This window comes from Ascidiella aspersa, chromosome 3, assembly GCF_963924565.1.
Source record: "Ascidiella aspersa chromosome 3, kaAscAspe10.2, whole genome shotgun sequence".
Classification (NCBI taxonomy): domain Eukaryota; kingdom Metazoa; phylum Chordata; class Ascidiacea; order Phlebobranchia; family Ascidiidae; genus Ascidiella; species Ascidiella aspersa.
In genome coordinates, this window is record NC_139449.1 from 4251421 (window position 1) to 4304127 (window position 52707).

Here is a 52707-nt window from a genome sequence, read left to right on the forward strand (position 1 = left end):
CAGTGATTGCTCGGCCCAAGCCATGGTAAAAAAATTAAGTAAAAGTTTGCAAAAGTATAGCAAACCAAAGGCGTTAAACCATTTTTAGTCTTTAAGAGAATGATAATATTTGCTTTTCAAACACGTAAGCTGGTCTAAATTTAATAAAATCACCATACGTTGGTTCTTGCGCACTAAACCGGCTGTACACTCTTACTTATGAAGTGTTTCGTGATTCATCTCCTCTTTTGACTGACATTTCACGTGCGATAGACTATTGGTGACGTCAATCTATACGGGGCACCCTATGAATCACTGTGGGTGTCAGAGGTTACACCGCTCTCGATGTACTATACGTAATACTGAAGATTGAAATATTCTGTTAATGATTTTAACGATTGGTACTTTCGTTATTGAGGTCCGGTATTAAATCGAAAATATGTGAAACGTGTATGGACTATGGATCACTTAAATTCGCTTTTGCGTAAACCTCTGCAATTTTAGCATTTGTACTTAAATGAATGGAAAATAAACTATTGCTACCTGGTGTAATGGTAATAAAAAATAAATAATCAAGAACACTTGCATAAATTGTCGAAACCTTGGACAACAAACACAATTAGTAGAGGAGCTTTTTTATGAAACAAGTAGTTTAGAGAGATCATGGTAGTATAAGTGACCGCGTAAATGACAATGCACATACCTAGCCTATAGCGAACATGTTTTTAATATTTTAAAACCGTTGTTCAAATTTCTTCCAGGCGATGTGCGATCAATACTTGGCTTCAACCAGCGGTCAGCTGTTTGCTGGACAGTCGTCGTTGCCATGGTTACAAGTGTTGAACAGGAAAAGCGAAGGTACGTTGCACCTTGTCATTTGGGCCAATATCGTTTAGCCACATTTAGCGTGTGTTAGTAAAACCCAGAGATAAAGTTAAACTCGTCGTGTACGCAAATTTGAATATTGTTGATTCATCGAAATTACCTGTTTACAAGAAACCAAGTGAAACGCGTGTTTTCTTTTAACAGGTTCCTGGTATCTTTGCGCCCATCAGAATGCATTTTCGAACGACAAAGCCAGCCACGAATTGAAATGTACTGTCCCCAAACCAACTGGATATCTGATTTAAAAACAGGTAGCCTAAGTTATCTGTATGTAACCCAAACTAACCATTGATGATAACATATGTAACTAGACGGGGGTGCGGTTGTTGTATATTTTGTCAGGGGGTATATTTTCAGGGCTTAGTGTTTATTTTCAATTTTACTTTATTTTATTTTTTTTATTTTTTTTTTTTTAAATTTTTTTTTAAATATTTTGTATTGTGTACTTTAAATTATATATTTCGTTTTTCATTTTCCTTAACTTGTTTCTGCAAGCAAAAACAGATATGGGCCGAAAACTTCCCCACTTAACTTATGCCTTTGATGCGAAAGGGGTTCAAATATGGCGTAGAATTTGGGGAATGATCGAAACATATATTTGATAAATAGAATTTACGTAGATAATGTGTCATTTTATTAAATTTTGACCAGCTTACGTGTTTGAAAAGCAAATATTATTATTCTCTTAAAGACTAAAAATGGTTTAACGCCTATGGTTTGCTATACTTTTGCAAACTTTTACTCGGTAATTTTTTACCATGGCTTGGGCCGAGCAATCACTGTTAAAACAGGCTTTAGATCTGTAGTTTTAAACAATATGAAAACCACTATTATGTTCTCAATACGCAAACTAATAAATCGAAAGTTTTGCTAGATGTTTAGGCCTGATGTTGGTAGTATGCTGGTTGGTGCAAGATGCACGACAGGTGCTAACAGAGAGGCGTAGACTGCCTTAAGATTTCGCATTTAAACTTGCGGCGGTAAATACACCCTATTGACACTTAATTATTAGGCGAAGATTATCGCGAAGTAATTGGTCGCCCGAAAAAAAACTAATGCCGCATTGAAAGCAAGCATTATAAATGATTCGCATATTTTGTCAGGGGGTATATTTTCAGGGCTTAGTGTTTATTTTCAATTTTTACTTTATTTTAATTTTTTTTTTTTTTAATTTTTTTTTTAATATTTTGTATTGTGTACTTTAAATTATATATTTCGTTTTTCATTTTCCTTAACTTGTTTCTGCAAGCAAAAACAGATATGGGCCGAAAACTTCCCCACTTAAAATATGCCTTTGATGCGAAAGGGGTTCAAATATGGCGTAGATTTTGGGGAATGATCGAAACATATATTTGATAAATAGAATTTACTTAGATAATGCTTACGGCCATGTTATTACATTTTGGTCAGCTAGCATGTTTAAAAAGTCAATATTTTCATTCTCTCTAAATGATTTAACGTCTATGGTTTGCTATACTTTTTCCAACTTTTACTGTGGAAATTTTTACCATGCCTTGATCTGAGCAATCACTGTTGAAACAGAGTTTAAATCTGTAGTTTTGAGCAAAATGCAAACACGTTTATGTGCCTAATAAGCCACGTTTTATATTGAAAGTTTTGCCAATTTAAATCCAATAAACGCAAGATTTATTTATTTATGACGCCATGGTATGACGTAGCTTTGTAACGTCGTCGTTAAGAATGCGTTAAACTTAAGCTTTTTGTTGTTGCGGCCCTTGTATAATTATATTTGTTTAGACCTGGTGTTGATATGTTTGAATGGTGCAACAATTACAACAGGTGCTAACAGAGATGTGTACACTGCCTGTAGGATTCGCATTTAAATTTGCGGTGGTAAAATATTTTGTGTTGTAAGAGCAATAGGTTTTTTACTTAGAGAGGCCTCTTTATGAAAGGCAAGTTGCAAGTTGCATGTGCATAGTTTTACTAGGCAAGCCACTTCCAACACAAATGTTGCACGCGCGGGACAATAGGGCGCAGCAGGGATACCAGCAGCCGCCTCGTCGCGACGCGAGCTGAATAAAGCAAGTGATATGAAAGCATTCTGTATTGAAGTTTTTCTGCCGCTAGATAGTAGTAGATAGCTGTTATGAACTAAAACGATGACATAAACCTTTCGTTTTTTGTCCCTCAATTGGAGGTGCCTAGGGGTGCAGCCTCATAAACCTCTACACAGCACCTTCATACCACTCTACGCCATGTCTGAAAATTTGAAAGTTCTACGATGTTCACTTTTTCTATAATGCTCTGGACAAAAATTGGTCTGAAACATGCCATAGCGGGGGTGCGGTTGTTGTATATTTTGTCAGGGGGTATATTTTCAGGGCTTAGTGTTTATTTTGAATTTTTACTTTATTTTATTTTTTTTATTTTATTTTATTTTTTTTTTTTTTTTTTAAATATTTTGTATTGTGTACTTTATATTATATATTTTGTTTTTTTATTTTCCTTAACTTGTTTCTGCAAGCAAAAACAGATATGGGCCGAAAACTTCCCCACTTAACTTATGCCTTTGATGCGAAAGGGGTTCAAATATGGCGTAGAATTTAGGGAATGATCGAAACATATATTTGATAAATAGAATTTACGTAGATAATGCGTATGGTCATTTTATTAAAATTTGACCAGCTTACGTGTTTGAAAAGCAAATATTATTATTCTCTTAAAGACTAAAAATGGTTTAACGCCTATGGTTTGCTATAGTTTTGCAAACTTTTACTCGGTAATTTTTTACCATGGCTTGGTCCGAGCAATCACTGTTAAAACAGGCTTTAAATCTGTAGTTTTAAACAATATGAAAAACACTATTATGTTCTCAATACGCAAACTGTTAAATCGAAAGTTTTGCTAGATGTTTAGGCCTGATGTTGGTAGTATGCTGGTTGGAGCAAGATGCACGACAGGTGCTAACAGAGAGGCGTAGACTGCCTTAAGATTTCGCATTTAAACTTGCGGCGGTAAATACACCCTATTGACACTTAATTATTAGGCGAAGATTATCGCGAAGTAATTGGTCGCCCGAAAAAAAACTAACGCCGCATTGAAAGCAAGCATTATAAATGATTCGCCGATATTCTGCTTTGAACATCTCTACTGTATAGTATGTTACTCCAATCCAACATATCAACACACAATTTTAAGTTGTGTAGGCCTGGTGTTGATATGTTGGATTAGAGTTGCCACCAGATTTTGCATTTAAATTTGCGGCGGTAAAATAAGTTGTTTCTTAACAGCATTAAGTAATTTTACTAAAGAGAAGCCTCGTTTTAAAATGCAAGTCGCACGAGCCCAGTTTAGGACGTGCCACTTCGCACAATGAAAGTCTCACGCGCGGGACAATAAAGCCCAGCAGGCGGTAAGTCGCTTCGTCACTTCACAAGCTGGACAAAGCAAGCGAATATGAACGAATTCTGTATGAAAGTTTTTCTGCTGCTAGATGGCTGTCGTTAGCTACAAAGTGCTAAAACGCAATATTTCAGGTTTTTACCCCCCAAGCAAAGGCCCCTGGGAGTGCAGCCTCATAAACTTTTACAAAGCACCTACATACCACTCTACGCCATGTCTGAAAATTTGAAGGTTCTACGATGTATACTTTTTCTATAAAGCTTCGGACAAAAGTCGGTCTGAAACATACCATAGGAAACCATAGGAAACCATAGGAAACCATAGGAAACCATAGGAAACCATAGGAAACCATAGGAAACCATAGGAAACCATAGGAAACCATAGGAAACCATAGGAAACCATAGAAAACCAAAAAAGAATAACGGCAAAAACAAGATATGTCCCGAAAATAAATTTTCGGCCCATATAATGAAATACTCGCAAATAATATTACTAGTGTAAAACCTAACTTTTAGTATAAGCTACAGATTTAAATATTGAAAAGCAGTTAGCGTAAATAGAAATCATTTATATCAAGATTAATTTTTGGGAAGTAGTATTGTCCTCATTTTCTCGGTCATTCAGAAAGAATATTGATAAAAAGTCCTTCCTATTGTCATGTTAAAAAAAATGTTTTGCCATTTTTACAGATAAAGGCTTTAACGTCGGAGAAATCGTTGAAATTAAGATTGAAGAAGATGGAAGCTGTACATTTGAGAGTGCCCAAAACGACTCCAAAGTCGTTCTACTTAACAAACCTGGTAAATTGGTTTCAAATCTGTGTGATTTTTTCGTTTTTCATTCACAAACAACTTATCACATATTTGAGTAAATATAAACAATAGGCGTTTATACTTTATTATATGTGTAACCCTGACTAAAACGGGGTTGTCTTGATATTACAGAAAAATTCATTTTCACACAAAGTGTGTGTTTTACAGACGAACATTGTGACAGCGCAAAAGCTGTTGCAATGCACTTGGACAACTCATCAAATACTGTTTATCTGACCAACATATCGTCGGTGGTGAAACGATACAAATCGGATAAAAAAACTGAACAGGTCAGTAGAGGTTTTACGAATATATGTTTATTCGATAGTTGTAAAACAGCCCTCAATAAAAATTCGATTTGAAACACATTTACCGTTCAAAATTTTCATGATTTTCTTTGGTAATTTGTATCCTTTAAAGCAGGGGTTCTTAAACTTTTTTTACCGCGGGTCCCGAAAAAATTTTTTTGGCTCGCATGAACCACGGTAGGCAAAAAAATGTCAAAAATGACGTCATAAATATACGTCGCAATCAGTGTTTCCTCTAAGAAAATTTTCTACTGCGCAAATATTTTTTGTAGTGCGCAAGAATATTTTCAGGCTGCGCTGGCTGGGATCCGTGCCAAATCGTTGTTTTTTGTATTGAGGCCAGGCGTGAAAAATTTAAAGATGACGTCACAAAGCGTAATTTCATGAAACAAACATTTTCAATAAACTTAAATATGTTCAAGGATATGGCAACAAAGCGGTAGCGCGAAAAAATATCCGAATATTTGGGTTAATTTAACAAAGTGTCTCATTTTCAAAAATAGGATGCGTGCTGCTGCTGCCTTTATCGCACAATCAAGAATTACGAACAATTTGCTCATTTTCATTTGTCAAGATGACTTTGTCAACTTGTGAGGGCCATTATTGACCCCACAGCTTTATCTGCACAGAAATCGTTTAAAAACTGCAATTGTGGTAAATATTTTCGTCCTAAAAGATGCACTTCGGTTTCATGATCCCGAATTATTGTGAAACACTCCACTGCTGTATTCGGCACTGTTCTAAACCTATTTTGTCTTTAATTTGCTGAGTAGACATTTAATTCTACTTGAGATAAAAAAACATACACAGCCGATTAGACAAAGTAATTTATTACGTCACAATCGTCAATGAGGATTTGATTTGCTTTTGCTGCAAACATCAATCAAAAATGACCAATGCGAAATGCTCAAACTGTTGTGGCAAAAAGTGAAGATATTTTAGTTTTAATTTGAGAATGATGTAAGTGCGCAAAAGCAAATTTTACTGCGCAATTTGCCTGGTGTGGCTGCGCAATTGCGCAGTTGCGCACCTTAGAGGGAAAACTGGTCGCAATACAAATAGACTTCATAAATCTGCTGATTTCTGTCCAAAAATGTAAAAGTAAAATGGAGTCCTAATACACATTCAGTGCAAAACCGTTTTATTTTTAATTATACTGTTTTCTTTGATATATTGATTACTTCCTAAATCTACACTAATATTTCAATTAGGAGTTCACGGACCCCCTAAAACTAGTTCACGGACCACCAAGGGATCCATGGACCCTAGTTTAATAACCCCAGCTTTAAAGAAATAAAACCAACTTTTCAGACCCCGGCGTCGGTTCACTGTTACGTCATGCATGTCAACGATGACGTTGCATTTGGCTACAGCAAAAGCGACGGACGAATCGTGGTTGTGGGCACTAGAATGCACTGGAACGACAGTTGCGAGCCCGAGCAAAGGTTATTCAAGGTCAACCAGGTCGTACAAGTCAGCATTAAGACGTGGTAAGGACTTTAGTCCGACAGAAAACTCTAAATCTTTCCTTGGGAACTTTAAATACTTTTTAACTTCTTGCGTGTCTGACACCTCCCTATAAGTAGGCGTAGGTGTCGTTGTAATTATCTACGTCTGAGACAAAACAAGTATACAAATAAATGATCTACCCACAAAACAAAGCGTTTAAAATTCCACCTGAAAGGAGATTGAAATATTCTGTTCATGATTTTAACGATTGATCCTTTCGTTATTGAGATCCGGTATTAAATACAAATTATACAAATAAATGATCCACCCACAAAACAAAGCGTTTAAAATTCCACCTGCAACACAATATTATATTCTTGATACCAGTTTTATAGGTGATCCAGCATTTTTAATAGCATTTTTTACTTTTAAGTAATCTGGGTAATCATTTTTTACTTTAGGTAATCATTTTTTAATTTAGGTAAAAAGTAAAATATTCAGTATTTCACATATCAAGTGATTGTGTGCCCTTTTTGAAACGACAATATAACAAACGGTTTAACAAGTATGTTGCACGATTGTTTCAACGCTCTATAATGTTAACATACCCACAACATTGAACGTTCTATAATGTTCAGACACACACACACGGCATTAAGCGACCATACAAGTGATTTTTCTCTTCAGTTCCTGTTGTACGGCGAGCTGAAGCTGAAGGTGGGAGTTGGTACCAAGAGGGTTCGTCAGGACTCGGAACTGTCCGAAGCGTCGCTCGGCAACTTTTCGCAAAACTTCGGCAACATTCGGATCGGCGAAGAGGTAACCCTCCCAAACACACCTTCGATTCCGTGTTCTGATACCGTTCTTGATATTTTTTCGTGTTTAGTTGCAATCTTACTTCTTTAGCAGAACACCGGTCTTTAATGGAATTAAGCACTATATTCAATTAATTGTTTAATATATATAATACGGCTCCTAACCTAAACCATTTAAAGTTTTATTTAGTTAAGCATGTCCATTTAGTGAACAATTGCTTTTCCAAAGCCTTTCCTTGATTGTAGTCTGACGTTCTATGCAAATTAGGTGAGACCAACACCACACTTGTTTGGCCTGGTTTGTATGCGAATTTTCGTCCTTAAAAAAATTTGGCGGCAAATAAATTAACACAAAGAAATAATGCATTTATTTTGGGTGGGGGACAACCGGTACATCATATTAACGAATAACGCCCTCCAGGTTAGAAATAGTTCTACGAAACGGAAAAATTAGATTGTATACGATCGAGCGTGTTCTAGTAGTATTTTCCCTTGACAAAATTAAAACCGCTCAAAATTGAATTACACGGCCACCCCGTCCTATTGTTGAGAATCTATGTTTTATCCCATCGTTTAAGAATCTATGTTTTATTTTGCATGTGATGTTTCCAGGTGTCGGGCACTGTTAAATCGATACGAGCCACTTGCGCGCTCGTCTTGATTGATTCGCTGCCAAGGACTGACGGGCGCCCCCTAGTGGGAAGGCTGCACGCTTCCGAAGTCGAGAAAGATTTGGCAGATGACGTCATGCCGCTTTCCAGGTAAACTGAGCACTATTAAGCGAGTAGCATATTTATTTAACTTTGCCGTGCCCGAATTTTAACCGTGTTCTGTTACATTAAGAAGTCCTGCTAACTTCTATCGGTCGTTGTGGCTAAATTTTCATTATTAAATTGACCATTGATACCTTTCCTCTGTATACAGTTTGGACAAACCCCTTAATCTAATCTCTGCATTTTTGTAACGTCATACCATTTTTTTGCGGTGATCATGCGAAATGACTTACTAAACAGATAAAACTTTATAGTATAATTCTTTGAGTCGTAGTAAGACGTAATAAGAATATCAAAGTTTAAAAACGTTCAAAATGATACGTACTTCTGTATGGGCTTTGATATTTTTATTACATAAAACTTACATATTTCAAACACTTTCGTTGTATACGTCACCCTTAAAACTGGGTGTTTTTAAAAACTTCAGTGCGTTTTTCTTTTTTACAGGTTGCGAGTAGATCAAGCGGTGAAATGTCACGTGATCGGCTGCCGCAGCGTCCGCACTCATCAGTTCCTCGAAATCACCAACCGATCCGCCACCAGGGGCGTGCCGGAGCTGAGCATGATGCGCACTCGGGCAACTGCGCAGTTTTTTTTTTTTTTTTTGTTCAAATATCTTATTGTGGATTCACATTTAAAAACAATCACGGCCGCCCATTTAAGTACTATTATTTTAAACCCACCGAAACAGAAAGCAGGTCTAATAATTAAAAAAGCAATTAGGTAAGACGAAAATGGGCGAACAAAGTGATATTTTGGCGAATGTTTTTGTTTTGTCCGGTCAATTGCTGATTGTCAGACACTCGCCGGACAATGGCAAGTGTCAATTTTAATTCAACATCAACCCTGCTTTAGGTGCGTTGATTAACCTCAGCACTAAAGAAGACGTTCAGGTTCTTGCCAAGGGTTGTGTCACCAACGGGGAAGTCCGCAAAGTGGTTCCCGACGGGCTGCTGGTTCATACCGAACCCAAAAGTCACGGCAAGATCTTCATTACGGACCTCAGAGATCAATTTCACGAACAGCCACTTGAAGATTTCAAAGTCGGGAGTGTTGTCAGGTAAAACGTGATACCCAATGCAAACTGAATATAAAAAGAAGATATCTCCTCTCCCTAATACACGTTAATGACGACAATGACTACAAATGGCAACGATATACTTTAGACTTTCTTGTCTGAGTCAAAATCAGTCATTTATAGGTTTTATTTATAGAGAAATCTATTTCGCCAATCCGGCATCATCAATCTCTGAAAAAACAAACACAAAATAATTTAAACACGTAAACTAGGTGGTAGCAATTAAACGACGTGATATTCACTCTTTTGTAAGTCCCTGTCATTTCTTAAATTATTGTAACTTTCCAATTTTCAAATAATATTCGTTATGGTTGTCCCAATGTCAATGGAACTTAGCTATCGTAAGATTTAACTGACAGGTGCGCTGTTGTCGACTGCCACAATTCCGATCAACTTGTTTTCTCCGCGCGTCACTCAAATGTGGGTGACGTCACCACTGACGTTGTGGATCCTGACGTCACCGCCACCGACTTATCGCCAAAACAACGGATTCGTGGTTACATCAAGTCTTCGTCCCAGGCAAGAGACGATTTAATTTTAAAGTTTTTCGTTGATTTGATACATTTTACTATATTCTTTGCTTGTTTTTTTAACAATTTTCCCCATGTGTGCCTTATACCGAGAATTTATTGAATTGCCGACAAAACGGCGTGGCGAAAAAAATAACTTAATGTATGCGAAACCAGCTGAAAACCAACGGTGTGGTTGGTATGCAGAAATTGGCGTCAATATAATTTCATTGAAAAAAGGCTCGGCCAACCTGAAACAGTCTCCCACTGGTTAAGAAGCGCTACTCAAAAGGTTGTAACTTCTTTGTTTTATCTAGGCTGGAATTTTCGTCACTCTGTCGCGCGTTTGTCACGGTCGAGTGACTTTCAAGCGAGCAAGCAAATTCTACGTGGCGAAACAAGACAAAATGGCCGAGCACTTTCCCGCCGGCAAACTGGTTCACTGCTCCGTAGTCAGGTATGCATTTCCAACTTCATTGTGCGTGAAAAGTGAAGTTCAACTGTGTATGTATGTATGTGTGTGTGTGTGTGTGTGTGTGTGTGTGTGTGTGTGTGTGTGTGTGCGAGTGTGTTAAGGATTTTATACGATATTGTTGTGAAAAATCATATACGGCTGTAACTGTAACGGTCTTTAAGATAAAGTGTGTTGTGTTGTGCGATTTCTAATGCTCAAGGGTGTCGATAGGTTATTTGAGAATTTTTAAGAATTTTTGGCTCACATTGGTGAACTTTTTGATACAACTATTTGTGCACGATTAGAGACCATTATATTAAGTGACATTTTCCTACATGTTTTAAGTTGTTTGTGTTGTTCCAGTTTCATTTATAGTGACATTGTACTAAAACACGAAAATTCCAGTCGGTGTGCCGTAAGCCATAAAAGGTTGAGAACCACATTTGTAACCGATCATTCAACTTTTTGTTTCGCAAACAGTGTTTCGCCCAAAGATGGCAGGGTTGAGCTTTCATTGTTGGAGGAGGACACTGGTCATCCGGATCCTCTTCCGGAGTCACTCAAACTTCCTCTTCGTGGAGCAAATAAGAGAACTGCAGGAAAGAACGACCCCGGAGAAACGGCGTCTAAGTAAGATCAATTTAAAAAAAAAATTCAAGATGAATCTTTTTTTTTATAAGATTAATTTTTTATTTTTATTAAAGGTTTTTGCGATCATTTACCATTTTGTGAGTTTTCTGGTTTATTTTTAGAAAACGCAAGACGGAGATAAAGCCAAAGATTGAATCGAAAGTGATCGTCGAGGAAATGATAAAAAATCCCGTTAAAGAAACCAAAAAAGTCAAGGTATGTTAAATCGAATCATTTTGCCCCATACTATTTTTGTAACAGCAGTCGGCTGCTTTATATTCAAACCCCGGAATGCCCACCGCAACAATAACCACTGCAGTTATTCAAAGCTGAAGAGCTCTCAAAACAAACGTTTCCTTTTGAAGTTTATTTTGGGATCAAAACCAACTCCGAATTCCTTTGGAACGAGGGGGTGGCGGCTCGTTACCGTATCCTTTGCGCTATACGGTACACCTACGCGCGCGAAAAGAAGCGACTCTAAGAGCGTCGCTGCAAAATACGATCGATTGTACTGCATATCCTGGCAGTTGGCCAAGGATTGGATTACAATTCAATGAATTTAAACAAAGTTAATGCAGAACGGTTTCGATTGTGTCGCGTTGGGCCAAAAAGCATTGACAACAATACAGGTGTCTAAATAATCGTACTTGCTTGCCACAGGGTGTATGAATCTTTGAATGCCTTTAAATACATTTACCTATTAAAAAGTCCTTTTTTTCCAAAAGTTTTTAAAGTTAGAATTTACTTTATTTGCACCTTGAGTTATGTTTTTAAAAAGTACCGCAGTAAAATAATTTTTTATACCATATGTTATTTTGTTTACCATCGCATTTATACGGTTTTGTTTTCAAATTATATTCAGAATACGTAAAAGTGTTACTACTTTAGGTTTATGGAAATATATATACATTTGAAAAGTCTTGGAATTTATTTCATAAAAATGCATTACAACTCTGTCGTAGATGTGTAGGGTTTTGTATTGCTTTTTAACTAGCATTTTCAACGAGCAGGTTGTATTTATTTATTTTTTCTCTAACAATCACTTTGTTGGCGCACCGTATTCGCCCACTGGTTACAAATGATACTGCGCAAAACTAAAGATCAAAATTGAAAACATAAGAAAAGTTGTATGGGTGATTATTAACCGACACACCTATTTTAACTAACTCACGTAATAGCCCATGTAAATTTGTATAAGCACTATAAGAGGGCTGATACAACAAAAAAGAAAAAAATCTGAACTAATTTGACCAACTTGTGTGATAACGTGGGATAAAACCGACACCCAATCCTTCCAAGGTTTAAAGTGTTTGTTTTTCCACGGGAAAAAAATTGTTCCCATAAATGCGTGAACGTTTCTCGCACGGCTGCAATTTTACCGAGCTCTCATATTTGCCGCCCGCTCCAAATGATTATATTATTACAATAATAATAAAACTCCAATGAGAAACAATCAAACTCTCGCCTTTCTTTTCCGCCCCGAAAGAGTCCGATTTCGATTTTTCCCCGACCTAAAAACAAAGGCGGTGCGATTGGTACGTGACGAAAGTAGAAGAGCGAACGCTCCCGAGAAGTTTCAAACGATGCAAGGGCATTGTCGCGTCACAGACGGGCGCATTGTGACGTCGCCGATGGCTGACAGGCGATGGAAGTTGGCGACGAGTGTGCCAATCAACTCTGGTCGCCTGGAAAGGGGGAATCGCAGGCGAGACAATCGCGCCGAAAGGGTGTTTCCGCGTTTTGGCACTTTTGCCAATCACCCTCGAGCCTTCTGTCGTTCAGGCAGGTTTGCCCTGCGCTCAAGTATTTTTCTCACGGATCGAGCCCTGCGAACGAATCGAAACCTAGAAACCTTTGTGTGTGACGTCACTCTCTCTTTTTCTCTGTAGCCCGTAATTTCCGCACGGCTGTTTTCCTGTTTTTTTTTTTCTATAATGTTCAGACACACACACACGGCATTAAGCGACCATACAAGTGATTTTTCTCTTCAGTTCCTGTTGTACGGCGAGCTGAAGCTGAAGGTGGGAGTTGGTACCAAGAGGGTTGGTCAGGACTCGGAACTGTCCGAAGCGTCGCTCGGCGACTTTTCGCAAAATTTCGGCAACATTCGGATCGGCGAAGAGGTAACCCTCCCAAACACACCTTCGATTCCGTGTTCTGATACCGTTCTTGATATTTTTTCGTGTTTAGTTGCAATCTTACTTCTTTAGCAGAACACCGGTCTTTAATGGAATTAAGCACTATATTCAATTAATTGTTTAATATATATAATACGGCTCCTAACCTAAACCATTTAAAGTTTTATTTAGTTAAGCATGTCCATTTAGTAAACAATTGCTTTTCCAAAGCCTTTCCTTGATTGTAGTCTGACGTTCTATGCAAATTAGGTGGGACCAACACCACACTTGTTTGGCCTGGTTTGTATGCGAATTTTCGTCCTTAAAAAAATTTGGCGGCAAATAAATTAACACAAAGGAATAATGCATTTATTTTGGGTGGGGGACAACCGGTACATCATGTTAACGAATAACGCCCTCCAGGTTAGAAATAGTTGTACGAAACGGAAAAATTAGATTGTATACGATCGAGCGTGTTCTAGTAGTATTTTCCCTTGACAAAATTAAAACCGCTCAAAATTGAATTACACGGCCACCCCGTCCTATTGTTGAGAATCTATGTTTTATCCCATCGTTTAAGAATCTATGTTTTATTTTGCATGTGATGTTTCCAGGTGTCGGGCACTGTTAAATCGATACGAGCCACTTGCGCGCTCGTCTTGATTGATTCGCTGCCAAGGACTGACGGGCGCCCCCTAGTGGGAAGGCTGCACGCTTCCGAAGTCGAGAAAGATTTGGCAGATGACGTCATGCCGCTTTCCAGGTAAACTGAGCACTATTAAGGGAGTAGCATATTTATTTAACTTTGCCGTGCCCGAATTTTAACCGTGTTCTGTTACATTAAGAAGTCCTGCTAACTTCTATCGGTCGTTTTGGCTAAATTTTCATTATTTAATTGACCATTGATACCTTTCCTCTGTATACAGTTTGGACAAACCCCTTAATCTAATCTCTGCATTTTTGTAACTGTGCTTTCCGCAGTTAGTAGATACATGTTGTTAACGTCATACCATTTTTTTGCGGTGATCATGCGAAATGACTTACTAAACAGATAAAACTTTATAGTATAATTCTTTGAGTCGTAGTAAGACGTAATAAGAATATCAAAGTTTAAAAACGTTCAAAATGATACGTACTTCTGTATGGGCTTTGATATTTTTATTACATAAAACTTACATATTTCAAACACTTTCGTTGTATACGTCACCCTTAAAACTGGGTGTTTTTAAAAACTTCAGTGCGTTTTTCTTTTTTACAGGTTGCGAGTAGGTCAAGCGGTGAAATGTCACGTGATCGGCTGCCGCAGCGTCCGCACTCATCAGTTCCTCGAAATCACCAACCGATCCGCCACCAGGGGCGTGCCGGAGCTGAGCATGATGCGCACTCGGGCCACTGCGCAGCTCGGTGACCTCTCGTTGACCGAGCGCTTCCCGCCCGGCACGCACGTGACCGCCTACGTCAAACATGTAAGTGTTCCAATCGGTGTATTTCGGGTGTATTTTTTTTTTTTTTTTCATCGCACTTCGTATTCGATGTTGTGTTTTTTTGTGGGATTAGTTGCGGTGACCTCCGTTTGTTAGTTTGCCTTTTTTTTAGGTAAAACGTGGAATTTAATTTATGAACATCTGACATCTCTATACCTTGTAATACGAAGGGAAAACAGGCGTTTTTTACATTATCGCGTAACTTATCATTAGGAAAATACTAAAAAAAATGTGTATACTGTATACTTCAGCTTACACAACGAAGTAAAAATAAAGTTTTAAAAAATCTTTAGCATAAGCGAACTATTTTCATTTTCAGTATGACAAAAAAAGTAACGGCGTTCGTGTCGAGGTGGGACCAGGGGTTAATGCCTTTCTTCCCCGCCTACTAGCCTCGCAGCAGCCTTTGACGGCCCGAAAGGCCGAGACCCGGTTTCGACCGGGCCGCGGGTTCCATTGCGCAGTGGTGCGGAACGATGGAAAACACCTAATTTTGAGCAGGAGAGGTAACATTTTGAGCTCTACACAATGCAGAGATTTTGTTTAAGTAAAGTGAAAATTTTGTGAAAATTGGATGGTTATTTTTCAAAATAGTTAACTAATATTTAAAGCTATTATTTTTTGGATTTTTTTTTTTTTTTTTTTTTTTTTTTTAAATATCTTATTCTACCCACTTTTTTGTGGATTCACATTTAAAAACAAATCACGGCCGCCCATTTAAGTACTATTATTTTAAACCCACCGAAATAGAAAGCAGGTCTAATAATTAAAAAAGCAATTAGGTAAGACGAAAATGGTCGAACAACGTGATGTTTTGGCGAATGTTGTTGTTTTGTCCGGTCAATTGCTGATTGTCAGACACTCGCCGGACAATGGCAAGTGTCAATTTTAATTCAACATCAACCCTGCTTTAGGTGCGTTGATTGACCTCAGCACTAAAGAAGACGTTCAGGTTCTTGCCAAGGGTTGTGTCACCAACGGGGAAGTCCGCAAAGTGGTCCCCGATGGGCTGCTGGTTCACACCGAACCCAAAAGTCACGGCAAGATCTTCATTACGGACCTCAGAGATCAATTTCACGAACAGCCACTTGAAGATTTCAAAGTCGGGAGTGTTGTCAGGTAAAACGTGATACCCAATGCAAACTGAATATAAAAAGAAGATATCTCCTCTCCCTAATACACGTTAATGACGACAATGACTACAAATGGCAACGATATACTTTAGACTTTCTTGTCTGAGTCAAAATCAGTCATTTATAAGTTTTATTTATAGAGAAATCTATTTCGCCAATCCGGCATCATCAATCTCTGAAAAAACAAACACAAAATAATTTAAACACGTAAACTAGGTGGTAGCAATTAAAAGACGTGATATTCACTCTTTTGTAAGTCCCTGTCATTTCTTAAATTATTGTAACTTTCCAATTTTCAAATAATATTCGTTATGGTTGTCCCAATGTCAATGGAACTTAGCTATCGTAAGATTTAACTGACAGGTGCGCTGTTGTCGACTGCCACAATTCCGATCAACTTGTTTTCTCCGCGCGTCATTCAAATGTGGGTGACGTCACCACTGACGTTGTGGATCCTGACGTCACCGCCACCGACTTATCGCCAAAACAACGGATTCGTGGTTACATCAAGTCTTCGTCCCAGGCAAGAGACGATTTAATTTTAAAGTTTTTCGTTGATTTGATACATTTTACTATATTCTTTGCATGGTTTTTTAACAATTTTCCCCATGTGTGCCTTATACCGAGAATTTATTGAATTGCCGACAAAACGGCGTGGCGAAAAAAATAACTTAATGTATGCGAAACCAGCTCAAAACCAACGGTGTGGTTGGTATGCAGAAATTGGCGTCAATATAATTTCATTGAAAAAAGGCTCGGCCAACCTGAAACAGTCTCCCACTGGTTAAGAAGCGCTACTCAAAAGGTTGTAACTTCTTTGTTTTATCTAAGCTGGAATTTTCGTCACTCTGTCGCGCGTTTGTCACGGTCGAGTGACTTTCAAGCGAGCAAGCAAATACTACGTGGCGAAACAAGACAAAATGGCCGAGCACTTTCCCGCCGGCAAACTGGTTCACTGCTCCGTAGTCAGGTATGCATTTCCAACTTCATTGTGCGTGAAAAGTGAAGTTCAACTGTGTATGTATGTGTGTGTGTGTGTGTGTGTGTGTGTTTGTGTGTGTGTGTGTGCGAGTGTGTTAAGGATTTTATACGATATTGTTGTGAAAAATCATATACGGCTGTAACTGTAACGGTCTTTAAGGTAAAGTGTGTTGTGTTGTGCGATTTCTAATGCTCAAGGGTGTCGATAGGTTATTTGAGAATTTTTAAGAATTTTTGGCTCACATTGGTGAACTTTTTGAGACAACTATTTGTGCACGATTAGAGACCATTATATTAAGTGACATTTTCCTACATGTTTTAAGTTGTTTGTGTTGTTCCAGTTTCATTTATAGTGACATTGTACTAAAACACGAAAATTCCAGTCGGTGTGCCGTAAGCCATAAAAGGTTGAGAACCACATTTGTAACCGATCATTCAACTTTTTGTTTCGCAAACAGTGTTTCGCCCAAAGACGGCAGGGTTGAGCTTTCATTGTTGGAGGAGGACACTGGTCATCCGGATCCTCTTCCGGAGTCACTCAAACTTCCTCTTCGTGGAGCAAATAAGAGAACTGCAGGAAAGAACGACCCCGGAGAAACGGCGTCTAAGTAAGATCAATTTTAAAAAAAAATTCAAGATGAATCTTTTTTTTTTATAAGATTAATTTTTTTTTTTTATTAAAGGTTTTTGCGATCATTTACCATTTTGTGAGTTTTCTGGTTTATTTTTAGAAAACGCAAGACGGAGATAAAGCCAAAGATTGAATCGAAAGTGATCGTCGAGGAAATGATAAAAAATCCCGTTAAAGAAACCAAAAAAGTCAAGGTATGTTAAATCGAATCATTTTGCCCCATACTATTTTTATAACAGCAGTCGGCTGCTTTATATTCAAACCCCGGAATGCCCACCGCAACAATAACCACTGCAGTTATTTAAAGCTGAAGAGCTCTCAAAACAAACGTTTCCTTTTGAAGTTTATTTGGGATCAAAACAAACTCCGAATTCCTTTGGAACGAGGGGGTGGCGGCTCGTTACCGAATCCTTTGCGCTATACGGTACACCTACGCGCGCGAAAAGAAGCAACTCTAAGAGCGTCGCTGCAAAATACGATCGATTGTACCATTGAAATTGGCACCCAATGATAAGTCGGCTGCGTTTACCCCGACGGGCCCGCTTATAAATAGCCCGCGATTGCTTCCTGCATATCCTGGCAGTTGGCTAAGGATTGGATTACAATTCGATGAATTTAAACAAAGTTAATGAAGAACGGTTTCGATTGTGTCGCGTTGAGCCAAAAAGCATTGACAACAATACAGGTGTCTAAATAATCGTACTTGCTTGCCACAGGGTGTATGAATCTTTGAATGCCTTTAAATACATTTACCTATTAAAAAGTCATTTTTTTCCAAAAGTTTTTAAAGTTAGAATTTACTTTATTTGCACCTTGAGTTATGTTTTTAAAAAGTACCGCAGTAAAATAATTTTTTATACCATATGTTATTTTGTTTACCATCGCATTTATACGGTTTTGTTTTCAAATTATATTCAGAATACGTAAAAGTGTTACTACTTTAGGTTTATGGAAATATATATACATTTGAAAAGTCTTGGAATTTATTTCATAAAAATGCATTACAACTCTGTCGTAGATGTGTAGGGTTTTGTATTGCTTTTTAACTAGCATTTTCAACGAGCAGGTTATATTTATTTATTTTTTCTCTAACAATCACTTTGTTGGCGCACCGTATTCGCCCACTGGTTACAAATGATACTGCGCAAAACTAAAGATCAAAATTGAAAACACTCATAAGAAAAGTTGTATGGGTGATTATTAACCGACACACCTATTTTAACTAACTCACGTAATAGCCCATGTAAATTTGTATAAGCACTATAAGAGGGCTGATACAACAAAAAAGAAAAAAATCTGAACTAAATTGACCAACTTGTGTGATAACGTGGGATAAAACCGACACCCAATCATTCCAAGGTTTAAAGTGTTTGTTTTTCCACGGGAAAAAATTGTTCCCATAAATGCGTGAACGTTTCTCGCACGGCTGCAATTTTACCGAGCTCTCATATTTGCCGCCCGCTCCAAATGATTATATTATTACAATAATAATAAAACTCCAATGAGAAACAATCAAACTCTCGCCTTTCTTTTCCGCCCCGAAAGAGTCCGATTTCGATTTTTCCCCGACCTAAAAACAAAGGCGGTGCGATTGGTACGTGACGAAAGTAGAAGAGCGAACGCTCCCGAGAAGTTTCAAACGATGCAAGGGCATTGTCGCGTCACAGACGGGCGTATTGTGACGTCGCCGATGGCTGACAGGCGATGGAAGTTGGCGACGAGTGTGCCAATCAACTCTGGTCGCCTGGAAAGGGGGAATCGCAGGCGAGACAATCGCGCCGAAAGGGTGTTTCCGCGTTTTGGCACTTTTGCCAATCACCCTCGAGCCTTCTGTCGTTCAGGCAGGTTTGCCCTGCGCTCAAGTATTTTTCTCACGGATCGAGCCCTGCGAACGAACCGAAACCTAGAAACCTTTGTGTGTGACGTCACTCTCTCTTTTTCTCTGTAGCCCGTAATTTCCGCACGGCTGTTTTCCTGTGTTTTTTCCTTTGTACTTTAAGTCGCGCTTCTGCTCTTAGCACTGTCCGTCAAAATATCGATCTTAAAATATCGCGCTAAACGTATTTCCATCCTGTTGAAATACGGCAATGGAGTAAGATTGTCCTACATTATATGTCTATTGTCTATGCTCTATGGCAGTGGTTCCCAACACGTTTTTAAGGCGACCCATATTGAAAAAAAAATAATTTTGTATAATCTTGCTTTCCAAGCAAATACAAGTTTACGTTGCAAACAAACTGCACTACAAAAGCAGTTACTTTTTTCGAAAATAATATGTTTATGAAATCACTAATGAGATAGTTGTGCTCGCTTGCTCTCAGTGAGTTTTTGAAATTGAGGCGTTAATTTGCTTGGGCATATAGAGTCACGCATGTCAGCTTTAACTTTCAGCCGGTTTCGCTGTTTAGTTTTCATATTTTGTGATTATGATTTCCAGTCTTGTGAAAAGATACAATATCCTGAAAAACAAGCGAGCCCCAAAAATAATCAGGCGACCCAACTTTGGGTCTTGACCCATGCGTTGGGAACCACTGCTCTATGGCACAGATCCCTATTTTTTTTTGTGGACTTTGTTTTTTTTTTCGCAATTTTTAAGTGAACTGTGGCCCAGTTTTGACAAACAAGAACAAAACTTTGTCAATCAATACAACACTATATTTTAGGTTTGAAGTAATTAAGACAAAAGTTTTATTTTGAATCGTTTTAAAGTTCTCTATGGACCCTGAAGTGTAGACCGCCCTTTGAGAATAACTGCTGTAGATTGTTGAGCCAATTTTTCCCACAATTCTATTTTTACGTTATTCACATTTGTATTTCGCTCTTTAATTGTTAAGACACTCCGTGTACAGATTAAAGGACCTAAAACCGTGGAAGATACCCACGATGACGTCATGGACCCGGGGTTCGTTTGGGAGGATGACGTCAAAGTATCACGTGATAGCGATGAGGAAGGTGACAGCGGAATCGAAGACAACAAGCCGGTATGAAGTTCAAAAGATTGATTCTCAAGATAATGAATTGCAAAGCCAAAATGGTCGAGTGAATCGATTCGAGCTTGTGTACTTTTAGATTAATGTTAACTGAAGATGATACAAGTTCGTATCAAAACGTCCTAATCTAGATGATTTCGATGTACTCGACCTATTTGGCTTTGCAGTTTATTATCAATCTACATTACATATTCGTGCCTAATGTACCCAATTCTAAAGATAATACATGTTTTTTTCGCCAGATAAAATAACGTGAATTTTCTTCTTCGAGTAAAAGAGAATTACGCAATACTGGAAACCCCTTTTTTTATGAAAAAATTGCCGTTTCAACAATATTAAATTAATTTTAATAAAGGCAACGGGAATCCGAACGTTTCATGCCGATATAGTTCGTTCAATAAATTCAACCTAACATTGCCAACTGTACATAATGCGAACGTCCAACGACGTACGACGTCATAACGCTTCGGTCCTTCTCCACAGGCGAAAACATCGAAGAAGCAAATCCAAGAGGCACAGGAGAAAGAGGAGAGTGAGATCAGGAGAAAGGAGGAGGAGCTAATGGACGACGACAGGACTCCTCAGAGCGCAGCTGAATGGGAAAGGATAATGGTGTCCAACCCGCAGAACTCGATGGTGCGTGAAAACTAATTGATCCGATCTGATACTGATGTCTTTATCAGTGTACAGGAATTTATTAATAACACACTAAGGCTTACATAAGTGGATTCATATCTTATTCAAATAGAATACAAAACAAGGTTATTAAAACAGAACCAGCATCAGTGTAAGTTAAAAACATCATCGCCAAACACTTACAAATAACTATAACAATGTGAACTCCTACCGCGACAAGGTGTTGACACCAACTGCCGAAAGGACAACTACAATGTCAAGGCACCATGTGCTCAGTGACCTTTGACCGTACGACCGCAAGTAATAGAATGCTTACACATTTATATAGGTCATAAAGCACTTACATTGAAATGCGCATTAGCAAACTCACTGTACTGTTAATGTTAACAGTGGACATTAAACCAGTTTAATCATAGGATAGGATATGATTTAATTTAGAACATATTAAAAAATCGACGAAATTAAATTGTTTGGCAATATTTGACATTCCCAGGAGACAGCGAAAGACCGCAAGGTTCATCGAGTCAGCTGTCTCCTGGTTTAGATTCAGTTCAAGAAAACTGTAAAATTAAAACGCTAAATTCGAAACATAAACAGGCAGAAATCGTTATATGTTAAATACAGCAACTAATACTACCTTACACTCATTTCAAATTAAATATAAAACAAGAATGTTATGGGAAATGCATATACCTTATAAACAGATATTCAACTAAGTTAATTACCAGCAACAATTGTAAAAAGTCTAGTTCCTTAATTATTGTCGTACTAATACATAGTAAAGGATAAATCTAAAACAAAAACACAAGTAAACCTAATGAGCACAAAACAAAAAACAAACTCCTTTCAATTAAAAGTAACAGTAACATGTGCATTTTTTTAAGAGAAAAATCCCTTTTACGTGACTTAAAGTTTTCCTGTATTTCCCCCAGTGTTGTAATGATAATGATTTTAGTCAATGACTTGAATTAAGTGCACTTAAGTTTTTCGTACAAATGACTTGAATTTGTGTCAAATTACTTGGTTGAAGGGAAGTGTTTTCATAATGCAATTGTTTTTAGAATTGGGCAACTCATCTAAATTTTGCACGAAAAGCAGTCTGTTAACCATGGGTTGCTTTTTTGTTATTTTTTTTAATTGAGATATTGCCTACAATAATAGGACGGCTTTAGCAATATTAAAATTTTAACCTTTTATTTTTATATCACTGACTTGACTCAAAGTAGACTTGCTCTAAAAATGACTTGGAGTTCCTCGAAATCACCAACGAATCCGCCACCAGGGGCGTGCCGGAGCTGAGCATGATGCGCACTCGGGCCACTGCGCAGCTCGGTGACCTCTCGTTGACCGAGCGCTTCCCGCCCGGCACGCACGTGACCGCCTACGTCAAACATGTAAGTGTTCCAATCGGTGTATTTCGGGTGTATTTTCATCGCACTTCGTATTCGATGTTGTGTTTTTTTGTGGGATTAGTTGCGGTGACCTCCGTTTGTTAGTTTGCCTTTTTTTTTAGGTAAAACGTGGAATTTAATTTATGAACATCTGACATCTCTATACCTTGTACTACGAAGGGAAAACAGGCGTTTTTTACATTATCGCGTAACTTATCATTAGGAAAATACTAAAAAAAATGTGTATACTGTATACTTCTGCTTACACAACGAAGTAAAAATAAAGTTTTAAAAAATCTTTAGCATAAGCGAACTATTTTCATTTTCAGTATGACAAAAAAAGTAACGGCGTTCGTGTCGAGGTGGAACCAGGGGTTAACGCCTTTCTTCCCCGCCTACTAGCCTCGCAGCAGCCTTTGACGGCCCGAAAGGCCGAGACCCGGTTTCGACCGGACCGCGGGTTCCATTGCGCAGTGGTGCGGAACGATGGAAAACACCTAATTTTGAGCAGGAGAGGTAACATTTTGAGCTCTACACAATGCAGAGATTTTGTTTAAGTAAAGTGAAAATTTTGTGAAAATTGGATGGTTATTTTTCAAAATAGTTAACTAATATTTAAAGCTATTATTTTTTGGCATGTTATTTTTGTTTAAATATCTTATTCTACCCACTTTTTTGTGGATTCACATTTAAAAACAAATCACGGCCGCCCATTTAAGTACTATTATTTTAAACCCACCGAAATAGAAAGCAGGTCTAATACTTAAAAAAGCAATTAGGTAAGACGAAAATGGGCGAACAACGTGATATTTTGGCGAATGTTGTTGTTTTGTCCGGTCAATTGCTGATTGTCAGACACTCGCCGGACAATGGCAAGTGTCAATTTTAATTCAACATCAACCCTGCTTTAGGTGCGTTGATTGACCTCAGCACTAAAGAAGACGTTCAGGTTCTTGCCAAGGGTTGTGTCACCAACGGGGAAGTCCGCAAAGTGGTCCCCGACGGGCTGCTGGTTCACACCGAACCCAAAAGTCACGGCAAGATCTTCATTACGGACCTCAGAGATCAATTTCACGAACAGCCACTTGAAGATTTCAAAGTCGGGAGTGTTGTCAGGTAAAACGTGATACCCAATGCAAACTGAATATAAAAAGAAGATATCTCCTCTCCCTAATACACGTTAATGACGACAATGACTACAAATGGCAACGATATACTTTAGACTTTCTTGTCTGAGTCAAAATCAGTCATTTATAGGTTTTATTTATAGAGAAATCTATTTCGCCAATCCGGCATCATCAATCTCTGAAAAAACAAACACAAAATAATTTAAACACGTAAACTAGGTGGTAGCAATTAAAAGACGTGATATTCACTCTTTTGTAAGTCCCTGTCATTTCTTAAATTATTGTAACTTTCCAATTTTCAAATAATATTCGTTATGGTTGTCCCAATGTCAATGGAACTTAGCTATCGTAAGATTTAACTGACAGGTGCTCTGTTGTCGACTGCCACAATTCCGATCAACTTGTTTTCTCCGCGCGTCACTCAAATGTGGGTGACGTCACCACTGACGTTGTGGATCCTGACGTCACCGCCACCGACTTATCGCCAAAACAACGGATTCGTGGTTACATCAAGTCTTCGTCCCAGGCAAGAGACGATTTAATTTTAAAGTTTTTCGTTGATTTGATACATTTTACTATATTCTTTGCATGTTTTTTCAACAATTTTCCCCATGTGTGCCTTATACCGAGAATTTATTGAATTGCCGACAAAACGGCGTGGCGAAAAAAATAACTTAATGTATGCGAAACCAGCTGAAAACCAACGGTGTGGTTGGTATGCAGAAATTGGCGTCAATATAATTTCATTGAAAAAAGGCTCGGCCAACCTGAAACAGTCTCCCACTGGTTAAGAAGCGCTACTCAAAAGGTTGTAACTTCTTTGTTTTATCTAGGCTGGAATTTTCGTCACTCTGTCGCGCGTTTGTCACGGTCGAGTGACTTTCAAGCGAGCAAGCAAATACTACGTGGCGAAACAAGACAAAATGGCCGAGTACTTTCCCGCCGGCAAACTGGTTCACTGCTCCGTAGTCAGGTATGCATTTCCAACTTCATTGTGCGTGAAAAGTGAAGTTCAACTGTGTATGTATGTATGTGTGTGTGTGTGTGTGTGTGTGTGTGTGTGTGTGTGTGTGTGCGAGTGTGTTAAGGATTTTATACGATATTGTTGTGAAAAATCATATACGGCTGTAACTGTAACGGTCTTTAAGGTAAAGTGTGTTGTGTTGTGCGATTTCTAATGCTCAAGGGTGTCGATAGGTTATTTGAGAATTTTTAAGAATTTTTGGCTCACATTGGTGAACTTTTTGAGACAACTATTTGTGCACGATTAGAGACCATTATATTAAGTGACATTTTCCTACATGTTTTAAGTTGTTTGTGTTGTTCCAGTTTCATTTATAGTGACATTGTACTAAAACACGAAAATTCCAGTCGGTGTGCCGTAAGCCATAAAAGGTTGAGAACCACATTTGTAACCGATCATTCAACTTTTTGTTTCGCAAACAGTGTTTCGCCCAAAGACGGTAGGGTTGAGCTTTCATTGTTGGAGGAGGACACTGGTCATCCGGATCCTCTTCCGGAGTCACTCAAACTTCCTCTTCGTGGAGCAAATAAGAGAACTGCAGGAAAGAACGACCCCGGAGAAACGGCGTCTAAGTAAGATCAATTTAAAAAAAAAATTCAAGTTGAATCTTTTTTTTTATAAGATTAATTTTTTATTTCTATTAAAGGTTTTTGCGATCATTTACCATTTTGTGAGTTTTCTGGTTTATTTTTAGAAAACGCAAGACGGAGATAAAGCCAAAGATTGAATCGAAAGTGATCGTCGAGGAAATGATAAAAAATCCCGTTAAAGAAACCAAAAAAGTCAAGGTATGTTAAATCGAATCGCTTTGCCCCATACTATTTTTATAACAGCAGTCGGCTGCTTTATATTCAAACCCCGGAATGCCCACCGCAACAATAACCACTGCAGTTATTCAAAGCTGAAGAGCTCTCAAAACAAACGTTTCCTTTTGAAGTTTATTTTGGGATCAAAACCAACTCCGAATTCCTTTGGAACGAGGGGGTGGCGGCTCGTTACCGTATCCTTTGCGCTATACGGTACACCTACGCGCGCGAAAAGAAGCGACTCTAAGAGCGTCGCTGCAAAATACGATCGATTGTACTGCATATCCTGGCAGTTGGCCAAGGATTGGATTACAATTCAATGAATTTAAACAAAGTTAATGCAGAACGGTTTCGATTGTGTCGCGTTGGGCCAAAAAGCATTGACAACAATACAGGTGTCTAAATAATCGTACTTGCTTGCCACAGGGTGTATGAATCTTTGAATGCCTTTAAATACATTTACCTATTAAAAAGTCCTTTTTTTCCAAAAGTTTTTAAAGTTAGAATTTACTTTATTTGCGCCTTGAGTTATGTTTTTAAAAAGTACCGCAGTAACATAATTTTTTATACCATATGTTATTTTGTTTACCATCGCATTTATACGGTTTTGTTTTCAAATTATATTCAGAATACGTAAAAGTGTTACTACTTTAGGTTTATGGAAATATATATACATTTGAAAAGTCTTGGAATTTATTTCATAAAAATGCATTACAACTCTGTCGTAGATGTGTAGGGTTTTGTATTGCTTTTTAACTAGCATTTTCAACGAGCAGGTTGTATTTATTTATTTTTTCTCTAACAATCACTTTGTTGGCGCACCGTATTCGCCCACTGGTTACAAATGATACTGCGCAAAACTAAAGATCAAAATTGAAAACACTCATAAGAAAAGTTGTATGGGTGATTATTAACCGACACACCTATTTTAACTAACTCACGTAATAGCCCATGTAAATTTGTATAAGCACTATAAGAGGGCTGATACAACAAAAAAGAAAAAAATCTGAACTAAATTGACCAACTTGTGTGATAACGTGGGATAAAACCAACACCCAATCCTTCCAAGGTTTAAAGTGTTTGTTTTTCCACGGGAAAAAAATTGTTCCCATAAATGCGTGAACGTTTCTCGCACGGCTGCAATTTTACCGAGCTCTCATATTTGCCGCCCGCTCCAAATGATTATATTATTACAATAATAATAAAACTCCAATGAGAAACAATCAAACTCTCGCCTTTCTTTTCCGCCCCGAAAGAGTCCGATTTCGATTTTTCCCCGACCTAAAAACAAAGGCGGTGCGATTGGTACGTGACGAAAGTAGAAGAGCGAACGCTCCCGAGAAGTTTCAAACGATGCAAAGGCATTGTCGCGTCACAGACGGGCGCATTGTGACGTCGCCGATGGCTGACAGGCGATGGAAGTTGGCGACGAGTGTGCCAATCAACTCTGGTCGCCTGGAAAGGGGGAATCGCAGGCGAGACAATCGCGCCGAAAGGGTGTTTCCGCGTTTTGGCACTTTTGCCAATCACCCTCGAGCCTTCTGTCGTTCAGGCAGGTTTGCCCTGCGCTCAAGTATTTTTCTCACGGATCGAGCCCTGCGAACGAACCGAAACCTAGAAACCTTTGTGTGTGACGTCACTCTCTCTTTTTCTCTGTAGCCCGTAATTTCCGCACGGCTGTTTTCCTGTGTTTTTTCCTTTGTACTTTAAGTCGCGCTTCTGCTCTTAGCACTGTCCGTCAAAACATCGATCTTAAAATATCGCGCTAAACGTATTTCCATCCTGTTGAAATACGGCAATGGAGTAAGATTGTCCTACATTATATGTCTATTGTCTATGCTCTATGGCAGTGGTTCCCAACACGTTTTTAAGGCGACCCATATTAAAAAAAAAATAATTTTGTATAATCTTGCTTTCCAAGCAAATACAAGTTTACGTTGCAAATAAACTGCACTACAAAAGCAGTTACTTTTTTCGAAAATAATATGTTTATGAAATCACTAATGAGATAGTTGTGCTCGCTTGCTCTCAGTGAGTTTTTTAAATTGAGGCGTTAATTTGCTTGGGCATATAGAGTCACGCATGTCAGCTTTAACTTTCAGCCGGTTTCGCTGTTTAGTTTTCATATTTTGTGATTATGATTTCCAGTCTTGTGAAAAGATACAATATGCCTGAAAAACAAGCGAGCCCCAAAAATAATCAGGCGACCCAACTTTGGGTCTTGACCCATGCGTTGGGAACCACTGCTCTATGGCACAGATCCCTATTTTTTTTTGTGGACTTTGTTTTTTTTTCGCAATTTTTAAGTGAACTGTGGCCCAGTTTTGACAAACAAGAACAAAACTTTGTCAATCAATACAACACTATATTTTAGGTTTGAAGTAATTAAGACAAAAGTTTTATTTTGAATCGTTTTAAAGTTCTCTATGGACCCTGAAGTGTAGACCGCCCTTTGAGAATAACTGCTGTAGATTGTTGAGCCAATTTTTCCCACAATTCTATTTTTACGTTATTCACATTTGTATTTCGCTCTTTAATTGTTAAGACACTCCGTGTACAGATTAAAGGACCTAAAACCGTGGAAGATACCAACGATGACGTCATGGACCCGGGGTTCGTTTGGGAGGATGACGTCAAAGTATCACGTGATAGCGATGAGGAAGGTGACAGCGGAATCGAAGACAACAAGCCGGTATGAAGTTCAAAAGATTGATTCTCAAGATAATGAATTGCAAAGCCAAAATGGTCGAGTGGATCGATTCGAGCTTGTGTACTTTTAGATTAATGTTAACTGAAGATGATACAAGTTCGTATCAAAACGTCCCCAATCTAGATGATTTCGATGTACTCGACCTTTTTGGCTTTGCAGTTTATTATCAATCTACATTACATATTCGTGCCTAATGTACCCAATTCTAAAGATAATACATGTTTTTTTCGCCAGATAAAATAACGTGAATTTTCTTCTTCGAGTAAAAGAGAATTACGCAATACTGGAAACCCCTTTTTTATGAAAAAATTGCCGTTGTAACAATATTAAATTAATTTTAATAAAGGCAACGGGAATCCGAACGTTTCATGCCGATATAGTTCGTTCAATAAATTCAACCTAACATTGCCAACTGTACATAATGCGAACGTCCAACGACGTACGACGTCATAACGCTTCGGTCCTTCTCCACAGGCGAAAACATCGAAGAAGCAAATCCAAGAGGCACAGGAGAAAGAGGAGAGTGAGATCAGGAAAAAGGAGGAGGAGCTAATGGACGACGACAGGACTCCTCAGAGCGCAGCTGAATGGGAAAGGATAATGGTGTCCAACCCGCAGAACTCGATGGTGCGTGAAAACTAATGGATCCGATCTGATACTGATGTCTTTATCAGTGTACAGAAATTTATTAATAACACACTAAGGCTTACATAAGTGGATTCATATCTTATTCAAATAGAATACAAAACAAGGTTATTAAAACAGAACCAGCATCAGTGTAAGTTAAAAACATCATCGCCAAACACTTACAAATAACTATAACAATGTGAACTCCTACCGCGACAAGGTGTTGACACCAACTGCCGAAAGGACAACTACAATGTCAAGGCACCATGTGCTCAGTGACCTTTGACCGTATGACCGCAAGTAATAGAATGCTTACACATTTAAATAGGTCATAAAGCACTTACATTGAAATGCGCATTAGCAAACTCACTGTACTGTTAATGTTAACAGTGGACATTAAACCAGTTTAATCATAGGATAGGATATGATTTAATTTAGAACATATTAAAAAATCGACGAAATTAAATTGTTTGGCAATATTTGACATTCCCAGGAGACAGCGAAAGACCGTAAGGTTCATCGAGTCAGCTGTCTCCTGGTTTAGATTCAGTTCAAGAAAACTGTAAAATTAAAACGCTAAATTCGAAACATAAACAGGCAGAAATCGTTATATGTTAAATACAGCAAATAATACTACCTTACACTCATTTCAAATTAAATATAAAACAAGAATGTTATGGGAAATGCATATACCTTATAAACAGATATTCAACTAAGTTAATTACCAGCAACAATTGTAAAAAGTCTAGTTCCTTAATTATTGTCGTACTAATACATAGTAAAGGATAAATCTAAAACAAAAACACAAGTAAACCTAATGAGCACAAAACAAAAAACAAACTCCTTTAAATTAAAAGTAACAGTAACATGTGCATTTTTTTAAGAGAAAAATCCCTTTTACGTGAACTTAAAGTTTTCCTGTATTTCCCCCAGTGTTGTAATGATAATGATTTTAGTCAATGACTTGAATAAAGTGCACTTAAGTCTTTCGTAGAAATGACTTGAATTTGTGTCAAATTACTTGGTTGAAGGGAAGTGTTTTCATAATGCAATTGTTTTTAGAATTGGGCAACTCATCTAAATTTTGCACGAAAAGCAGTCTGTTAACTATGGGTTGCTTTTTTGTTATTTTTTTTAATTGAGATATTGCCTACAATAATAGGACGGCTTTAGCAATATTAAAATTTTAACCTTTTATTTTTATATCACTGACTTGACTCAAAGTAGACTTGCTCTAAAAATGACTTGGAATAGGCCTGGTTATTTATTGAAAATTACTTAACTTGGACTTAAGTTATTTTAGAATTAACTCGAGTGGCATTTCGAAACACTTGTTTACAACACTGTTTCCCTCTCTATGCAGGTGTGGGTTCGCTTCATGGCCTTTCACCTGCACGCCACTGAGATCGACAAGGCGAGGGCGGTCGGCGAAAAAGCGCTTAAGACCATTTCGTTCCTGTGAGTAAAACAGGCAGTACGATTTTTTTTAGTAAGTGCTGCTTAAGCTACAGAAGGCGCTAGCGGTTTATCGCTGTCTCAAAATTATCTGCAAAATGGTATCAGATTAAACGAGTGTGTTTATTCTCATTACAATTGAAATGATTTGATAAAAAACCTTTGTGAGCGCTATTTTTTTTTCTTAACACTTTGACATAACGGCACATTGTGTTTAAATAGTTTATCGACGTAGGTAATATATTTTACTTTTCGGCCGCTCGTAATGCTGAAGTACCTCCTCAAAAGTGGTTTAAATGATTCATTGCACAGATTTTGATATTTAGAATAATTATTTAATTATAAATAGCGTAAATTAACTATATAGTGCATTATCGTTTCCCGAAAGGCTACGAAGCAGTACAAAAGTTTCCGGAAACTTTTTCTCTGTTTCACCCCAGAAACGTTTCCTACTGTTTTAAAATCATATCTGAAAGGAAACTTGAAAAATTGCGCATAAGACAAAAAATGGCGTTTATCATAAACTATTCAATATTCATGTTATTACCTGCAAGTGATTACGATTTGTTCGTTTCGTTGCGTCTCGCGCAGGGAAGAGAATGAGAAGCTGAACATCTGGGTGTCGCTGCTCAACCTCGAGAACCTGTACGGCTCTGACGCGCAGCTGGAGGAGACACTGGGGCGCGCTATGCAACACAACGACCAGCTCAAGCTCCTCACACACCTCAGTGACATCTACGTCAAGTCGGGCAAACTGGAGGCAAGTGTTCTTGCAATAAGGGAACAAACGCCACACTTCTGCTTTAAAGTCGTTTTGCTTGGCAAAATTTTTCCGGCAAATATTTGTGCATTTTTTTCCTTTCTTGGGAAGTTTGCGTAACAAACGCACCATTGTTTATCGAGCCGACTGCCTATTTCGTCCCACAATGTAAATAACCGATTATTATTATTATATGTTGGATAGATTTTTTTTCTAAACAAAAATTGTGCTTATCTTGAAAATTTTGCCGTCTAATTCCATTTTTTCGCTATTTTCAAAAATATATTTTTATAATTTTGAAGCAATCTTTTCCATAACTAGTGTAAGTACTGTTGGGCGAGTGCCCGAAACAATAAATACATCATTGAGGGTTAAAATTGTTAACTCTATAAAGCCGAATGTTAAACGTTGATTTCGGTTGACGACCGCAATTTCAATTTTTATGCAATGCTTCGAATTTTCTTCAGAAAGCGGACGAGGTCTTCGCGAAGATGACTCGAAAGTATCGACGGAACAAGGAAGTGTGGAGCTCCTACCTCCGATACCTGATGGAGGAGGGAAGACACGAGGACGCCCAGGAGGCCTTTAAGAAGTCCCTTCAAGCTCTCGAGAAGAAGAACCGTAAGCCAAAAATCTAGTTGTGTTTAATCTGTTTTTTCGTGTAAACTTAAATAAACGCCGATAATTCTAGTTTTAGTTTTTTAATATTTTGTGCGTTATAAATTTATTTGTAATCTTTACCGAAATGCTATTTTAGCCAAAAGCGATTTTTAGCAGAGTGATTAAAATGCGCCTTAAGAAAAAAGCGTAATGGTCACTGTCAACGAATTACTGCCATTTACATTTCAATAAGAATAAATTTTGATTTGGACAACATTACTTGATATTTGAACATAACTGGGATTCTAGTTATTAAGCTAAATATGTCCAGTGCCTTTTATTTTATCCGTTAAAACACAATTAGAAGGCATTTCGAGATCATCTAGTGTCGCAATCTGCTATACGTGTTACGTAGTTTTCGATGGAGTTCTCACTGGGCGACCCTGAGAGACTTAGGCATTTCAAAAATGACATGTTTACAGCGTTTTAAGCATATTTATGATATTTAATAGAAAGAGTCTTACGCCCTTTATAATCCTATCGACAGACCTCGAGATGATTTCCAAGTTCGGTCGGATGGAGTTCTCACTTGGCGATTCCGAGAGAGGACGTACCATCTTCGAGAACGCGCTGAGCAACTACCCGAAGCGAACTGACATTTGGTCGTTGTACGTCGACGCACTAACCAAAGCCAAGCTGATCAACGAAGCCAGGTAACTGATCACGACATTTACGGTCTTCGGCTATAGTTGCCTTGTGTTGTTTTTAGAATGCTGTATATTTCTCAATTTTTTCTAGACATATAATAATTATTGAAGCAGGTAATCTTGAGACTACAGTGAAACATTAAACTGATTCAAGGTCGGTCGTTCTATAAGTCATTCAGATTGAAATAAATTTTGTCATAAAATTGCATCGTCAGCCATAATAACAGCGCCAACAAAACCTCACTTAAAGTAGAACTTGCTTTCTATCGAAGTCATGTCGTCATTTGTTTGCAAAGATGACATATTTTTTTAGATAACAATTAGTAATGGTAAATATCCTGTTAGGTAATTGTGATGGAAACTATTATAAAAATGATAAGCTTTTTTTTTACTTTTTATTGTAATAAGCCAAACAGCAAGGCGTAATCCTAAATTCCTGTAATCTAAGATAACCCGAACTACGTGGGTGATATTGATCTACCTGACACGCTCATTTAACACAGCTTCTCTCAACCAACAATAGAGACTGTATAAGAGAAATAGTTTCGCCAAAAATTCTGGCTAAACCTATATCGTGCAAGCCGTCGATGATTCACCGTGAATCTGGTAAATTACACAACGACCAAAAAACGCCACGCACGCGATGACGTCAGCGTTTTGGAATTCGAAAAAAAATGCGACGTCGCGCGCCCCGAGTGCCGCTGCCCTTACGTATTGCGTAACGTCCGCGTTTTGACGTCAGCGCGTCCATAGGTATACGTTCACGCAGCCGTGATTCGGCGAACCGCTTGTTTGATGAGCGTGTGTAGATTCCATCGCTCGTCGTCCATTGTTGATCAGGCTTTGCGAGTGCGTTTGTTTAACGGCGAGCTCGTCCAATTCACGGTTAAAGTTTTTCGGCCTAAGTTGTTAGCGTTCTCTTCTTGCCATTTGCTTTGAAGTGAAATATGCTCGGTGACATTGGCATGCTTTTTAGCAGTTGCTCTTTTTGTCCTCTTTTACAATCAAAGCAAATAAGGTTTTATTTTTTGGAAAATTATAGTTTTATGTTGTTGTTTTTTTTCAAACATTTTTGATAGATGGGACAGTCAACGTGTTCTTTTAAGTAATCAAAATCAAATCGTTTGTATAATAACAAAACCTTGGGGATTACCGTTTTGATAAATTTGGCGAGGTAAATATTGCAAGAAGCTCGCACTAATTGTAAAAGTACAATGTCAACCGTTTAAATTTGAATCATGACCCTATAGTGTGTGTGTGTGTGTGTGTGTGTGTGTGTGTGTGTGTGTGTGTGTGTGTGATTTGTGACGTACAATAAGGTTACAAATGGTCAGCTTCAAGGTTTAACCTTTCTCCATTTTTTCCCCACTTACCCGTTGTCGCGCGCCTTTGAAGTTCAGTGACCTTGGATTGCTGACAGTTGTTCGATATTTGATTCCTAATACTTCGAATTTAATTTTTGCGCTCTTCACTATTTTCGCTCTATGGTCTTACAATGGAGAATCATGTGTCCTACTTACTGATCTGTTTACACATCAGAACAATTCGTAAGAAGGCTTAATTTGTTTCCACATCTCCCAACGCAAATACTTAAATTATTAACGCCTGATTTCTAGTGAATTTTTATTTTCTCGTTTTTGGGGAGTTGTGTTCCAGTGAAATATTTAACACCAGATAGTTTAATAAAATATTAAAAAAAACTCTGAGGGGGAATGAAGTAATAAAACATTCAGTCATGGAATCAACTTTATTCTACTTTTAACGCAACAATGTGGGATTTTGGGATTTTGTTAACAAGATTTTTTTTTAGGTTCATTGTTTGCCATTCTTCCCTTGCAACAAAATACGACCGCATATACACCATGGACCTTTTATGGCTGCCGCTCAACCGGCTGGCAAATATTTTTTGCAAGTCGTTGGCGAAAGCATTTCCGGAAACTTGACGTTTCTCCTATACGCAAAGTTACAAAAGCGCCTTGTTGTTTTTTGTCGCTCATAGCATATTTCCTCGAACTCTCAAACGCAGGTTTCTTTCTCCCCCAGTAAGTAAAACGCTGAATTAAAAAATATGGCTGAAGGAGGGCGGACTCGAAGGTCAATGCAATCAGGCGTAGGGCAAACATGAAATCGTACGGTGTTTGTTTTTTGTCTGCGTGCGAGGCAAGTTACGCCACGACTGCCGTGGCCCACGTTAAGTGTGTATACGGCCGGGTTTACCAATGTACAAGGGCCTGGGTCGCACGTTTAGCTCACCTCAAAACAATGGAGAAGGGCATTTGCTGATTGCATATTGCTGCTCTTTTCTTGCCCAACATGTGTCGTCGATAGAAAATATTTTTTCACTAACTTCGGCTTTGTATGTAGATTTTTCAACAGTAAAAAATAAACACCGTTTGCAAAGTTAATAGCTACCTTTTCTTTATTGCACTTGGAAGATTCCCCAAAATACTAATGTTACTATAAATGGAACAACGCAATCAACTTAAAACATGTAGGAAAATGTCATTTGATATAATGGTCTCCAATCGTACACAAATAGTTGTATCAAGAGGCTCACCAATTGAGCAAAAATTAGATTCGCAAAATACTTATCGCCACCCTTGAGCATTAGAAATCGCACACCAGGGCGCCGCGGTACCCCGGTTGAGAAGCACTGGTGTAATGCTACATAACACTTCCATGATTTGTACAAAAATGAGAACTGAGGTGCATATTTTAAGTCGTCAAAGTTTTCATAATAATTCTAATGATTAGCAGCAACATTTAAGGATTGCCTTTGATTCACAGCATTCAGTAAATCCAAGTTAACTGTTGAGAAAGACTACACAGGAAATAAGTCGTTCCAAAAGAAAACATCGTTGAGCGGGATGCCTCTGTTAGTTTACCGCTTTTAGTATAAACAATGCTTCAACTACATTTGTATGGCGAACAATGTTTTGCTAATTTTGTGTAGGCCGATTCGGCTTTTAAGGAAACCACAATTGTTCCTTAAAAAGACTACAGTTATGCCGGAGTCTGTTTTTGATACCACATTCTTTCTCCGACTGCGCTGGCGTTATGTTTATTGTCGTTACATTTCACCTACTGTTTGTGCAAAGAAATTATTTGACCCACGAGTTGTCCTACTTTTTCTTGCCCACATTGTTATTCTATTAGTTCTTCTTTAAACACCATGTTTAGATTGCTATTATAATATATATATATATATATATTTATATATACATATTTATATATATATATTTATATATATATATATAAATGTGTTGTTCCATTTTGATTTCGTAGACACTGAACCTTTTTATTGACCAAATAACTGAGGCTAAAAATGCCTAATTTCCGGCAAATGTCCGATATACGGCCGATGCCAGATACTCACTAGTATTGTAGATCGACCGATACCCGATTTTTTTTATATGCTTGGGAAATGTTCTAAACTTGAATTAATTGGAAAATAAAATTCAAATATCGTTTTAGATTATATACCTTCATTAATAATTGAACTATTATTTTGCATATTAACTTGGTGTGATGCTAAAACCAATTTTTTTTATCAAAAAATTGTTAAGTTGTTTGTTGTACACTGTACAGGAAACGTTATATCAAACTTTCATACTAAAATATTGGCCAAAGTATCGGCCCACGTTTACCGATAGCGATATTTCGGTAAAAGCCAAATATCGGCCGATATTATCGGTTAACCCGATATATCCGTCTATCTCTAATTAGTATCGTAATGGTCTTAACCAATTTGAAAAATATTTTTACTTTTTTAAACTTGTACTGTAAGAATTGTTATCGAATCCTACCACCTAGGTTGTTTGCTAAAATGGATTACCAATACAATGTACATTTGGCATTCCGTAAGACGGGTTAAGAAACGAGTGTAGTAACTTGAAGAAGTTGATCTTTTCTGAACTCGATACATAAAATAACGTCTGGAAAAGATGGTACAGGCGTCTCTGACAAAAAAAACGAATTAATATGAATCGTTTATTGTCAAATCATACAAAAACATAGCAGCACAACTGCTTGGTATACAAAATGTAACCTGCGAAATTCCCTACACAAGGTCTTAAAAGAGGGGCCAGATAACACGAAGACGTTGTTACGCTGGCGGACTAAAAAAACAACAACAATGCTCTTACGCACAAAAAACGTCACACTTTGGGCATCGCGGATTCGAGTCTCATCTTCATGAGGGGCACGAGCTTTAGGTCATCGGCGCGCTGGCACATGCAATCGCCGAACTTGGCCTCAACCTCAGTTTGGCCGGCGCTGGCCATCATATCCTTGGCACTGTCCTGGCAGGTCAACATGCAGCGCTGCAGCCGCTTCTGGAAGTCGTCCAGCTCTGTATTGCAAATAGATTTTACTTGAGGTTGTTCTAATTATATTTTATTGGTTTTTAAACGCTTTGTGTTGTCATTATCTGGGTGAAAAAGCATACACAGTACATCTATCAATAGAAAAAGTGGATGCATATTTTCAGGTGGATATCGTTAGTGAGGTTGATGTTTTTACCCGGACATAGCATTAGTTTAAAATCGTTTTTTTTTTGTTTGAAGCCCTACAACAAAGAAGAAAAACTACCATCAAAAGATAGGTTGCCCAAACCTTAAAAGCCAAACCAAAAATGCTGTTGTCTGTACACTGTAAAACCATGTTGTTACACTTGAAGCATGTCAAACAAAACAGGGATAACTGTGTAGACTCTATAAAGCGAAAAATTCACATGGATTTTTCTATGGTGAACCATTGTACCGGTTGTGCACACCTTCTGGACCAAATTATCATTGGTATGAAGACTTTTGGGTAGAATAAGAGCCTACATAGTTGAAGTACAAAAAATAAAAAATAATCACAATGTTGAGCTAAGGGCTATATAACCTTGATATAGTAATTGATGATCATTATCATAGACCATTTTGAACAATTGACTTTTCAACTATATTGCTCCCTAGTCATTTGACTCAATGACATTAGTCCAAGTCAAGTAATTTGTCCAAAAACAATGAGCCAATTCACAAAACAAGTCATTACAATACTGCGCATCATTGTCAATTAGAAGAATGGGTCCATACATTATATTGTGTCAGACATTTGCAACAAGCCAAGTCGGTAAATATTTGTTTGGTTTGTTCAAACCACTTTACAGCTATTGTTAATAATAACAAAAAAAAGACAGGCATTTTCATTGCAAAAAAGTATACTACTTAAAGTGGCATAGCTGAATTTATGTAATAATAGTAAATGTGCCACCAAGTAAATGGTGCCAATTCACAGCAATACACCCACATTACCTGCCACGGGAAAGTGGGGCCCTGCCTGCATCCTACTAAAAACATTGCCAGCATGTGAGTCAAAGCATCAACTGACTTCTGTACATTGCAACATACGGTTACACTGCAGCACATCAAAATGATGCTGCGCTATGAAGGCAAATTGTAACAGGAATAGAACTGTTGTGTATTTACACCACTCACATATTTTGATCAGTGTCTGAGATCTGAAATAGAACATCTATTGCGCTTTGCCGACGGCAAATTTCAATCAATTGAAACAAGTATACAAACGAGTATACAAGTCTGCTTAAAAATCGCAAATAACTTTGTTTTCCCCGAAAAGTCTATAGGTTGGCAACTGTTTAACAACGTAAAAAATGCCAGAATCTCAAGATGAAAATAGCTCGTGTTTAAAAAAGTGGCGTTGGCTTCTGCCCGTTTTTGCAAGTATTCAGCTCACCGCGAACATCGTACACTGAACCTTTTTATCGACCAAATAACTGAGGCTAAAAATGCCCAATTTCCGGCAAATGTCCGATATACGGCCGATGCCAGATACTCACTAGTATTGTAGATCGACCGATACCCGATTTTTTTTATATACTTGGGAAATGTTCTAAACTTGAATTAATTGGAAAATAAAATTCAAATATCGTTTAAGATTATATACCTTCATTAATAATTGAACTATTATTTTGCATATTAACTTGGTGTGATGCTAAAACCAATTTTTTTTATCAAAAAATTGTTAAGTTGTTTGTTGTACACTGTACAGGAAACGTTATATCAAACTTTCATACTAAAATATTGGCCAAAGTATCGGCCCACGTTTACCGATAGCGATATTTCGGTAAAAGCCAAATATCGGCCGATATTATCGGTTAACCCGATATATCCGTCTATCTCTAATTAGTATCGTAATGGTCTTAACCAATTTGAAAAATATTTTTACTTTTTTAAACTTGTACTGTAAGAATTGTTATCGAATCCTACCACCTAGGTTGTTTGCTAAAATGGATTACCAATACAATGTACATTTGGCATTCCCTAAGACGGGTTAAGAAACGAGTGTAGTAACTTGAAGAAGTTGATCTTTTCTGAACTCGATACATAAAATAACGTCTGGAAAAGAAGGTACAGGCGTCTCTGACAAAAAAAAACGAATTAATATGAATCGTTTATTGTCAAATCATACAAAAACATAGCAGCACAACTGCTTGGTATACAAAATGTAACCTGCGAAATTCCCTACACAAGGTCTTAACAGAGGGGCCAGATAACACGAAGACGTTGTTACGCTGGCGGACTAAAAAAACAACAACAATGCTCTTACGCACAAAAAACGTCACACTTTGGGCATCGCGGATTCGAGTCTCATCTTCATGAGGGGCACGAGCTTTAGGTCATCGGCGCGCTGGCACATGCAATCGCCGAACTTGGCCTCAACCTCAGTTTGGCCGGTGCTGGCCATCATGTCCTTGGCACTGTCCTGGCAGGTCAACATGCAGCGCTGCAGCCGCTTCTGGAAGTCGTCCAGCTCTGTATTGCAAATAGATTTTACTTGAGGTTGTTCTAATTATATTTTATTGGTTTTTAAACGCTTTATGTTGTCACTATCTGGGTGAAAAAGCATACACAGTACATCTATCAATAGAAAAAGTGGATGCATATTTTCAGGTGGATATCGTTAGTGAGGTTGATGTTTTTACCCGGACATAGCATTAGTTTAAAATCGTTTTTTTTTTGTTTGAAGCCCTACAACAAAGAAGAAAAACTACCATCAAAAGATAGGTTGCCCAAACCTTAAAAGCCAAACCAAAAATGCTGTTGTCTGTACACTGTAAAACCATGTTGTTACACTTGAAGCATGTCAAACAAAACAGGGATAACTGTGTAGACTCTATAAAGCGAAAAATTCACATGGATTTTTCTATGGTGAACCATTGTACCGGTTGTGCACACCTTCTGGACCAAATTATCATTGGTATGAAGACTTTTGGGTAGAATAAGAGCCTACATAGTTGAAGTACAAAAAATAAAAAATATTCACAATGTTGAGCTAAGGGCTATATAACCTTGATATAGTAATTGATGATCATTATCATAGACCATTTTGAAGAATTGACTTTTCAACTATATTGCTCCCTAGTCATTTGACTCAATGACATTAGTCCAAGTCAAGTAATTTGTCCAAAAACAATGAGCCAATTCACAAAACAAGTCATTACAATACTGCGCATCATTGTCAATTAGAAGAATGGGTCCATACATTATATTGTGTCAGACATTTGCAACAAGCCAAGTCGGTAAATATTTGTTTGGTTTGTTCAAACCACTTTACAGCTATTGTTAATAATAACAAAAAAAAAGACAGGCATTTTCATTGCAAAATGTATACTACTTAAAGTGGCATAGCTGAATTTATGTAATAATAGTAAATGTGCCACCAAGTAAATGGTGCCAATTCACAGCAATACACCCACATTACCTGCCACGGGAAAGTGGGGCCCTGCCTGCATCCTACTAAAAACATTGCCAGCATGTGAGTCAAAGCATCAACTGACTTCTGTACATTGCAACATACGGTTACACTGCAGCACATCAAAATGATGCTGCGCTATGAAGGCAAATTGTAACAGGAATAGAACTGTTGTGTATTTACACCACTCACATATTTTGATCAGTGTCTGAGATCTGAGATAGAACATCTATTGCGCTTTGCCGACGGCAAATTTCAATCAATTGAAACAAGTATACAAACGAGTATACAAGTCTGCTTAAAAATCGCAAATAACTTTGTTTTCCCCAAAAAGTCTATAGGTTGGCAACTGTTTAACAACGTAAAAAATGCCAGAATCTCAAGATGAAAATAGCTCGTGTTTAAAAAAGTGGCGTTGGCTTCTGCCCGTTTTTGCAAGTATTCAGCTCACCGCGAACATCGTACACTGAACCTTTTTATCGACCAAATAACTGAGGCTAAAAATGCCTAATTTCCGGCAAATGTCCGATATACGGCCGATGCCAGATACTCACTAGTATTGTAGATCGACCGATACCCGATTTTTTTTTATATACTTGGGAAATGTTCTAAACTTGAATTAATTGGAAAATAAAATTCAAATATCGTTTTAGATTATATACCTTCATTAATAATTGAACTATTATTTTGCATATTAACTTGGTGTGATGCTAAAACCAATTTTTTTTATCAAAAAATTGTTAAGTTGTTTGTTGTACACTGTACAGGAAACGTTATATCAAACTTTCATACTAAAATATTGGCCAAAGTATCGGCCCACGTTTACCGATAACGATATTTCGGTAGAAGCCAAATATCGGCCGATATTATCGGTTAACCCGATATATCGGTCTATCTCTAATTAGTATCGTAATGGTCTTAACCAATTTGAAAAATATTTTTACTTTTTTAAACTTGTACTGTAAGAATTGTTATCGAATCCTACCACCTAGGTTGTTTGCTAAAATGGATTACCAATACAATGTACATTTGGCATTCCCTAAGACGGGTTAAGAAACGAGTGAAGTAACTTGAAGAAGTTGATCTTTTCTGAACTCGATACATAAAATAACGTCTGGAAAAGAAGGTACAGGCGTCTCTGACAAAAAAAAACGAATTAATATGAATCGTTTATTGTCAAATCATACAAAAACATAGCAGCACAACTGCTTGGTATACAAAATGTAACCTGCGAAATTCCCTACACAAGGTCTTAAAAGAGGGGCCAGATAACACGAAGACGTTGTTACGCTGGCGGACTAAAAAAACAACAACAATGCTCTTACGCACAAAAAACGTCACACTTTGGGCATCGCGGATTCGAGTCTCATCTTCATGAGGGGCACGAGCTTTAGGTCATCGGCGCGCTGGCACATGCAATCGCCGAACTTGGCCTCAACCTCAGTTTGGCCGGCGCTGGCCATCATGTCCTTGGCACTGTCCTGGCAGGTCAACATGCAGCGCTGCAGCCGCTTCTGGAAGTCATCCAGCTCTGTATTGCAAATAGATTTTACTTGAGGTTGTTCTAATTATATTTTATTGGTTTTTAAACGCTTTGTGTTGTCACTATCTGGGTGAAAAAGCATACACAGTACATCTATCAATAGAAAAATTGGATGCATATTTTCAGGTGGATATCGTTAGTGAGGTTGATGTTTTTACCCGGACATAGCATTAGTTTAAAATCGTTTTTTGTTTTGTTTGAAGCCCTACAACAAAGAAGAAAAACTACCATCAAAAGATAGGTTGCCCAAACCTTAAAAGCCAAACCAAAAATGCTGTTGTCTGTACACTGTAAAACCATGTTGTTACACTTGAAGCATGTCAAACAAAACAGGGATAACTGTGTAGACTCTATAAAGCGAAAAATTCACATGGATTTTTCTATGGTGAACCATTGTACCGGTTGTGCACACTTTCTGGACCAAATTATCATTGGTATGAAGACTTTTGGGTAGAATAAGAGCCTACATAGTTGAAGTACAAAAATAAAAAATAATCACAATGTTGAGCTAAGGGCTATATAACCTTGATATAGTAATTGATGATCATTATCATAGACCATTTTGAACAACTTTTCAACTATATTGCTCCCTAGTCATTTGACTCAATGACAATAGTCCAAGTCAAGTAATTTGTCCAAAAACAATGAGCCAATTCACAAAACAAGTCATTACAATACTGCGCATCATTGTCAATTAGAAGAATGGGTCCATACATTATATTGTGTCAGACATTTGCAATAAGCCAAGTCGGTAAATATTTGTTTGGTTTGTTTAAACCACTTTACAGCTATTGTTAATAATAAGAAAAAAAAAAGACAGGCATTTTCATTGCAAAAAAGTATACTACTTAAAGTGGCATAGCTGAATTTATGTAATAATAGTAAATGTGCCACCAAGTAAATGGTGCCAATTCACAGCAATACACCCACATTACCTGCCACGGGAAAGTGGGGCCCTGCCTGCATCCTACTAAAAACATTGCCAGCATGTGAGTCAAAGCATCAACTGACTTCTGTACATTGCAACATACGGTTACACTGCAGCACATCAAAATGATGCTGCGCTATGAAGGCAAATTGTAACAGGAATAGAACTGTTGTGTATATACACCACTTACATATTTTGATCAGTGTCTGAGATCTGAGATAGAACATCTATTGCGCTTTGCCGACGGCAAATTTCAATCAATTGAAACAAGTATACAAACGAGTATACAAGTCTGCTTAAAAATCGCAAATAACTTTGTTTTCCCCAAAAAGTCTATAGGTTGGCAACTGTTTAACAACGTAAAAAATGCCAGAATCTCAAGATGAAAATAGCTCGTGTTTAAAAAAGTGGCGTTGGCTTCTGCCCGTTTTTGCAAGTATTCAGCTCACCGCGAACATCGTACACTGAACCTTTTTATCGACCAAATAACTGAGGCTAAAAATGCCTAATTTCCGGCAAATGTCCGATATACGGCCGATGCCAGATACTCACTAGTATTGTAGATCGACCGATACCCGATTTTTTTTTATATACTTGGGAAATGTTCTAAACTTGAATTAATTGGAAAATAAAATTCAAATATCGTTTTACATTATATACCTTCATTAATAATTGAACTATTATTTTGCATATTAACTTGGTGTGATGCTAAAACCAATTTTTTTTATCAAAAATTGTTAAGTTGTTTGTTGTACACTGTACAGGAAACGTTATATCAAACTTTCATACTAAAATATTGGCCAAAGTATCGGCCCACGTTTACCGATAGCGATATTTCGGTAGAAGCCAAATATCGGCCGATATTATCGGTTAACCCGATATATCGGTCTATCTCTAATTAGTATCGTAATGGTCTTAACCAATTTGAAAAATATTTTTACTTTTTTAAACTTGTACTGTAAGAATTGTTATCGAATCCTACCACCTAGGTTGTTTGCTAAAATGGATTACCAATACAATGTACATTTGGCATTCCCTAAGACGGGTTAAGAAACGAGTGTAGTAACTTGAAGAAGTTGATCTTTTCTGAACTCGATACATAAAATAACGTCTGGAAAAGAAGGTACAGGCGTCTCTGACAAAAAAAAACGAATTAATATGAATCGTTTATTGTCAAATCATACAAAAACATAGCAGCACAACTGCTTGGTATACAAAATGTAACCTGCGAAATTCCCTACACAAGGTCTTAAAAGAGGGGCCAGATAACACGAAGACGTTGTTACGCTGGCGGACTAAAAAAACAACAACAATGCTCTTACGCACAAAAAACGTCACACTTTGGGCATCGCGGATTCGAGTCTCATCTTCATGAGGGGCACGAGTTTTAGGTCATCGGCGCGCTGGCACATGCAATCGCCGAACTTGGCCTCAACCTCAGTTTGGCCGGCGCTGGCCATCATGTCCTTGGCACTGTCCTGGCAGGTCAACATGCAGCGCTGCAGCCGCTTCTGGAAGTCGTCCAGCTCTGTATTGCAAATAGATTTTACTTGAGGTTGTTCTAATTATATTTTATTGGTTTTTAAACGCTTTGTGTTGTCACTATCTGGGTGAAAAAGCATACACAGTACATCTATCAATAGAAAAAGTGGATGCATATTTTCAGGTGGATATCGTTAGTGAGGTTGATGTTTTTACCCGGACATAGCATTAGTTTAAAATCGTTTTTTTTTTGTTTGAAGCCCTACAACAAAGAAGAAAAACTACCATCAAAAGATAGAGCCCTACAACAAAGAAGAAAAACTACCATCAAAAGATAGGTTGCCCAAACCTTTAAAGCCAAACCAAAAATGCTGTTGTCTGTACACTGTAAAACCATGTTGTTACACTTGAAGCATGTCAAACAAAACAGGGATAACTGTGTAGACTCTATAAAGCGAAAAATTCACATGGATTTTTCTATGGTGAACCATTGTACCGGTTGTGCACTCCTTCTGGACCAAATTATCATTGGTATGAAGACTTTTGGGTAGAATAAGAGCCTACATAGTTGAAGTACAAAAAATAAAAAATATTCACAATGTTGAGCTAAGGGCTATATAACCTTGATATAGTAATTGATGATCATTATCATAGACCATTTTGAAGAATTGACTTTTCAACTATATTGCTCCCTAGTCATTTGACTCAATGACATTAGTCCAAGTCAAGTAATTTGTCCAAAAACAATAAGCCAATTCACAAAACAAGTCATTACAATACTGCGCATCATTGTCAATTAGAAGAATGGGTCCATACATTATATTGTGTCAGACATTTGCAACAAGCCAAGTCGGCAAATATTTGTTTGGTTTGTTCAAACCACTTTACAGCTATTGTTAATAATAACAAAAAAAAAAGACAGGGATTTTCATTGCAAAAAAGTATACTACTTAAAGTGGCATAGCTGAATTTATGTAATAATAGTAAATGTGCCACCAAGTAAAAGGTGCCAATTCACAGCAATACACCCACATTACCTGCCACGGGAAAGTGGGGCCCTTCCTGCATCCTACTAAAAACATTGCCAGCATGTGAGTCAAAGCATCAACTGACTTCTGTACATTGCAACATACGGTTACACTGCAGCACATCAAAATGATGCTGCGCTATGAAGGCAAATTGTAATAGGATTAGAACTGTTGTTTATTTACACCACCCACATGTTTTGATTAGTGTCTGAGATCTGAGATAGAACATTTATTGCGCTTTGCCGACGGCAAATTTCAATCAATTGAAACAAGTATACAAACGAGTATACAAGTCTGCTTAAAAATCGCAAATAACTTTGTTTTCCCCGAAAAGTCTATAGGTTGGCAACTGTTTAACAACGTAAAAAATGCAAGAATGTCAAGATGAAAATAGCTCGAGTTTAAAAAAGTTCTGTTGGCTTCTGCCCGTTTTTGCAAGTATTCAGCTCATCGCGAACATCGTTGCTCTAGCTGAGCCAGGCTACATCGTCGGAAACATAACAGAGTAAGTAAAGGCAGTTAGTTTTAAAAATGTCACTTTATTGCCGTCAGTGGTTTCGATAATATCGGATAGAAAATGATAGCAGATGCCAGGCGGAATAGTATCGGTACTCGTCCGATACTATATAGAGTGGAATCGGTTAGTGCGACCCTATACGTACTGTTTATTTTACTTTTAAAGGTAAATTTAACAAAACAACATTAGGACTATAGGCATTTTTGCGCAAAGCAAGTTTCGCTTTAAAACCTTAACTATTTGCCATGTATCAATTTGATCCGTTTGACTTGTTTGGCTATTGTAACGCTGCATTTGGTGTCGGATCGGTCTGTGGCACATTTTTCTCAAATTTTTAGTGTATCAGGTTAAAATACCAAGTCGGACATCTCTACTCAGCAGTAAAATATGTAAAAAAATGGTTAAAATTTCACTCCTCCCTTGTAAGTCAAAATACAAACAAACCATAAGCACTGTAATTTAAATAGGCGAAAATATAGTGGTTTAGTGCTGAACATACGCACCAGGGGCGGATCTGGAATTTTCTTTAAGAGGAGGGCGTGAAAAACATTCAGAGATTACGTAATAACTTGACGTCACAATTTTCATACCATGACGTCACAAATCGCCCGTATAGCGTTCAATTTGTCAAAACTTTTCCTTTTTTCAAACTTTTCATTAGAGTACAGTTAAATTGGGCAAAAATAGATTTTTTTTGTGGAGGGAGAGGGTCTTCGTGGTCCGCCTTTGGTACACACAGGACAGTAGTTTTATCGTTTACTGTCTAATGTACGTGTCGTACTGAAATAAGCGGACACTAATTCAGTTCATATAATATGAAACAAATTCCTAGTAAGTTATACCTAGTAAATGTCCAAACCCATATAAATGATAACATTTTGAAATTTCGAATATCTCTGTATTAAGTATCTTTATTCACTTAAATTGTGTTGAGTTATTCGAAACCTTCAAAAAGTTATCTACTTCTATATGGACTTTGATATTTTCACTGTAGTAAAACCTTCATTATGTCCAAGAAAGTAATTTTTTTAACGCTTCGCCAACATATTTGATCATAGTTGATGTTGGCGCCATTTTTGATCAGAGTTAATGTTGGCGACATTTTTGATCAGATTTGATGCGGAGACGTACGCTCAGGACGCGAGCGACCTGAAAGGAGTGGACTTCCCCAACGATTTCGTACGAACTTATATCGGACTTTTTAAAAGCTTCATCAACGGTACGGAGGAAGGTTTCAACAGAGAAGGTACCAAGCCATTATAGCTTCCGCTGCCTGATTCTATGTCTAAGACTATAAACATACCACAATGTGGCTTACTAAGTAACTTTCGCTATTGCGCGTGCTTTTTCGAATCACTACATAATAATACTGGGGTCACATACAATAACGTGTTACATTATTTAAATAGAAATCAAGTAATACTGTATAAGGGATGTGCTACATCAGTTTAACTTGATCCTAAGAGTAAATTAGGCTGTATAGTGGGTTTAGGATGATGCCTAATGTTTGTCAAATGTTTATCAACTATTGAAAGGTCCCTGAGACTTCTTAACATCTGATTCTTATCATAGCTTGCTAACATCGACCCAACATTACTTAATCACCAGTCCCAGGTTCGGCACTTAAAGGCTGCACTTTGCAGCACGGCCCAATTAATCCGACGATCCAAATGAAGCAAAGTAGATAAGAGTTAAAACGAATAAAGTCACAGAATATTACTATATAAGTGAGAAAGGAAGAAGGCACAATGGCAAGTTAACGATACGGCGATAGCATTCATATTTAATGTTACGTCACTACAAAGTCATTATTTGGCTTAAACCAGCAAAATTAATCGGATATCCTTATATAGCTACTCTATTAAAGTTTTTCCATAATTGGCCAAATTAAAAATCTAAAAGGAATGAAATTGGTAAAAGTTTTTGTGGCGCCTCTGAATCAGAAATAAAAAAACTTGGCGAATGGGGAAAAAAGCGTTAATCCCACCTTATCTAAACGGTGATTTTCGTATCACAGGCCTAGTTGGAGTTTTCGGTTTTGCCCTGCTATCAACTATATCAGCTGGTTTGGCTCTTTATTACGCCGTCCAAATATGTTTCGACTGCTGCAATGGAAAATGCTCCGAAGACTGTCAAGGAGAATGCGCGGAGCGTTGTCTTAAGATCAGTCAAAAAATTGCCAAGTTTGCCAAAGCCAATATCTCGTCAGGTAATGCGACCGACAAATGTGCACCTCATAGCCTTTAAATGACATTTTAAAACTTATGAAAAGTTCGCCACAATAAATGCCAAAGATAATGGCTAAAACTAGCCTTTTGCAAAAATTGGAAAAGATCAGTATACCTTGTTAACAATAGGTTGACTAAATTGTAAACTTGTCCTATTATGACCAACAATAAAAATAACAAAACGCAATATAGCCAGCAAACGAATTGTTTTACAGACGAATTTCGATTTAAAAGAAACACAGATTTTATTAAAAATAAGCAGCCTAATGAAAACACTTAATTTCAACCCAAGTTATGTGTCCGAAAAACTTAAGACTGCGTTTTGGCCAGTCGCAAGAGAGCTTGTTAAAATCTTCCATCCTATAGGCTTATGTGCACAAATTAATAACACATTGCACAACACACACTAACTAATCACAGCGTAAGAAAATGTATACCTAAATTAGAATACTTATAGCAATTAACGGCAAAAAAGGCTCTTAATATATTAAAACCTCTTGCTGCAACCTCTGCTTTGAAATCCTTAGGTGTGTCGGACGCAGCAATTGCCGGAATGATTCCTTTCACAGCATCAGACATAAACGGCAACTATTTCGGATCCAGTTTCTATCTTACCGCGGTTGGGGCAGTCGTGGCTTTCTTCAACTACTTCGCAAAGGAGATGGTTAACCCGAAAAAGGAAAACAGGATAAACGAGGCTGAAAGAACCACCAGTGATCGAACCTTCAACACTAATCCCGTTTAAAAGGACAGCTAAATTAAAAATACATTTAGATTTAAAACAAACCAGCTGTTTGGCTTTTTAGCTTATGTTTCAACCTGTATATATTTGAAAGTTCATTATAAATGGTGTAGTCTAGTAATTATTCGTAAATAACAAAATTTTACTTCTTAGGAGTTTTTCAATCTTATTAAACTTTCGTAATAATGAAACTAATATAATGGAAAAAAGTCGAACTGGTAAATAAACATGTGGTTTCCATTATTTAAGGCTTATGGTACCCTACAGAAAACACCAAACAGTTTAATCCGGCCCCGACTAATTATTTTATTAATTTTTTTGGCAAAATTAGCCTTGACGTTTTTTTAGCCTCAAAATGTAATATTGAATAAATTACACATTCTAGGTAACATTAGCCTACTAGTTCTTACCTGCTTGTCAAAACAAAGATAATTATATGGGTATCATCGGGACGTATCTTGTTTTTGCCGCTATTTTTTTTTTTTGTTTGCGATGGTATGCTATGGTTTAAGGCCGATTTTTATCCGAAGCTTTCTAGGAAAAGTACATCGTAGAAGTTTAACATTTCAGAAATAGGGTTGGGTGGTAGGCCTATGTAGGTGCGTATAATAGGTTTATGGGTCTGTACCTTTAATTATGGGGAAATAACAATGGTGTGATTTTTTTTTGGAGCAGTATCAAGATGGCCGCGATCGGTTATGAATATTAATATCGGTTATCGACGCTAGGTTAAGTACTCCCCCCCCCCCTAAACTTATAGCATAGCAAGTTTTATATCACCGGAAAGGTATTTTCTTGCGCAACCCAAATTTGTTTTTTAGATGGTAGGTGAAGCATTGAGCATTGACTAAAAATGTACATTGCTTGATATATTAGCGTTTATTAAGTTGTGGTGCGCGTTGACCCAAAACTTAAGATTAAAATACGTGAAAATTTCGTACGAAAAACTTACCTATATGTTTTTTCTTCTTTTTTAAAACTTTAAGTTACCGATGTGTTACAAAGTTTAACAAACTTAGTGTTCCGTGTTTATCAACACAGTAAACACATAAAATTGTTAATTGTCATAAGCATATAATCTCAAAGTTCTACTATCATTAGGATTGGGTTACCATATTTTCGTGGCCTAAAATCCGGACACTCTTTAGTCCCCACTAGGCGTTTTAAACTGAGGTATGAACACATTGTCTGTCAATATGACATCACACTGGCAATGCGTTGCCTACCCATTGTATATTTTTTTGAACATAGAGTCGTGAATTCACTAGGCTATTGGGTCATCTCTGATTTGACCTCTGGTGATCTCTTGGCTAGGGTTACTATATTTTATACTGCGCAATCCATAACAAATTTACCTCAGTTGCATGGTAAACCAACTTTAGAATAATACCAAAAGACTTCGCAATTGTTATTTTGTGAAAGAAGGATAAACACAAAACTATACACAAACAGAAAATAAATGTTGTATTGCAATACACGAATGCAAGTTCTCATTAGGCATTAAACTAAACGACAATTTCCTTGGTATTCTCATTTGGTCTGCAACAGACTTCTTGTTGCGCTATTTTTCTACTGCTTTATAATTATATTTTTTTCAGCGAACATACGTTCTTATCGTTTCAGACATGTTCTAAATTTTGCAATATCGACCAAGATATAAGGTTTTCAGCTACTAGCCCAGCTCCACTCATCCATGTATCCCAAATAGAGCACTGTATTGTAGTTTATGAGGTAACAATGAAGTTATTACCCGCAACGAAACAAACAATTTTAAAAAATCCCGGACATTTAGGCATATTTTGACATTTCTCCCCGGACGCAGTTTGAACACTAAAATTCCGGACATGTCCGGGGAAATCCGGACGTATGGCAACCCTACATTAGGAGTTATTACGAATTGTTAAATAGGTTTTAAGACGGCGATAATTCTAAAGTGTTTTTGTATTTCGAAATTAATGTAGTTATTATCTGTTCCTTTCTATCTTTTTCGTGTACATTACCAAGATTTTATTTCTGTCATTTAGAACATAATGTTAATGTACCCTGTGCGTGCGAGCGAAATTCGCTGCCCGAAGGAATGGTCACTCGGGCGAGATAATTGGGCGCCCAGTGCCGTGTTCTGTTTATTTAGCAATTTCCTGCTGGCCTCGTCTGCAGGTCCTCAAGTGACTGCTGGACTATTGCGTTTCAAAATTACCAACTTGGCCAGAAATAGAATTATGAGCGTGATGACTTTGCTAAATTGTGTTGCTTTTTGTGCTATATATTTGAGAACGATTCGGTTCTAATATGCCAGTTTTGATTCGTGGTTATTGCAGTAACATGTTATGATTTGACAATAATATTGTAAGTAGATTTGTGTAATGCCGATATTAATGCTAACTCTTGTTTGTGATAGTTATTAACGCCCATCTTTTACATTTAACCCAATATATATACAAGAGGTACATTTGTGGTGTTTGATTATTCCTAAGGACAGAATAGAATTTATAATTACCCGGATAGGACTCACTCAGCGACTTTAGGTTTTGTTACTTATTAAACGAAAATAGGATACTACCATAAGTTTCTCAACATAACTAAAATGTCGTTACACTTAGCCTAATATTTATATACATTTTAAATATTAGGCTAAGTTTGTTATACTTTCGTTGGAGAGAGTGCCACTGAGCAGAGGACGCTATTTGTCTGTGGAGTTGCCAAAAATCGCGTGGAACACGAGCAACACAGAAGAGATTCGCGCGAAGCGCGAAAATAATTTCCGTTTTAGCATTTATAACCGGTACATCTAAAGTATACAGGATCGCAAGGATCGCAAGGATCGCTAGGATGGCTCGCAAGGATCGCAAGGATCGCAAGGATCGCAAGGATCGCTCGCTTAGGATCGCTAGGATCGATAAGATCGCTCACTAGGATCGCTCGCAAGGATAGCAAGGATCGTAAGGATCGAAAGGATCGCAAGGATCGCAAGGATCGCAAGGATCGCTAGGATCGCTCGCAAGGATCGCAAGGATCGCAAGGATCGCTAGGATCGCTCGCAAGGATCGCTCGCTAGGATCGCTAGGATCGCTCGCAAGGATCGCTCGCTAGGATCGCTAGGATGGCTCGCAAGGATCGCAAGGATTGCAAGGATTGCTCGCTAGGATCGCTAGGATGGCTCGCAAGGATCGCAAGGATCGCAAGGATCGCTAGGATCGCTCGCAAGGATCGCAAGGATCGCTCGCTAGGATCGCTAGGATCGCTCGCAAGGATCGCTCGCTAGGATCGCTAGGATGGCTCGCAAGGATCGCAAGGATTGCAAGGATCGCTCGCTAGGATCGCTCGCAAGGATCGCAAGGATCGCAAGGATCGCAAGGATCGCAAGGATCGCAAGGATCGCTCGCTAGGATCGCTAGGATCGCTCGCAAGGATCGCTCGCTAGGATCGATCGCAAGGATCGCAAGGATCGCTCACTAGGATCGTTTTTAGCTAAGTGAGACATAAAAGTGAAATATTCATGATTGTTTTTCCAGGAGAACCATATAATACTTTTTACATAGGCTATATTATATGGTTGGAAAAAATAGTAAATTGAGCAGGGCCGTTTATTTAGTTATCATTTAAAGCAGTGCTCCGCAACCTTTTTTCACTTGCGGCACACCAACAGGGCTAAAAATATTCTGCGTCACAGCTACGAAATATATGGCAATCGACAATAGACAACAAAACCAAATGTGCTGGGCTCCCCAGAAAAAATAAGCGATTTCTGAATAAACGCGCCGAATGCGCCTATAATTTGGCTTTTTACGTCCTTTTATTTGCAAGTTTTGTGGTTTTCGCTCTTTCTAAAATATCCTAATATGGCCAAAGGAACACCAGCCATAGAACTGAAATAAGAACAACACCAACGTCGGAATAAAACAAATTTCCGAAATATAATACCTATCGTAATAACGTCTAAATCAGAATAAGTCCTAAACCCGTCGGGATGTTAGTTAAAAAAATGTTTTGAAGTTCGCTCTCCGGCGATTGGACGTAACACAGGTTTTAAAAAAGTTTTAACTATGAAGGTAAGTTCATAAAGTTACATCTGGATTATTGCATAGGGTTTAAACGTTGCCTTGATGTACCATTTTTGTGTTAATTCTACAGAAAAAGTACCCTTAGAACCACAAACCTCCGGGAACGTCGCGGCTGTAAGCTTTCTTCTTGTACCTGAACATCGTCGATCTTCACCTCATACGTCATTCGGCGTGACGTCA

At 37.8% G+C, this 52707-nt stretch overlaps 2 protein-coding genes across 2 annotated transcripts; both read left to right on the forward strand.

Moving 5' to 3' along the window:
• Positions 1–642: 642 nt before the first annotated feature.
• Positions 643–32247, forward strand: LOC146158164 (protein RRP5 homolog). Its single transcript, XM_083383840.1, is given in 22 exon segments — positions 643–648; positions 741–792; positions 795–837; positions 1009–1115; positions 4920–5030; positions 5211–5332; positions 6662–6840; positions 7471–7618; positions 8227–8375; positions 14434–14641; positions 14979–15165; positions 15574–15778; positions 23915–24074; positions 24382–24521; positions 24995–25144; positions 25267–25360; positions 27939–28070; positions 28563–28715; positions 30079–30173; positions 30762–30930; positions 31398–31551; positions 32078–32247. Coding segments are annotated over 22 exon segments (2934 nt in total).
• A 13007-nt stretch (positions 32248–45254) lies between these two features.
• LOC146158165 (uncharacterized) lies at positions 45255–50913 on the forward strand. The gene is made up of 4 exons (XM_083384403.1): positions 45255–45484; positions 46609–46742; positions 47514–47705; positions 48252–50913. Exons 1-4 carry the CDS (start codon positions 45348–45350, stop codon positions 48467–48469), a joined length of 681 nt encoding a protein of 226 aa, XP_083240529.1. The 5' UTR covers positions 45255–45347; the 3' UTR covers positions 48470–50913.
• The last annotated feature ends 1794 nt before the right edge of the window (positions 50914–52707 follow it).

Coding starts and splice junctions, on each gene's coding strand:
- LOC146158165 (XM_083384403.1), top strand. CDS start 45,348: ATGCAAGAATGTCAAGATGAAAATAGCTCGAGTTTAAAAAAGTTCTGT. Junction 45,485..46,608: donor ATCGTCGGAAACATAACAGA/GTAAGTAAAGGC, acceptor ATTTTTGATCAG/ATTTGATGCGGAGACGTACG. Junction 47,706..48,251: donor CAAAGCCAATATCTCGTCAG/GTAATGCGACCG, acceptor TGAAATCCTTAG/GTGTGTCGGACGCAGCAATT.